The sequence below is a fragment of the Symphalangus syndactylus genome, chromosome 16 (assembly GCF_028878055.3).
Source record: "Symphalangus syndactylus isolate Jambi chromosome 16, NHGRI_mSymSyn1-v2.1_pri, whole genome shotgun sequence".
NCBI classification, from domain to species: Eukaryota; Metazoa; Chordata; class Mammalia; order Primates; family Hylobatidae; genus Symphalangus; species Symphalangus syndactylus.
This window is the reverse complement of record NC_072438.2, coordinates 73759800-73831888: the sequence shown is the minus strand read 5'-3', so window position 1 is coordinate 73831888 and position 72089 is coordinate 73759800. Positions and strand designations below refer to the sequence as shown.

At 36.0% G+C, this 72089-nt stretch overlaps 1 long non-coding RNA gene across 1 annotated transcript; it reads right to left on the bottom strand.

The window, feature by feature from the left end:
* Positions 1-23456: 23456 nt before the first annotated feature.
* On the bottom strand, positions 23457-70588 carry LOC129464772 (uncharacterized). Its single transcript, XR_008651729.2, has 3 exons — positions 70485-70588; positions 24361-24393; positions 23457-23578 (listed from the first exon to the last, which is right to left on the bottom strand). It is a non-coding gene; the product is annotated as an uncharacterized lncRNA (long non-coding RNA).
* Between the last annotated feature and the right edge of the window lie 1501 nt (positions 70589-72089).

Sequence of the window (72089 nt, the reverse complement as noted above, 5' to 3'; positions counted from 1 at the left end):
TGTGTGTTCACATAAACAGTTGCATTAGCAATACAACCTAGGGGCAACTAATTAAACTCTCTGAGTTTCGATATGTTCTTTTACAGAATATACTAATGACACTTCCTAAGACCAAAAGAAGGTAATAGGTAAGTATTTGCTGTTTTCTTGCATTAGATATTATGTTCAGCCCTTGAGAAATACTGTCTCAATTAATTTAAACATAATATTAACTAAATGAAGTAACAAAATGTATGGGCAGTTCTTAGAATATTGATTCAAAAAAGTACATGATAAATGCCACTCTCCATTGTACCCCATCTTATTGGAAATATGACAAAAGTGTTGTATTTACACACTTGTATTGGTGTCCACTTCAACACTTTATGCTCAAAGGGCCCTAAACCATCCCAGTCACTGCTAGATAAAATGTGTTGGATTAGATTACCCTATAATTGGCACCCATTTGTAATTACTGAGGAAATAAATCATATCACACAAATCAAAAGTCTGTGCCACATGGCCTAATAGAGAAGAATTTAATATAAAAATTCCTAGTAATTTATCTTTGTTTCCCTATAATGGTTTGCTCCAATAAGAATGAAATATCACCACCAAAGTTGGTATGATTTTTGGGTGCCTTACATCTTTTAGAGGAATACTTAGATCTCATGGTCCAATATATTGAATCTATCAAAAAACAGTAAGTGAAGTTGACCAAATTGACATACTCCTTTAGTTCATGCTATGCAGTGTAACAGTGAACTGTATTACTTCCTTTTTTTACAGTACTGTAAACTCCTTGTTCCTCATCCTGTATTTAATATGTTTCTTTATTTCCCTTTTTAAATAAAAAAATAGTGGCCATATAAAAGCAATTTGTGGCAGTTTTCTATCTTAAGAGACATCAAGATATATAAGCAAATTCCAGAATTAGTAATATTTACAAAATCTCCCTGGGACAAATTGTCCAAAAATGTGTTGACTTGCTGTGAAAGTTGCTATTAAAATACACAGCAGGACCTGTCCACTTTAACAGCCACAAATGCAGTCTTGGAGCTCTGAGTGTACCTCACCATGGCCTGTAATATCTGCCATAAGAGAAATAAAAGGAGTCAGAATGAATATCACTTTGTGGTAAATATCCTCTACATATATTGTGAAAAAAAGCAGGGTTGAGATATGCTTACCCATATAAAACTTCAAGACAAAACATCACAAGCAGACAAATAAAACAATGTGGTTAATATATAAATATTATCAAATAATCCTAAAGTAGTCTCTAGACAGATTACAAATGTTCTGAAAGTTTTCCCTTAATTGCTAGCCATAAAAATGAGTGGTAGCCTACCAAAAGGTATAAATTCTAATTCTATCAGATCCTTAATAATATCTAGCTTCTGAAGATGTCTATGCCGAGCTGCGGATTCCTTAAAGAGACATTCCCGTGCTTATAAAGCATTATAACAGTTCTTAGTAGGTAAGGTGTCTCCACCTTATTAGTACTAGAGTCAGCCAATAAAAAATTAAAACGATCCAATCATATTTTTCCTTGAGAGAAGGAATAGCTTATACACAAACACAAGGTGTGTACTATGCCATGTACATATCATGCTTGCCGTGTATATCTTTAGCTTATTAGATATTTTCACATTCATGGGAAAATCAATATTTCTGTATATCCCTCTTCTATGAAAAAAAGACCAACATTTTCCATTTTTCTTCTATGTGCCATTTAAATAGAAAGAAAAGGAAAGCTTTGGTTTAAATATCATTGGGGAATAAGTAAATATGATATTATCTACCTCCAAAGAACCATTGTAATGATTCAAAAGAGGCATGGGAATAAAAGGGATATTTTAATCTTTATTTCCACACTGCAGGTATCAACATGGACTTTTTTGTCTGTCCACACTGACACTAAGCTCTCAAGATTGCATCGTTAAGCATTATGATCTATGGGTCTTATAAATGCCCAGCACTGTGGGTAAGTGCAAGCACTTTGAATTTCAACCTCATGTGTTTTCTTTATAGGTCTGTGGATATTGCCTCTGAGATCCAGTTATATTTCCCAGTATGTCAGCATTCGGTGTAAATTCACTCAGTAGTCAGCGGGTTGCAATTGTTGGGAGGGGGGTTCTAAGAACTCACATAGAGAAAAATGAAGCTTCCTGTTCAGAGGTCCATGTGAGCAATAAGAAAGTCTTCTGGCTCCAGCTCAGGGTTCAGAGTTATTGTCTGTGACCATCAGGCAGTGGGCTGTAGCAACTTCAGGCATACAACAGTAACAAAGCAACAAAACAGCTCAAAGCAGATTTGCCTTGAGAGGGGTAGAATATGACCAGACAATGCGAAAACAGCATAGATTCTCTTCCAGAAACACTGACAATGCTTCTTTTCAACTAGAACAGAAGTAAAATGAGCACGTGTTCTCTCTTGCAATGTAGCTTGATTTAAAAAAAATCCAATTAGACAATAACTGTAGCTACTTGTTACTTTTATTGATATTTTTATTTTATTTATAACTCAAAAAAGCTAACATCAATGATAATATCATCCTTATCCCTTCCCCCAACTCAAATTTCATTGTATATTGACCTCCATATATAAACAAATAAATTTTTACATAGCTGCAATAATAATAACTAAAAGAAAAAGCCAATAGTTGCTTTTATCTGTCAGGCAATATGAACAATAAGTATCTATGTATGCTCCAGGTTTTATATATTGCCAATATAATTTCAAACTATCAGTCTGCTAATTTTTATAACTGTTAGGAATTCCAAAGCATAAAATGTATCTTTAATGTCTAATATGAATATATGTCACATTATGACCACCATGAAAATATACAAGTTTTAACCCTGAAGAGGAAGTAATTGGATTTAAAGGCTGGCCCAAATACTCTCCAAAGGAATTTAACTGGGAAAGTGATTTAGCCTCTCAAAGCCTCAATTTCTTTACTTTCAAAATGGGGATAAAATTGGTTTTATTTACAACATTATTTATTTACTCCATAATTAATATTTACTTCATGGAAAATGCTGAGGAAATATTATCTGTACAGTACTTAAGAAATAAATACAATTTAAAAGAGCCGATGTGCTATTACCACTACAAAATGGTGCTCTTATGGGGCGCTGTGGGAAAATAAGCTGTTTCTTTTTCGTGAATATAGCACTATTGAAATTTATAAGGACTAAGAGAGGTAGGCTCAGCTATGTAAAATTACTTTCATTAACGTGCACTATTTTAAAGCATAATTTCTATAAGAACGTGTTTTCAGTTTTTTGAATAAGCAACTTCAGAATAATTCATTCATTTTGAAAATAAATGTGAAAGAAAAATATGCCTTTTCAATTAATTTCAATTTTTCTACATTTCTCCCTATAGACTTCTTTCCAATTACTATGTCAAATCAATATATCCATTGATTTGACTGTTTCCTAACATAATGTGCTTCTCCTTGATAGCACCTTCTCTCTTTCTCTCTTACTCCTGAATTGTTTGAGCTGCCAAAAGATGAATTCTTGGCATCACCCTTCACGACACTTAGAATTTCATGAACTTTGCCTGGGCAGGGTGGTTCATGCCTGCAATCCCAGCACTTTTGGAGGCTGAGGTGGGTGATCATCTAAGGTCAGGAGTTCGAGAACAGCCTGGTTGGCATGGCGAAATGCCATCTCTACTAAAAATACAAAAAATTAGCTGGGCGTATTGGCAGACGCCTGTAAACCCAGCTACTTGGGAGGCTGAGGGAGGAGATTTGCTTAAACCAAGAGGTGGAGGTTGCAGTAAGCCGAGATCGTGCCATTGCAATCCAGCCTGGGCAACTAGGCAACAGAGCGAGAATCGGTCTCAAAAAAAAAAAAAAAAAAAAAAAAATAGAATTTTCTAGGCCTTACCTGTAATTGCAAACTGCAATTCAGAGTGCTATTGGAAAGTGTAATATAAAACAAAATATTGTTGAATATATAATAAGTAAATACATCAAAACAAATAATGTCTATATTAGATTTAAGACAAAATTAGGACATACCTCCTTTATTTATATTGAACAAAATTTGAAAAATTAAAATCCTTTGGAAACCTCTTTTTCTGTTTTTAAGTTCATCTCGTGAATTTATTGCAATGCTATCTGGGGGACGTGTTATGACTTCTACATTGTTTCACTAAATAAAATATCTTTCCAAAGAACTCTACACATTAATCACAAATAGAGCATTTAAATTTTTAAACTTTTAAACGCTCTATTTGTGACTTTCAAGTCCAAGAATTCTATTTTATTTTATGCAAACAAAAATGAAAAAGCATGTGGAGGACAAGCATACACTATAACAGTTAGTGATACATTTTACCCCATTTTTTATAATATCAATTTTATTTATTTTATTTGGCAGCATTAAGGAGAGATCGTGGAGTGTTAATATCAAGTAGCAGAATACATTGTTTTTCAATTTTCTTGCTTCTTTGGAGCAGTCTACATAAATATAAATAGCATGATCTTAAGTAATAGAATAAAGAATGATTCAAATATTTTATATGCCTACAGACTTTTAAGCTGTAAGCAAGAGTATAATCTTCAAAAGCTCTCTTACAGAAAGGAACACTGTTTTAACAATCAAATAATAAATTTGAATCTAATGTATATATTTAATTTGGCTTAAAATAAGTAATTACTAGGTAAAAAATTAAGATAGCTATTATGGGAATATAAACCTATGCCTATTCAAAGTCACTGTCTTATCTAAAGCCAATAATGAACATGAATATGAGAATTATGTGTTTATACACTTGATTCTATTTTTTATTATAATAGAAATATAGTGTTAGTGCTGTGCTACAAACTTTTCCTACAAAGGAAACATCCTTTGTAGAAAACATACTTCATTACCTCTATGAATTCTGACAAAATAGAGTCTCTTTAAAGAAACACATTGTGAATAAATGGGATTATAGTTGCACTAAAAATTATATACTTTTATATCCCCACAAACTAGAGCAAAAAAATTAACTGGCTAATGGTATGAGTGTATTACTTAGGATTATAGACTTTAGGGCAAAGCTAGGACTGAACACTATGTCATTTCACAAAAATATTTGGTAACCTATTGAAAATTCAACATTTTTTTGTTAATAAAACAAAAATATGTTGTCATTGAAAAAATATGAAAAAATTCTTTTAGGAGGATTCAAAGATAATCACAATGAAGTTCTTGATGTCATACTGTCCTACATATTGTGATATATCTTCCTTCCCTTTCTTCCTTCTTTTCTTTCTTCCTGCCTGATTTTTCTCTGGCTTTCTTTTTCTCTCCTTCCATCTCTCCTCCCACCTTATAGTCTCCTGCTGTCTGTCGGCCTATCTCTCCTGGTTATTTACTTGTCCTGTATTTCACACTTGCCTGTCTATGCTATTTCTAGAATTGGGAATCTGCGCAGTGTATTTCATTGCCAGATGATTGATGGCTTGTGTATTACTCCATTTTCACACTGATATAAAGAACTGCCCAAGACCGGTTAATTTATAAAGGAAAGAGGTTTGATTGATTCACATAGTTCAGCATTGCTGGGGAGGCCTCAGGAAACTTACAATCATGGTGGAAAGCGAAGGGGAAGCAAGACACCTTCTTACAATGCGACAGGAAGGAGAACAAAAGCAGGAGAACTATCAAACACAAAAAACCATTAGATCTCATGAGAACTCACTATCACAAGAACAGCATGGGGGGAAACTGCCTCAATGATTCAGTTACCTCCACCTGGTCTCCCCTTTGACACATGGGGATTATGAGGATTATGGGAATAACAATTGTATTAGTCTATTTTCATACTGTAAAGACATACCCAAGACTGGGAAGAAAAAGAGGTTTAATTGGACTTTTAGTTCCACATGGCTGGGAAGGCTTCAGAAACACGGTGGGAGGTGAAGGGCACTTTTTTCATGGCGGCAGCAAGAGAAAATGAGGAAGAAGCAAAAGCGGAAACCCTGATAAATCTATCAGATCTCGTAAGACTTATTCACTATCATGAGAATAGCATGGGAAAGCCTGGCCCCTATGATTTAATTACCTACCCCTAAGTCTCTCCCACAATACATGGGAATTCTGGAAGATACAATTCAAGTGGAGATTTGGGTGGGGACACAGCAAACCATATCATTCCACCCCTGGCCCCTTCAAATCTTTTATCTTCATATTTCAAAATCAATCATCCCTTCCCAACAGTCCCCAAAAGTCTTAACTCATTTCAGCATTAACCTAGAAGTTCACAGTCCAAAGTCTCATCCAAGACAAGGAAAGTCCCTTCTGCCTATGAGCTGGTAAAATCAAAAGCAAGTGAGTTACTTCCTAGATACAATGGGAGTACAGGTATTGGGTAAATACAGCCATTCCAAATCAGAGAAACTGATCAAAACTAAGGGGTTACAGAGCCCATGAAAGTGTGAAATCCAGCAGGGCAGTCAAATTTTAAAGCTCCAAAATGATCTCCTTTGATTCCAGCTCTCACATCCATGTCACACTGATGCAAGAGGTAGGTTCCTATGGTCTTGGGCAGCTCCACCCCTGTGGTTTTGCAGGGTACAGCCTCCGTCCCAGCTGCTTTCATGGATTGGCATTTAGTGTCTGTGGTTTTTCCAGGTGACAGTGCCAGTTGTTGGTGGATCTACCATTCTGGGGTCTGGAGGACAGTGGCCCTCTTCTCATGCTCCACTAGGCAGTGCCCCAGTAGGGACTATGTGTGGGGGCTCCAACCCCACATTTCCCTTCCACACTGCCCTCGCAGTTCTCCATGGGGGCCCTGCCCCTGCAGCAAACTTTTGCCTGGACATCCAGGCATTTCCATACATCTTCTGATATCTAGATGGAGATTCCCAAACCTCAATTCGTTACTTCTGTGTACCCACAGGCTTAACATCATGTGGAAGCTGCCAGGGCTTGGGATTTCCACCCTCTGAAGTCACAGCTTGAGCTGTACTTTGGCCTCTGTCAGCCAAGGCTGGAGCAGCTGGGACACAAGGCACCAAGTTCCTAGGTTGCACACAGCATGGGGACCCTGGGTCCAGCCCATGAAACCACTTTTTCCTCCCGGGCCTCTGGGCATGTGATGAGAGTGGCTGCTGTGAAGGCCTCTGAAATGGCCAGGAGACATTTTCCCCATGGTCTTGGAGATTAACAATAGGCTGCTTGCTACTTGTGCAAATTTCTGCAGCAGGCTTGAATTTCTCCCTGGAAAATGTTTTTTTTTTTTCTATTGCATAGTCAGGATGCAAATTTTCCAAACTTTATCCTCTGTTTCTCTTATAAAACTGAATGCCTTTAACAGCACCCAAGTCACATCTTGAACAATTTGCTGCTTAGAAATTTCTTCCTCCAGATACCTAAATCATCTCTCTCAAGTTCAAAGTTCCAAAAATCTCTAGGGCAGGGGCAAAATGCCACCAGTCTGTTTGCTAAAACATAACAAGAGTCACCTTTGCTCCAGGTCCCAACAAGTTTCTCATCTCCATCTGAAACCACCTGAATTTCAACCTGAATTTCATTGTCCATATTACTATCAGAATTTAGTTCAAAGCCATTGTACAAGTCTCTAGGAAGTTCTAAACATTCCTACATTTTTCTGTCTTCTCCTGAGCCCCTCAAACTGTTCCAGCCTCTACCTGTTACCCAGTTCCAATATCACTTCCACATTTTCAGGTATGTTTTCAGCAGTACCCAACTCTACTGGTAACAATTTACTGTGTTGGTTCATTTTTATGCTGCTGATAAAGACATACCTGAGACTGGAAAGAAAAAGAGGTTTAATTGGACTTACACTTCCACATGGCTGGGGAAGCCTCAGAATCATGGCAGGAGGTGAAAGGCACTCCTTACATGGCAATTGCAAGAGAAAATGAGGAAGAAGCAAAAGCAGAAACCTCTGATAAGCGTATTAGATTTTGTGAGACTTATTCACTATCACAAAATTAGCATGGGAAGACTGGCCCCAATGATTCAATTATCTCCTCCTGGGTCCCTCCCACAACACATGGGGATTCTGGGAGATACAATTCAAGTTGAGATTTGGGTGGGGACACAGCCAAACCATATCAATAATTCAAGATGAAATTTTGCATGGGAACACAGCCAAACCATAGTAGCTTCCTACTAACTCCTGACAACAAGAAGCACTGGCAAGAGATCAAATGGCAAAAGGAAGAGAAGAGATACCATCTTCTGGTTCTGACATGTGACCTTTGCCACCAATACCAGGAATCTGCTAACATTATAACTTGAGGGGCTGGGGATGGGGTGGGGAGAGAAGAGAGGAGACATCTGGCCTTTGGATGGTTCAAGTTTTGGCTGAAGCTGCACCACTTCAGGGGATCCAAAACCAATCACAATAACATCTCCAACATTACAGCCATAGATGTAGCTTTGTAGCCCTTATCACAGGAGAATCTGCAGTTTCTCACCACTGGCCTCACCATTTTCTCCTATCTGATATTCCAGGCCCCCCACCTGGTCTACCCCATCCCTCTCCCTTCATCTTTTCTATCCTTATACCACTTTGTAAACAGTTACCTGTAATAAACTAGTTTTCTTTGAAATGTCTAGACTTGTTTCTGTTTCGCTCATGTTGCCTATTTGTCTATCTGTGTCTATCTTTCTGTCCCCCTATTTATTCATCCATCTATCCATCTATTCACCTCTTCATCATCGCTCAGTCCATCACATCTGTCTTCCTTTTATCTGTACATTATTTCCTGTGTCATAGAAATACATAAATATGGTGGGTACAATGTTTTATAAATGTTTATGTTCATATGACAACATACTGTGGATATCTTTACATGTCAACCTCTATAAAATACATTTATGATATGCATTTTCAGTAATTCATTTGATGAATCTTTTAGCTGTTTCCAAGGTTTCTTTTATTATAGACAATATCATAGTTGTATAGGTAATTTTTGCACACATAGTTATTTATTGCTAATATCCTAAAGCAGAAATTATTGTGTCAACATTGACATATTTTTCTACAAAGGATTACATCATAGTTACACTTCTCCCTGTAGTAAATTATAATGACTGTTTCTCTCAAACTCTTGTCTCAAATATTTTTTGTATTGTATTCTGAGAGTTGTATTGGTAAAAATTTTATTGTTTTGATCTCCAATGAGGCAGACTATATCCATCATTTATATTTCTTCTTTTTTTAATTGCCTAGGATGATTATCACTCACTATTTTACTAGAATGTTTATTTTTCTTATTTAAAATTTTAAATTTCTCTCTTTAAATAAGGCTACTGCAAACTAGCCTTATTTTCCTTAAATGTTAATCTTTTTAGATGTTTTACTTGTTTGTAGATTTCACCTTATTATAAGAAACAATCACTATTAAAATACAAAAGTTATTTTAGGTATAAATTTTAAACTATTATGTATTTACATTCATCTTTCTTTTTCTAATGATTTTGCCTCTTCTTATCAGACTCAAAAGATCTTTTCTAATACACATCTGCAAAGACCTACAAATATATTTTCTTATTATTAATACAACTGTTAATCTATTCTACCAAAGTCAGAAACAATGATTCCATATTTGAAAAATTCCCTCTCCTTATGTATCAAGTTGCATTGATTCTACTTCCAAAATGTTCCCCAAACCCACTTGTATAACAAGTCAATGGCCATCACCCTCCCCCACACTATATTCTAGCCCTAGAAATTATTCAGTTGCCTTCAAGCTTGTCTTTCCAGTTTCACTCTTACTTTCAAAATCCATTTTCCACAATCTGAGAAATTATTTTACAAATATAAATGGAATGAATGTCTCCTGCCTGAAACCCTGTAAGCATTCACCTTTTCTTAGAATTAAGCCTAAACCCTTCCTATGTTTGGCCTGGGCTCCCAACATCTCCAAGCTCATTGGATAACACAAGCATCAGTCATTTACTTCGTATCACACTGGCTGTATTAGTTTGGTCTCATGCTGCTATGAAGAAATACCTGAGACTGAGTAATTTATTAAAAAAAGAGAGATTCAATTGACTCACAGTTCCACATGACTGGGGATGCCTCAGAAAACTTATAATCATGGGGGAAAGCACAGGGTGGCAGGAAAGAAGTGCAGAGTGAAGCAGGGAAAAGCCTCCTATAAAACCATCTGATATCGTGAGAACTCATTCACTATCATGAGAACAGCATGGGGGATCTGCCCCTCACATATGTCCTCACATTTCAAAACACAATCATATCCTTCCAACAGTCCCCCAAAGTCTTACCTCATTCCAGGATTAACCCAAAAGTCGAAGTTCAAAGTTTCACTTGAGACACGGCAAGTCCCTCCTGCCTATGAGCCTGTAAGATCAAAAGCAAGTTAGTTCCTTCTTAGATATAATGGGAATATAGGCATTGGTTATACATCCATTCTAAATGGGAGAATTTGGCCAAAACAAAGGGGCTAAAGGCCCCATGCACGTCCAAAATCCAATAGGGCATTTATTAAAACTTAAAGTCACAAAACATCTCCTTTGACTCCATGTCTCACATCCAGGTCATGCTGATGTAAGAGGTGGGCTCCCATGGCCTTGGGTAGCTCTGTCCCTATGGCTATGCAGGGTACAGTCCCCCTCCCAGCTGCTTCCATGGCTGGCGTTGAGTGTCTGTGACTTTTCCAGACACATGTTGCAAGTTTTCTGTGGATCTACCATTGTGGGGTCTGTCTAGAGGATAGTGGACCTATTCTCACATCTCCACTAGGCAGTGCCCCAGTGGGGACTCTGTGTGGTGGCTCAGACCCCACATTTCCTCTTCTGTAATGCTTTAGCAAAGGTTCTCCATGAGGGCTCTGCCCCTGTAGCAGACGTCTGCATGGACATCCAGGCATTTTTCTAGATCCTCTGAAATCTAGATGGAGGTTCCCAAACCTCAATTCTTGTCTTCTGTGCACCCACAGGCTCAAAACAAGATGGAAGCCACCATGGCCTGGGGCTTGCACACTCTGAAGCAGTAGGCTGAACTATATCTTGGACCCTTTTAGCCATGGCTGGAGTGGCTGGGATGCAGGGAACTAAGTCCTGAGGCTGGACACAGCAGAGGGGACCTGGACCAGCCCAGGAAACCATTATTTCTTCTAGGCCTCTGGGCCTGTGATGGGAGGGGCTGCTGCAAAGGTCTTTGATGTGCCTTGGGGACATTTTCCCCCTTGTCTTGGGGAATAACATTCAGCTCCTTGTTATTTATGCAAATTTCTGCAGAAGGCTTGAATTTCTCCCTAGAAAATGCGTTTTTCTTTTCTATTGCATCATCAGGCTGCAAATTTTCCAAACATTTATATTCTACTTCCTCTTGAATATTTTGCTGCTTATAAATTTCTTCTACCAGATACCCTAAATCACCCCTCTCAAGTTCAAGTTTCCACAAATCTCTAGGTCAGGGGCAAAATACTGCCAGTCGCTTCGCTAAAGCATAGCAAGAGTCACCTTTGCTCCAGTTCCCAACAAGTTCCTCATCTCCATCGGAGACCATCTCAGCCTGGACTTCATTGTCTACATCACTATCAGTACTTTGGTAAAGTTATTCAACAAGTCTCTAGGAAGTTCCAAACATTCCCGTATCTTCTTCTCTTCCGAGCCCTTCAAGTCTCTAGGAAGTTTCTAATTTTCCCACATTTTCCTTTCTTCTTAGTCCTCCACACTGTTCCAACCTCTGCCTATGACCCAATTCCAAACTTGCTTCTACATTTTTGGGTATCCTTATAGCAGTGTCCCACTCTCTCAATACCAATTTACAGTATTAGTCCATTATCAGACTGCTATGAAGAAATGCCTGACACTGGGTAATTTATAAATAAAATAAGTTTAATTGAATCACAGTTCTGCATGACTTGGGAGCCCTCAGGAAACGTACAATCACGGCAGAAGGCATCTCTTCACAGGGCAGTAGGAGAGAGAAGTGCATAGCAAAGTGGGGGAAAGCCCCTTATAAAACCATCAGATCTCTTAAGAAGTCACAATTTTGAGAACATCATGGGGGAACTGCCCCCATGACCTAATCACCTCCCAGGAGGTCCCTCCCTCAACACCTGGAGTTACAATTTAGATTACAATTCAACATGAGATCTGGGTAGGGGCACAGAGCCAGACCGTATCACTGGCTTACTTCTGTTACTTCCCCAAAACACTAGTCTCTTTGCCACATTCAGACTCCTCTTTAGTTGTTCCTTTTCCTGCTAATATTCTTCTCCAGCTTCTCACAATCTAAACTTCTCCTTTTCAGCTTAACCTATAAGACCTGCCAGCTTTTCTCTATTACATAAGCCCTTTAATTTCCTTAATAAAAACTTGATTTGTTTACTCTTTCTTTTATGTGTGTATTATTTATCTTCCTCACAAGACTGTAAGTAGATTGTATGATCTTTGAGAGTAGAAATTCAAACTATGTTGTTCACTATGGTATTGTAATCTTATCATAGTGCCTGTCATAAAGCAGATGATAAGTAAATTAGTATTTGCCTAAAGGAGAAAAAAATGAATGAATCTAAATTTTTCAAATGAAGAAATTGAAGCTTAGAGAATTAAAATTTTTTCTTCGTAATGTTAAGCCATTGTTTTCTCATTAACTTAATACATATGTGTGTTTTAAACAGGTCTGTTATTATTGCAAAGAAAGTATATGTTCCCCATAGCTTCATAAGGCAATTTTTTTTAAATCTAGATATCATATAAGGGCCCTGTCAATTGTATTCAGATACAGTAAGTTAGAATCCCTTCTCATATATGGTCTTACAAGTCACATTGATGACTTTAATATTCATACTAAGGACGACAAGTCACCAAGTTGTTTTGTTGGAAAACAATGTGATTGGATATGCTCAAATGAAAATATACTTTTATCTTGTGGAACATTGGACTAGATGACCTCTGAGATTTATGCCAAAACTATGGTCCATGATTATGTGACTTTAAATTTTAAATGTCAGTTAATATTATTTTAATATTCAACTTGGGGAAATTAACAAGTGATTTGTGTGTCTGTTTTCTGATAAAATACTATGTTTGCAGGCAAATAGCATAAGTCCCAAATGGGGTCTTTGAAACTGTCATGTTTTTAAAACTTCTATTAGTATATCTAAAATACAGCAAGGTTCTCAGAGATACTTTGACAGACTCATTTGAAATTCTAATCCATGAAACATATTGCACCATGCTATAGGGAAGTGTACCATATATTTTTGCCCATTTTTTAGAACATGTATGTAAAAATATATCATGTATAAAATTTAATATGTCTATTGAATATTAGATTGTATACAAAGAAAAGCAATAAAATAAGCAAAAGTATACAGAAGATTTTACTTAAATAATGAACTCAACTCTTTCCTCTTCTAGATCTTGGTGTAGATGGCTTTTGTGTGTGTATCACCAATGGCTTCTCATCTCAGAGGTCTTTGGCACTCTCTCATCCAAGAATGATCCTACTCTCCATAGGTCACCCTCTATCATATTATTCATTTTTATTATGTTTATGGAACTATTTTCTACTTCAAGATATTTGTTTATCTTTCTCCCCTTGTTAGCATGTAAATTCAATGAGAGCACTGACCTCATCTGTTTTGTTTCCATTATATAATCCTAATACTTAGAGTTGTTCTTCCTGATTCACAAGAATATATTGGTGAACAAATGAAAGACCAAATCAACAGTTATGTTAAGTTATAAAATCTCATTTCGAATCTTAGTTTTGCCACTTATTAGTTACAAGGCTTTGATCAAATCACTTAACCAACCTAGGCCTAGGGATTCCCACTTAACTTAAAGCAAAATTCCTTCACAGTATTGTTTTAGTGCTAAAATAAAATAATACATATAAAAATACATGTCAAATAGTAACAAATAAATTAAAATTTAAATCATGACTGATATCTTACTGAAGAAAAATCATTTACTATTAAGAAAATTTCTGACATAATTTGAAACAAATTAAGTAAATGATTATTCAAATCACACATAAACAAAGTGTATAGGAAAAATTAATTCAAATGTATTCTACCAATCACATTTCACTGTTTCACAATGGGGCTGAGCATCTCCACTGACAAAATAAACATAAACTAGGATATTCAAGTCTAAAATTGAAATTAGTACCTGGAGACAATGATATCATTGATATATGTCATTTTTCCATTCTTTATTTAATTATTATTATTTTTTAAATTATACTTTAAGTTCTAGGGTACATGTGCACAACGTGCAGGTTTGTTACATGGGTATACATGTGCCATGTTGGTGTGCTGCACCCATCAACACACCATTTACATAGGTATTTCTCCTAATGCTATCCCTCTCTCAGTCCCCCACCCCCCAAAAGGCCCCAGTGTGTGATGTTCCCCGCCCGGTGTCCAAGTGTTCTCATTGTTCAATTCCCACCTATGAGTGAGAACATGTGGTGTTTGGTTTTCTTGCCTTGTGATAGTTTGCTGAGAATGATGGTTTCCAGCTTTATCGATGTCCCTGCAAAGGACATTAATTCATCGTTTTTTATGGCTGCATAGTAATCCATGGTGTATATGTGCCACATTTTTTTAATACAGTCTATCATTGATGGACATTTGGCTTGGTTCCCAGTCTTTGCTATTGTGTATAGTGCTGCAATAAACATAAGTGTGCATGTGTCTATATAGTAGCATGATTTACAATCCTTTGGGTATATACCAATAATGGTATTGCTGGGTAAAATGGTATTTCTGGTTCTAGATCCTTGAAGAATCACCACACTGTCTTCCACAATGGTTGAAATAATTTACACTCCCACCAACAGTCTAAAAGTGTTCCTATTTCTCCAATTCCTCTCCAGCATCTGTTGTTTCTTGACTTTTTAATGATCGCCATCCTAACTGGTATGAGATGGTATCTCATTGTGGTTTTGATTTGCATTTCTCTGATGACCAGTGATGATGAGCATTTTTTCATGTGTCTGTTGGCTGCATGCATGTCTTCTTTTGAGAAGTGTCTGTACATATCCTTTGCCCACTTTTTGGTGGAGTTTTTTTTTTCTTATAAATTTGTTTAAGTTTTTTGTAGATTCTGGATATTAGCCTTTGTCAGAGGGGTAGATTGCAAAAATTTTCTCCCATTCTGTAGGCTGCCTGTTCACTCTGATGGTAGTTTCTTTTGCTGTGCAGAAGCTCTTTAGTGTAATTAGATACCATTTGTCTATTTTGGCTTTTGTTGCCATTGCTTTTGGTGTTTTAGTCATGAAGTTTTTGCCCATGTCTATGTCCTGAATGGTATTGCCTAGGTTTTCTTCTAGGGTTTTTATGGTTTTAGGTATAATATTTAAGTCTTTAATCCATCTTGAATTAATTTTTGTATAAGGTGTAAGGAAGGGATCCAGTTTCAGCTTTCTACTTACCGCTAGCCAGTTTTCCCAGCACCATTTATTAAATAGGGATCCTTTCCCCATTTCCTGTTTTTGTCAGGTATGTTAAAGATCAGCTGGTTGTAGATGTGTGGCATTATTTCAGAGGCCTCTGTTCTGTTCCATTGGTCTATATCTCTGTTTTGGTACCAGTACCATGCTGTTTTGGTTACTGTAGCCTTGTAGTATAGTTTAAAGTCAGGTAGCATGATGCCTCCAGCTTTGTTCTTTTTGCTTAGGATTGTCTTGGCTATACAGGGTCTTTTTTGGTTCCATATGAACTTTAAAGTAGTTTTTCCAATTCTGTGAAGAAAGTCATTGGTAGCTTGATGGGGATGGCATTGAATCTATAAATTACCTTGACCAGTATAGCCATTTTCACAATATTGATTCTTCCTATCCATGAGCATGGAATGTTCTTCCATTTGTTTGTGTCCTCTTTTCTTTTGTTGAGCAGTGGTTTGTAGTTCTCCTTGAAGAGGTCCTTCACATCCCTCATAAGTTGGATTCCTAGGTACTTTATTCACTTTTAGCAATTGTGAATGGGAGTTCACTCATGATTTGATTCTCTGTTTGTCTGTTATTGATGTATAGGAATGGTTGTGATTTTTGCACATTGATTTTGTATCCTGAGATTTTGCTGAAGTTGCTTATCAGCTTAAGGAGAGTTTGGGCTGAGACAATAGGGTTTTCTAAATATACAATCATGTCGTCTGCAAACAGGGACAATTTGACTTCCTCTTTTCCTAATTAAATACCCTTTATTTATTTCTCTTGTCTCATTGCCCTTGCCAGAACTTCCAACATTATGTTGAATAGTGTTAGAGAGGGCATACTTGTCTTGTGCCAGTTTTCAAAGGGAATGCTTCCAGTATTTGCAGGTTCAGTATGATATTGGCTGTGGGTTTGTCATAAATAATGCTTATTATTTTGAGATACGTTCCATCAATACCTAGTTTATTGAGAGTTTTTAGCATGAAGAGCTGATGAATTTTGTCGAAGGCCTTTTCTGCATCTATTGAGATAATCATGTGGTTATTGTCGTTGGTTCTGTTTATATAATGGATTATGTTTATTGATTTGTGTATGTTAAACGAGCCTTGCATCCTAGGGATGAAGCCGACTTGATCATGGTGGATAACCTTTCTGATGTGCTGCTGGATTCACTTTGCCAGTATTTTATTGAGGATTTTTGCATTGATGTTCATCAGGGATGTTTGTCTAAAATTCTCTTTTTTTTGTTGTGTCTCTGCCAGGCTTTGGTATCCAGATGATGCTGGCTTCACTAAATGAGTTAGGGAGGATTCCCTCTTTTTCTATTGATTGGAATAGTTTCAGAAGGAATGGTACCAGCTCCTCATTGTACCTCTGGTAGAATTAGGCTGTGAATCCATCTGGTCCTGGACTTTGGTTGGTAGGCTATTAATTATTGCCTCAATTTCAGAGACTGTTTTTGGTCTACTCAGAGATTCGACTTCTTCCTGGTTTAGTCTTGGGAGGGTGTATACGTCCAAGAATTTATCCATTTCTTCTAGATTTTCTAGTTTGTTTGTGTAGAGGTGTTTATAGTATTCTCTGATGGTCGTTTGTATTTCTGTGGGATCGGTGGTGATACCCCTTTATCATTTTCTATTGCATCTATTTGATTCTTCTCTCTTTTCTTCCTTATTAGTCTTACTAGAAATCTATCAATTTTGTTCATCTTTTCAAAAAACCAGCTTCTGGATTCATTGATTTTTTTGAAGGGTTTTATGTGTCTCTATCTCTGTAAGTTCTGCTCTGATCTTAGTTATTTCTTGCCTTCTGCTAGCTTTTGAATTTGTTTGCTTTTGCTTCTCTAGTTCTTTTAATTGTGCTGTTAGGGTGCCAATTTTAGATCTTTCCTGTTTTCTCTTGTGGCCATTTAGTGTCATAATTTTTCCTCTACACACTGCTTTAAATGTGTTCCAGAGATTCTGGTACGTTGTGTCTTTGTTCTCATTGGTTTCAAAGAAAATCTTTATTTCCACCTTCATTTCGTTATCTACCCTGTAGTCATTCAGGATCAGGTTGTTCAAGTTCTAGGTAGTTGAGCAGTTTTGAGTGAATTTCTTAATCCTGAGTCCTAATTTGATTGCACTGTGGTTTGAGAGACAGTTTCTTGTGATTTCTGTTCTATTACATTTACTGAGGAGTGCTTTACTTCCAATTATGTGGTCAATTTTGGAATAAGTGCAATGTGGTGCTGAGAAGAATGTATATTCTGTTGATTTGGGGTAGAGAGTTCTGCAGATGTCTATTAGGTCTGCTTGGTGCAGTGCTGACTTCCAGTCCTGGATATCCTTATTAACCTTCTGTTTCATTGATCTCTCTTATATTGAGAGTGGGGTGTTAAAGTCTCTCATTATTATTATGTGGGAATCTAAGTCTCTTTGTAGGTCTCTAAGGACTTGCTTTATGAATCAGGGTGCCCCTGTATTGGGTGCATATATATTTAGGATAGTTAGCTCTTCTTGTTGAATTGATCCCTTTACCATTATGTAATGGCCTTCTTTGTCTCTTTTTATCTTGTTGGTTTAAAGTCTGTTTTATTAGAGAGTAGGATTGCAACCCCTGCTTTTTTTTGTTTGTTTGTTTTCCATTTGCTTGGTAGATCTTTCTCCATCCCTTTATTTTAAGCCTATATGTCTCTGTGCATGTGACATGGGTCCCCTGAATACAGTACACTGATGGGTCTTGACTCTTTAGCCAAATGGCCAGTCTGTGTCTTTTAATTGGGGCATTTAGGCCATTTACATTTAAGGTTAATATTGTTATGTGTGAATTTGATCCTGTCATTATGATATTAGCTGGTTATTTTGCCCGTTAATTGATGCAGCTTCTTATAGCATTGATGGTCTTTACAATTTGGCATGTTTTTGCAGTGGCTGGTACTGGTTGTTCCTTTCTACGTTTAGTGCTTCCTTCAGGAGCTCTTTTAGAGCAGGCCTGGTGGTGACAAAATCTCTCTGCATTTGCTTGTCTGTAAAGGGTTTTATTTCTCCTTCACTTATAAAGCTTCGTTTTGCTAGATATAAAATTCTGGGCTGAAAATTCTTTTCTTTAAGAATGTTGAATATTGGTTCCCACTCTCTTCTGCCACTTCTCTTTCTGCCAAGAGATCTGCTGTTAGTCTGATGGGCTTCCCTTTGTTGGTAACCCAACCTTTCTCTCTGGCTGCCCTTAACATTTTTTCCTTCTTTTCAACCTTGGTGAATCTGACAATTATGTGTCTTGGGGTTGCTGTTCTCGAGGAGTATCTTTGTGGTGTTCTCTGTATTTCCTGAATTTGAATGCTGGCCTGCCTTGCTAGGTTGGGGAAGTTCTTCTGGATAATATCCTGAAGAATGTTTTTCAACTTGGTTCCATTCTCCCCATCACTTTCAGGTACACCAATCAAACATATATTTGGTCTTTTCACATAGTCCCATATTTCTTGGAGGCTTTGTTCATTACTTTTTCTCTTTTTTCTCTAATCTTGTCTTCTCATTTTATTTCATTAATTTAATCTTCAATCACTGATATCCTTTCTTCCATTTGATTGAAGCTTTTGCATGTCATGAAGTTCTCATGCCATGGTTTTCAGCTCCATCAGGTCATTTAAGGTTTTCTCTACACTGTTTATTCCAGTTAGCCATTCATCTAACCTTTTTTCAAGGTTTTTAGCTTCCTTGTGATGGGTTAGAACATGCTCCTTTAGCTCGGAGAAGTTTGTTATTACTGACCTTCTGAAGCCTACTTTTGTCAACTCGTCAAAGTCATTTTCCATCCAGCTTTGTTCTGTTGCTGGCAAGGAGCTATGATCCTTCGGACGAGAAGAGGTGCTCTGGTTTTTAGAATTTTCAGATTTTTTGCTCTGGTTTCTCCTCATCTTTGTGGTTTTATCTACCTTTGGTCTTTGATGTTAGTAACCTACAGATGAGGTTTTGATGTGGATGTCCTTTGTGTTGATATTGATGCTATTCCTTTCTGTTTGTTAGTTTTCCTTCTAACAGATCCCTCAGCTGCAGGTCTGTTGGAGTTTGCTGGAGGTACACTCCAGAACCTGTTTGCCTGGCTATCACCAGCAGAGGCTTCAGAACAGCAAATACTGCAGAACAGCAAATATTTCTGCCTGATCTTTCCTCTGGAAGCTTCATCCCAGAGGGGCACCCACCTGTATGAGGTGTCTGTCAGCCCCTACTCGGAGGCGTCTCCCAGTTAGGCTACATGGGGGTCAGGGAGCCACTTGAGGAGGCAGTCTGTCTGTTCTCAGAGCTCAAATGCTATGCTGGAAAAACCACTGCTCATCTGAGCTGTCAGACAGGGACACTTAAGTCTGTAGAAGTTGTCTGCTGTCTTTTTTTCAGCTATGCCCTGTCCACAGAGGTGGAGTCTATAGAGGCAGTAGTCCTTGCTGAGGTGTGGTGGGCTCCGCCCAGTTCAAGCTTCCTGGCTACTTTGTTTACCTACCCAAGCCTCATCAATGCAGATGCCCCTCCCCCAGCTAGACTGCAGTGTTGCGGGTCGATCTCAGACTTCTGCGCTAGCAGTGGGCAAGGTTCTGTGGGCATCAGACCCGCCGAGCCTGGCATGGGAGAGAATCTCCTAGTCTGCCAGTTGCTAAGACCATGGGAAAAGTGCAGTATTTGGGCAGAAGTGTACTGATTTTCCAGGTACAGTCTGTCACAGCTTTCCTTAGCTGGGAAAGGGAAATCCCCCAACCCCTTGCACTTCCCAGGTGAGGTAACACCCCACTCTGTTTTGGTTCACCTTCCATGGGCTGCACCCACTGTCCAACCATTCCCAATGAGATGAACCAGGTACCTCAGTTGGAAATGCAGAAATCACCCATCTGCTGTGTTGATCATGCTGGGAGCTTCAGACCAGAGCTGTTCCTATTTGTCCAGCTTGGAAAGGAATCCCATTTTTTTTCCATTCTGTAAAAGCAAGATGTTGAGTAAATCCATCTTGCTAAATATGAAGTTAATCTATACAGATCTCTAATAATTCAGTCAGCAAGTATGTTGCTTTCCCATGCGTCTCTTATTTGCAACTCAAAGCATTTTTACTGAGGAACAATTTTTCTTGAAAATATGACCTTTTATATTTGAAAACTTGCAATACATATACTCAAGTTGAAGAGCCTATATGTGACAAAACCTACACAATATAATTTTTGTAAATTATCGATCACATTTTAGGCATAATAAATGTTGAAGATACAAAAAGTGGGATTTGTGTCTAAATCTCAGACATACACTCTAAAAACCCAATTTCATTAAATAAAAGCATAAGGATATGAATTCCAAGACAAAATGCTACTTTCATATATTTAAATGCATATTACATATGCATCAAAGTCAGGGATATACACATGAATAAGCACAATCCACCTTCTGAACTGTCAATAATTGTTAATTCTTGCAAAAAACAATCTTATGTACTCAAATTAATACATTGAGTCTTTAATTTTTTATATTTGTGCTTAAAGCATTAGTCTATTTGGATTTAACGAGCAGAATTCAATATTTTTATCTTCATTCAGTTAACAAATCTAAGAAAAGTATTGCCTAACAACCACAAATCAAGAGACTGTGCCAACTGCCCCTTGTTCCGTGGTCAGCTTGATTTTGTTTCCTCTAATATCTAGCATCAGAGGCTGTGAGGTAGAAGAGAAAGCGTTCTGACTGCATAGGCTGAGAGCCTTATCCTGTGTCATGGCCCTTCTCTTAAAACAGCTACAGGCCTCTGAGCCACCCGGCATTAATTATTTCAGTATTAATTGACAACCTAGTGGGTACAGGATGAGATATTAGGTGTTGAAGAAGATTCAAATTGAAATGAAATTTTCTCCCTGGATTTAAGTCACTGATAATAAAACAGGTGTGAGACATATACTCTGCCAAACAAAATCTACAAAAGTATGTTAACAGGTTAGAAACAATGTACTAGGAGTAAGAAAACGAATTCAAAATAGGGCAAGAGGTCTAATATACAGGACCTATACTAATATACTAATATACAGAACCTCTTGATAACAGGATAATATACAATACCCTCCTTGTCCTCTACTCTTCCTCTTCTTTTTTCCCTCATAGTACCAATTCTTTTCCTAGTAACAATAGCAAAGCTAGGTTTTTACATGCTTCATCTTGGTTAGTCTTTACACTGCTCTGGAAAAGTAAATAGCAGTAATGTCATTTACCACTAGTTAAGAGCTCAGTCAGCATTGTTACAGTACTTGTTTAAGGTCACAATATTGGCGTCAGGGTCAGAATTCAAACCCAGAACTGTGTTCTGAAAACAGTTTCTAGACAAACTGGAAAAAGCATGATATTTTACCCACGTTGCTATAATAGTGTCCACACTTCACGTTAATGAAAGGATGTAAACTGATTTGCCGAATTCGAAGATGCACATTGGACCCTGAGGAGCATATGATCTCATTAAAGAGCATATTTTTATAAGGTTGTTGTGTAGAGCTCCTGAGAACAGTAGTAGCAAATTAATCTGAAAAGAAGACTTGGGACCAGGTCATAGATCATCTCTCTAAGGAATTTAGGCTATATTTAAAAAGCTGTGGAGTCATTATTTTTGTTTAACAAGTAGAAATATTATGAGATAAGCAGTGTAGTAAGAATATATTAATTAGGACATTTAAGAGGTATTAAATAAATGTTTGATAAACCAAACAAAGAGGGTGGACAAAAGGATCTATTAGATGATCTCCAGGAAGATAAGAATGAAGTAATAAACTATGACAGTAGAAAAAAACAATAGATTTATCAGATTGGGAGAAAGTGAAACTTGGTTTAAACCTTATTTAGTCACTAACGCAGAGACATGTTTTCCCCCATACAGAAGCCACAGTGTAAACAATGGGGACATTAATGATCAAACCTCTTAGCTTAAAAATTATGTGACTTTGATCTAATCAATTGTTTTATTTTTTTTAATAAAACAATTTTGAACGTGAGCATACCAGATCTTTGTTGTAGATGAATTGTGTTTGCTGCAAGGGGCAAATGATTTCTACAAGATAGGTTGGAATAATACCATTAATGCAGCACTGAATATGGGTGAAGGATATTTCTGTGAAAATAATGAGCTCAAGTTGGAGCAGGAGCTCAGTGACTGGTAAATTAAGGCAGACTCTTTGGAAATGCCCTATGAAAAGCCACACTGCAAATCACAAACACTGGGATATAATCCAAATTGGGAAGATAGTCCAAGGAAACATACATAAAGCCTCTAATTAAAGCCTCATGAGGACATTGATAAAATCTGGAAAAAACACTTAGAGTGAGAGGAAGGAATCAGTGACACAGACAAGTGCCCTAGAAAAAAATATGCCAGTGGAAGAGATTGTGCAATAAGAAAACCATAGAAAAGCTGAGAAGGAATGGTCAGTGCAATAATAGCAGATTCAAGAATGTGCACCTGGCCAGGCATCTGTGACTCAAGCCTGTAATCCTAGCAGTTTGGAAGGCTGAGGTGGGAGGATTGTTTGAGTCTAGGAGTTCAAGATCAGCTGACATAACAAGCAAGACCCCATCTCTAAAATAAATGAAAAAATTAGCTGGGTAAAGTGATGTGCGCCTGTAGACCCAGAGAAAGGAGAAGCTGAGATGGGAGGATCACTTGAGCCCAGGGAAGTCTAGGTTGCAGTGAACTATGATCATGCCACTGCACTCCAGCCTGGGCACAGAGTGAGACCCTGTGTCAAAAAGAAAAAAAAAAAAAAAAAAAGTAAGAATGTGTACCCTTTCAGAAAAAAAAAAAAAAAGAACAATTGACCCTTGAACAACGTGGGGGATAGAGGGTTAGGCGGTTAGGAGTACCACTCCCTACACAGTAAAAAAAATCCACATATAACAGTTGACTCCCTAAAAACTTATCTAGTAACACTTCACTGTTCACCAGAAGCCTTACCAATAACATAAATAGTTGACTAACACACATTTTCTATGCTATGTGTATTATATACTGTATTCTTGCAATAGAGCAAAGTAGAGAGAGAAAATGTTTTTATGAAAATGATAAGGAAAGAAAAATATATTTACCATGAATTAAGTGGAAGCAGATCATCATAAAGGTCTTCAGCCTCATCGTCTTCCTGTTGAATAGGATCGGGAGGTGGAAGAGGAGGGATTGTCTTGTTGTCTCAGGGGTGGCAGTGGCAGAAGAAAATCTGTGTATAAGTGAATCCACACAGTTCAAACCCAGGTTGTTCACGGGTCAACTGTAGTGCTAAATATAACTTTTGTCCTATAGTGTCACATGCAGTAGAGAGATAATTTTAAACAATATTATTCAAAGAGAGAGCTTAAAATGCTGTACAAGGAAGGTCATTATTGACCTCCAGTATAGTTTCACTTCGTGATAGGGCCTAAAGCCAAAGAATAATAAGTGTTTTAGGAGAAATACAAAATATACTGTTAGTATTTCAAGATATTCAGAGATATAGAAAGGAAGTAAGTCCTGTTTAATGTGTAAGCCAGATCCACAAAAGACTTTTTAATACTCTGAGTTACTTGTATATCCTGTGGTACCTAGGAAATTTATTTTCTTGCACTGAGTGTTAAAAAAATACACATTGACTTGAACTAAATAATATCAATTTGGGCAAAATGTAAGCAGAGACAATTACTTTTAAAAATGTAAAAGTATAAAAGAAGCCAAGAATACTTAACGGAGAAAGGCAACAGAAGTTGGGGATGAAGAGGGTATCACAAACAATATTAGAGAAAATAAACTGGAGTTATAATAATAGTGAAAAAGGAGAAACAACATAAATATAGCAAGAAATTTTAGGTATGCAAGGATGGTGTGGCTGCGAGGATAGGGTTTGGCAAGAAAGCAAATGTGTAGAAATTCCTGAGAAAGTGCTGTCAGTTTGCACACATCATGGAAAGCTGAGCCAAGGTTGGATAACATGAAATTCTAATGCATTGTAACAAAAGGAGTCTTTACCTATTTTGCTTCTCTTCGATTAGGCTTGGAAACCTAGGAAGAGAAGAATACAAAAGAAGTTACATGTAGTCAAGATCAATATCAAGCTTTTTTTCCCTTGCTTCTGCAAGGATCATATGCATTCAGAGCACAGGGTGCTGAAATAAATCACAGATAAAAACTATGGTTGGGAAAGAGTCATCTGCATGATAGTGAAGTTACCTAGACTGAAGATAGAGGTGGGATTTTTGACTTTATTGTAAGTGGAGTTTTTGAAAATATTATTAAAAAATCTGAACTTTAAGCATTGTGTCCATTGAAAGATTAAAGGGGAGTCTCCAGGCCATTCCAGGGAATGAGGCCGCTAGGTCCTGTCAGTGTTTTGGAGACAGCATTTACTCCTTGGCAATAACGGAGGGATTCAGCAGAACATCCTGGGGTGTTATGGGAAGTGCCCCTGGGAGAGCACACCAGAGAACAGGGTAGCTTGCAAGGACAAAGATTATAAAATCTCAGCTTGACCAAGCCATAAAACTGCCTGACTTCAAGGACCACATGAGCTTAGATCCTGAATCTTTCAACAGTGATTAGGAGGGGCTGAAACAGGTGTACTGCCTGCAGTTTTCAGGTACCATAAAAGTAAATATCACATACACTTCTCTTTACCTGAAAAAAGTCAAACTCATTACTTTGAAGTTATACCTTGTATTAAAATTTCCTAAAAAGAGTAGTTTTCATGTCTGCCCTGGAGGTTATGTATAAGTTAAATCTAATATATTGTAATATGTGATAATATAATTGAGGAACAGAAAGTAATTGAAATTCGTCAATGAATTAATCCTTGGAAGACTACTATAAGATACAGAAGGAATAGATATTATTTTATCTCAGGAAAAACTGAGGCATTGAATAGCTACCTATCTAAAACCATTTTAAAAAAAAAAAGCTGAAAGCTATAAATTGTAGATGATTTTATATTGTACCTGACCTAGCTCAGAAAAAAAAAAAAAAAAAATCAAAAGAGGCAGATTCATTCTTTCCAGGCATGCCCTGGGAATGATGGAGGATTCTCTTTTTATGTTAATCCATTCTCTTTGAGTCAAAAGCTGACAGTGCACAGACAACAAAGGGACTGCTAAGTCTGCTGTCCAAAAATACTCACCACAATTTGTCAGGCTTCACATTATACATGGCTTTTTACACATCGCTGGCCTCTAAACATAAAAGATCCTGTTGGTTTCCCTAATTAAATAGAGTGAGATCAAAGGTTCACCAATGTCTATCTGACTGTCTCACGGTATTCCAGAACTGAAAGTAAATGAGAAGTGCAGGAAAAATGTGTCAGAAGTTCCAGAGATTGAGCTCTCTTTTTGGTTTCTTTACCTCTAGAAAAATAAAAAAAAAGCCAAGGCAGCCTCTGAATGCTGCTCTTATTTCTTTTGTTGGTGTTTTTCCTTAACTAGGTAATTGTTTTGTCCTCACAGTTGTGGAAGACTGAAGTTCAGAATATAGAGATACCAGATATTTCATCTGTGTAGAAAAGATGACATTGCATTAAGGTCCAAAAATGCTATAATGAATATTTTCTAGGTACAAAAAAGACCCTGACACATGCTTTTTCATAAGCCAATAATATATAATAGAAGAAGATGCATTAAAATAAAATATGGCTGGTCTTCAGTGACTAAACTCCTACTTTAGAATTGTGAATCCATCCATAGATTGTTCACAATGGAGTTACTGTTTACAGGAAATTCCAATGTCAAAGAGATGATCTAATCCTGATTCCTTTGGAATGAGTCAATATTGATTATTCTCATTAGGGGAACAATAAGTAATGGATTTGGAAAAGGCCTTCTCTTTTAGGACTATTATGCTTTGGCTGAAAAAAGCTTTGAAAAAATTCTTAAATATCTAAGGAAAATATGCTAGGATGTAGTCACTACATCTTTCTCCCTCCAAACATATTTAATTATTCCAAGATTCATAAAGATAAAAATAAAATAAGTTTATATTAAATAAACAACTTTTATCTAATAGATGTTTTGTATCTGATATGGTCTCTTATATGACTCTAAACATACATCAAAGACTTTCACATGGGTTTTCTATGTAACATAAAATAGGCTAACCAAAAGTTTAAATGACAAATAATTATCAATGAAAGGTTACCAGGAAAAAAAAACGTAAATGCTTGCATACTTTACTAAGCAACAAAAATTACTTTCTTCAATATGCTCTTTATTAAAATGTAATAAAAATCTCTCCTGAGAACCAGATGGTAGATGACATGATAAATTAAAGCCCTACATAAGTGCAAATAGAAAAAAAAAAAACTTGCCGCTGACATAAATGACATTTACAATATCACATATGTTTTTTCTAATGAATATGGGATGATCTTGATATTGCAAAAGACTTTTATTCCAGAAATGAAACAGCTAGAGGAGGAAAAAGTGAGGCAGCAACTTGCAGTTCTATAGAAACAGAAAATGCTATCTATGACCTATATTACGATTTGAAAAAGAATATTTGAATAGTAATGAAAAATTGACACAGCTAGAAAGAATACTGATTATTTTTCAATTAGGATGTTCTCTTATTCTCTTATTTCTATTTGTCTGACATGGAATAAAAATAAATTATGTGTCTAATATATTTAATATCTACCTAAGTACCTTGATTCTGGTCAAATGTGCTCCAAATTATTATGTTAATATTTATATGATTATGCCACAACTTAACTTACCAGCATATGGAAAGGTCTCAGTAAGTGCTTATGAGAACCTATGATATTCTGGGTTATCACAGGCTTAATTTGAAATATTTCTCCACCATTTACCAGCTGTATGATTTTGGGCATGTTACTGAACTACTGAACTACTCTAATCTTTTGATTTCTTTTCCTAAAATTGAGGATTTCATTAGTATATATGCTAAAATATTAGATTTAAACAGGGTGATGTAAAGAACACTTAATAAACATCTGACATAGGTTAGACTTCAATAAAGCATCAGTCATTATTATTATAGTTCACAGGTTATAATAAATACTGACAAAAAAGTAAATTAAATACTTCAACATTAATTGAAGGCCATTTGCTGTCTCAGTTATAAGTCTCATTTCTTAAGCTACAACATAACCTGTTTTGGCAGACCCTTTCCAACAGTTGTTATTCGTGCCTGGCTATGAAAACATTAATGGCTGTGCATACCAAACAGATCTCAGCTAATGCCATAAACCAAATATATAAACATTTTAGGAATTGTTTCTTGTTAGAAATGGCCAATAAACTGCTTATTGCTTTGCAAATACTGGACCTGGGAAAATAATGCTACATCTGCTAAAATCTTACGGGGAGTAGCTGATGGCCCATTAATTACATAAATGTGGAAGAAACAAACAAGAATTGTATGACCTTAAGAAATCTGGTCATTAAGTATGCTCATACCAAGCTGAGAAAGAAGTAACATTTTGAAAAAGGAAAATAAATAAATAAATAATATTCTTAGATAAATTTTAGATTGATCATAGCAAAACGTAATAGATAGCCATGAAAATGAAAATATTTAAACTGAAAGCCCATATCAGTTAGCCTTATCTCAGTAGTAGCACCTTTTCTCACCTAAGTATATGGCAGTAACTAACTTTACTGGTAGTCTGTCTCAGTGTTAAAAATAAAGTTGAATGCCAGCCCACTTCAACAAAGTCATATATATTGATATAAATTAATAATAGGAGAGATTTTCACCTTACCTAAGAATTTGAACTCAACATTTTTGCAAACATTACATTTTCTTGGCGTTTGTAGAGTCAAGATGTGAGGGTTTAGTCTGGGAACTAATCTCACACACTATATTTAGTAAACACTTCATTTGTTTCCCAGTTGATCATCATTCATATCACATATTGTATATTAAAGATACATAAAAGAAACTGATTTATAAATTCACATGGATGATATATGAGTTAAAGTCCCAGCATGAAACAATGGTCTTCAAAGTGTTTAACTGAAACAAATTTCATAGAGGGTGTCTATACATGGAGGTGAGGATGAAGTTAAGGACACCAAGAAAAGCTAGAGAAACAGCAAGGAAATAACAACAGCAGAAAGCCAATAGCTCCCTGAGCTGAAAGGGCTAAAAGAGAGTGCAGTGTTTATGATTGTCCAGCCACAGAGAGATCTATGGAAGTGGACAGCCAACAGGAGCTGAAGGCACGGAGGAAGAGAACCACTCACAGAACAAGAGAGCAGTAAGTATTAACACCCAGACCAGTCTTTCCTCCTAGCTGTCATCTCCATCACATACCTCCCATTGGCTGAACACGACGGAAAATCAGAGGACAAGGAGCTGACAGAATCTCTAAGGTTCAAACTCCCAGGACACAGAACAGCATAGAGAAGAGCTGGGATTGAATAAGGAGTTCTGGGGCGAGAGAGAGGATAAACAAAATGAAAAGCACAGACGAATAAAATGTGACTGGATTGCAAACTTAACTTTTAAAGTGCATGATAGTGATACTATAAAAAGCAATGATAAAACTTTATGGTAACTGTTTCACGATATGCACAAAATTGTTTCATCCACCACATTTCAGCTTTAAGTATTTTTTAATTCATACAAATGCGTGCAATTACATCTCAATTAAAGTTCCAGTGCAATTAAAGCACATTGAAAATAAATGATACAAAACAAATCTTTGGTGTTGTTTTTGTTTGCTTTTACTGGGATTTTGGTTCTTTAAAGTACCAATCCGTTATAGAGATATAGTGGAAATACATGGACTTTCTATGTAGTTTAACAAATAAACAAGTTATAGTAAGTCATTTATCAAAATATCCCATTTAAATTGAATATAAAAATTTTGGATTTGAAATGGCAAAGAGAAGATTAAAATAAGCATTTGTGCATTCAAATTGAAGGATATATGCATTAAAGGTTTGGTGGCATTTTAATAGAAGACATCGGGAGAGCTGACAAGCTCTCAAAATGTTCAAAGGTGATATAAGCATCAAAATCAGTAAATGAATTTAAAAATACTAATGCTGAATAAAACATCAGCTTTCATTTGCAACCCAAACAATGAATGCTACGTGTACACTTATCTTCTAGGTTCTAACAGAGTAGAATGTTATGGGAGGTTAGAATCAGGGCTAAAGAATAAACAAATATTCCCTTGACTCATATTATATTAAGAAATTCAAAATATCAGACTAAGTGATGCTGGTAACACAAGGAAGTCTACAATATTGCTTCTCATTTCTAATGTTTACAACTGAAATGAAGAGGTGAGACTTCAACGCATCAATATTCTGTTTGCACACACACACACACACAATAGTACTATAGAAGAGTTTGACAAAATCCTTACATCAAGTGATACGTAAATAGGAAATAATTAAAAAGAAAGTGGCATTTGGATTGAACTTGACAGATGTGTAATAACGAGCTCGGAAGAAAAGGACACTCAAAGAATGGAAAATGGGGCAAAAATAAAATTAATTGAGAAAACAATATATACACATGCACATACATATCATTTAAACGGCATTATCTAAATGGAATTCTTGAGGGAAATACTTTGCAGTATGTATAATTTTGCAAAAGCAGGCAAAATCTAATTATGAGTGACCTTATGATGGAGATTATCCCAAAGGCATAATCTGATGTTCATCCTATAGACAATAGGAAACCACCAAAGCTATTTCTGATGAGGAATGGTCTGATGAAAGAGATTTAGAACGAACTGCAACAGTTAGAGAAGAAGAAATAAGACATTTCCAGAAGGATATGAGACTGAAATTGTAAGAATAAGTGGTAAAGATTTTTCTTTTTTTTGAGACAGAGTTTCACTCTTGTTGCGCAGGCTGGAGTGCAATGGCGCGATCTCGGCTCACTGCAACCTCCACCTCCCAGGTTCAAGCGATTCTCCTGCCTCAGTCTCCCAAGTAGCTGGGATTACAGGTATGTGCCACTAAGCCTGGCTAATTTTTTGTATTTTTAGTAGAGATGGGGTTTCACCATTTTGGCCAGGCTGGTCTCGATCTCCTGATCTCAGGTAATCCATCCACCTCGGCCTCCCAAAGTGCTGGGATTACAGGCATGACCCACAGTGCTCTGCCTGGTAAAAATTTTTTAAAAGTATGTGTGTGGGGAGGGAAAGATACGGAAATATTTAGGAAATAAATAAGGTAAACTTGCTTTTTGTTTAGAACAGGACACCTGTGGAGAATAGAGAATTAACGATGAGTTAAAGATGACTCCAAGATCTCAGTCATGGTAATCAGAACAATGCCAGCAGTGGAAACCATGGTAGACAGCTGGCCGTAGAGAGAGCTCAGGCCCTCTGGCATAAAGCAGCCTCAGAAGGCAGTTCTCAGAGCAGCTTTGGAGAGGAAACTTCAGTGCCTGTACTCAAAAAACTTCAGACTGTGTGATAACTCCCAGGAAATTTTGTTATTGCTGGTCTTTTAAATTGTATTTATTTTTATTTTTAGGTTTTATTTTATTCTTAATTGACAAATAATAATTGCGTGTATTTATAGGGCAGAATGTGATGTTTCAGTACATGTATACATTATGGAATGATCCAATTAGGCTAATTAGAATATCCATCACTTCAAATACAATATTTGTCATTACTTTATGATGAGAACATTTAAAATCTCCTCAGCTCCTTTGTAATATCAATACATGATTATTAACTATAGTCACCATACTGGGAAATAGAACACCAGAGCTTATTTCTTTTATCTAACTGAATCTTTGTACCTGTCTCTCTCTTCTCATCCACCACATCCCTTTTACATCCTCTGGTAATAATCATTCTACTCTCTACTTCTATGAGTTGAAGTTTTTGAGATTTCACATATTAGTCAGATTACATGGTATTTGTCTCTCTGTGCCTGACTTATTCCACTTAACATATGTCCTCTAGCTTCATGTATGATGTTGCAAATGACAGAATTTTCTGTATATAGAAAACTATAAAACGCTGAGGAAAGATGACATAAATAAATTGAAAGATATCTCATATTAATATATTAGAAGAATTAATAATGTTAAAATGTCGATAGCACTCAAAGCAATCTACAGATTTAATAAAATTCTTATCAAAATTTTAATGTCATTCTTCATAGAAATAGAAAATTCAAAAATGTCTATGGAACCATGAAAGACCCCAAATAGCCCAGGAAATCTTGACCAAAAAGAACAAAGCTGGAGGCACCACAGTACTGAATTTTAAAATATATTACAAAGCTATAGTAATCTAAACAGCAACATACTGGCATAAAGATAGCAACATCGACCAATGGAATAGGACAGGGAACACAGAAATAAACCTACACATCTAGGATCAGTTGATTTTTGACAATGGTGCCAAGAACACTCAATGGGGAAAAATGGTCTCTCTAATAAATGGTATTGGGAATACGGGACATCTATATACAGAGAATAAAAATAGATCCTTATCTCACACTCTCTGTAAGAATCAAATAACAATGGATTAAAGATTTAAATGTAAGAATCAAGAAATTTTACGCTTTCTAGATTTCATAGTTCCAACCAAATGCTTTAGGGCAATCTTGAAGACGTTTTACCCCCAGATTATGAAAGTGTTACTTATAGTCATGTTTAAGTTTATATGCTATTATAAATATGTTGAGTGTCTCGTGATTCCTAGGGTTCTGTGAGGCAGAATAGAAATGGTGGTGATGACAATTGCTTCAAAGAGAATAAAATACCTAGGAATCCAACTTACAAGGGATGTGAAGGACCTCTTCAAGGAGAACTACAAACCACTGCTCAATGAAATAAAAGAGGATACAAACAAATGGAAAAACATTCCATCCTCATGGGTTGGAAGAATCAATATCATGAAAATGGCCATACTGCCCAAGGTAATTTATAGATTCAATGCCATCCCCATCAAGCTACCAATGACTTTCTTCACAGAATTGGAAAAACTACTTTAAAGTTCATATGGAACCAAAAAAGACCCTGTAGAGCCAAGACAATCCTAAGCAAAAAGAACAAAGCTGGAGGCATCATGCTACCTGACTTCAAACTATACTACAAGGCTACAGTAACCAAAACAGCATGGTACTGGTACCAAAACAGAGATGTAGACCAATGGAACAGAACAGAGGCCTCTGAAATAATGCCACACATCTACAACCATCTGATCTTTAACATACCTGACAAAAACAAGAAATGGGGAAAGGATTCCCTATTTAATAAATGGTGCTGGGAAAACTGGCTGGCCACATGTAGAAAGCTGGAACTGGATCCTTTCCTTACACCTTATACAAAAATTAATTTAAGATGGATTAAAGACTTACATGTTAGACCTAAAACCATAAAAACCCTAGTAGAAAACCTAGGCAATACCATTCAGGACATAGGCGTGGGCAAGGACTTCATGTCTAAAACACCAAAAGCAATGGCGACAAAAGCCAAAATTGACAAATGGTATCTAATTAAACTAAAGAGCTTCTGCACAGCAAAAGAAACTACCATCAGAGTGAACAGGCAACCTACAGAATGGGAGAAAAATTTTTGCAACCTACTCATCTGACAAAGGGCTAATATCCAGAATCTACAACGAACTCAAACAAATTTACAAGAAAAAAACAAACAGCCCCAACAAAAAGTGGGCAAAGGACATGAACAGACACTTCTCAAAAGAAAACATTTATGCAGCCAAAAAACACATGAAAAAATGCTCATCATCACTGGCCATCAGAGAAATGCAAATCAAAACCACAGTGAGATACCATCTCAACACCAGTTAGAATGGCCATCATTAAAAAGTCAGGAAACAGGTGCTGGAGAGGATGTGGAGAAATAGGAACACTTTTACACTGTTGGTGGGACTGTAAACTAGTTCAACCATTGTGGAAGTCAGTGTGGCGATTCCTCAGGGATCTCGAACTAGAAATACCATTTGACCCAGCCATCCCATTACTGGGTATATACCCAAAGGACTATAAATCATGCTGCTATAAAGACACATGCACACGTATGTTTATTGCGGCACTATTCACAATAGCAAAGAGTTGGAACCAACCCAAATGTCCAACAACGATAGACGGGATTAAGAAAATGTGACACATATACACCATGGAATACTATGCAGCCATAAAAATGATGAGTTCATGTCCTTTGTAGGGATATGGATGAAACTGGAAAACATCATTCTCAGTAAACTATCGCAAGGACAAAAAACCAAACACCGCATGTTCTCACTCATAGGTGGGAATTGAACAATGAGAACTCATGGACACAGGAAGGGGAACATCACACTCTGGGGACTGTTGTGGGGTGGGGGGAGAGGGGAGGGACAGCATTAGGAGATATGCTTAATGCTAAATGACGAGTTAATGGGTGCAACAAACCAACATGGCACATGGATACATATGCAAAAAACCTGCACATTGTGCACATGTACCCTAAAACCTAAAGTATAAAAAAAAAAAAGAAAAGAAATGGTGGTGATGAGAGTGGTGTGAGTAATAGTGGAAGATGGCCATCACTCCTTGTTCCCAGGAACTTATAATCTAAATCTGAGTTGAAGATTCAAATTTTCCCTTTATATTTTACCCGAAAGTTTTTCAAACTTCCAAATTCTGGTAAGAAATATTTTGATCACACTAAGCTGATTTGTAGCCAAATAGTCTATTAAAAATCTTTCAACATTGGCATCAATTATGTGAACCACAAAAGATAAAATATATTAAACTTCACTTTTCTCTCCGACTTCAGAGGAAAAGTGTCTGTTAGAAATTGCAAGGCAATATATACAGCATAGTGAGGAGTCAAGGACATTAATCCACAAAGAAAAGGCACTAGAGTGTAGTTTCAGATGCTGAATCAGAAACTTTTTTGTCTTATAGTTGTTCTTATGGTGTTAATATTTTTTGTTATAAACTTTTGAAAGGCATCACATATCTCTGTATTCCTACCTCTCCTCTCAGATTGCTTTTAAGGATAAAATATGGAGAAAGTATGAAGGCATGTGAACTGCTTTGAAGAATGTAGGATTCTATACATTCATAATCTCTCTACACAGAGAATATTGATAGCCGTTCCAGTCACTGAATACTGATAATACTTTTAATAAAATTCAATGAGTGCTTCAGGAAAACAGAGCTCAGGCTTAACAGTTCAGAAGAGATCACTTATTATGGGGAACTACTTGCTGAAGTCTTGGATGATCTGAAAGGCCAAAATAGAGACTGTGGGGCAAACCAAAGTTTACCAGGCAGTCCCCATGATACATCCAACTATACAGGAATCAAAGTTTATGGACAGGAGTTGGTGTTAAAGCCTAAGACCTGCGAGGACAAGGTGGCTGCTATGCAAAAAAAAAAAAAAAAAAAAAAAAGGATGAACTAAGGGGAAAAAGAGTTTTGACTGGCAGTTGGAACACCTGAGAAGATGTAGCCACTGCTGGGGATGTGCCTGAAGCAGAGAAGTTGGAAAGAAAAACTCTGACTTTTTAATTATTTCTACCAGTGCCTTCCTATTGGGGGAGATTAGATAGAACCTGTTGACAAGAAAAATTCGGAAAAAAAAACTGCAGGGATTAGATCACTTAAAAATAGCAAACAGGGAAAGGTGAAGAGTGGATCTGAGGATAAATTATCAGCATAGACAGAAAATAAAATAAATGACTTGAATGAAAACAAAAATTACCATCTAATCTAGTTAAGAAACAAAAGCATAAAAATCAGTGAAATTATACTAACCTGTCTTATTTATGTAGATGAAGGGCTTCGAACCTGACCGAGACCTGTCAATACAACTTTTACATGTAAGTTGAACTCTTCTTCTTAATTCAGGCAATTGTCTCCTAACTGGAAAAGTTTAATAATCTAAAATCCTTCCAATACATCACTCATACTACCCTTAAGTGAAAATTTAAAGATAAATCATGCCAAATATCTAATTAAAAGCTTTAAATTTACTGGTCATTATGTTGTCAACAGGATTATGACCAAAGTACTTCAAAGCATTCCGAATTATCTAAAATCTAAGCCTTGCCTGCCACTATGCCCTGTCTTACACTGATCTCTACTCACATTTAAAGTGCCAGCCACACATACTATTTACAGTTTTCAGAAAGTACTGCTGTATTTGTCAACCTCTCAGCCTATTCCCATAAGACCCACTTTCAAATATCCTTGACTCCCATGTCTAACCCTACCTAACCCATAATAATACTTCAATATTTCTTTTATGTATCAGCTTCTCTATGAAATCTTTTCTAAAACCATCTTGTTAAGTAAAATTGATTACACTCTTCTGTTCTACTACTCGTCCCTGTATATCCGCAATAGCAATTACAATACTCGTAGGCTGCCCCACCAGAGATTAAAATTAGATTTTTAATTTTCCCTAATATAGAAAGATGGATGCTAAATAATCTTTAAAGGGAACTGCTCTAGAAGACTGACAAAATCACCTTAGAGTTTCTAGAAGCAGTTTTCATCAAAAAAATAATGCAGAACAGTAGACTTAAGGTTAATTGTCCTTGGAAGATGGAGGAGTAGTTTAGATTCGAAGGAAATAAAAATGTCAGGAAGAAAATAAAGACATGGCTGCTGAGATAAACAAATGTTGGAACATTACTAAATTTGAAAGCAGCATTCTTGGGAAAAGGAAGCATTCTAACTGATACCTTTGAATGGAAGTTCATAGATCTGGATTACAGTCTTAGAAGACGAACCATGGCTGTGACAGAAGGTTACAATGAATGAACAACAATTTCACTAAAGAAGCACTGCAGCATTGGCTAGAATGATGACCAGAAGTCACCATGACACTGACACAGTATCTTTGGCCTCTGTGTAGAGGACTTCAACAGCTGTGGCTGTGGGAGTCAGTGGCAGAAGTGGGCAATTGATCTTCTTGGTTACAGTGGCTGACTGCTTCCCTGCTTAAACTCTATAAGCCAATTTCAGGAGGAATTAGAGTAAATGCAAGTGGGGCTACCAAGATAAAGTATCAGGCCATTATAGGTTTGAGTAAGTAAATGGAAAATTAAATACATATGCTCAGGGTCTTGCTCTGTCACCCAGGCTGGAGTGCAGTGGCACAATCATGGCTCACCGCATGCATCCTTGGTCTCCTGGACTCAAGTGACCCTCTCATCTCAGCCTCCCAAGTAGCTGGGACTACAGGCTTGCACTACCACAACTGGCTACTTTTTTGATTTTTTGGGGAGAGACGAGGTCTGACTATGTTGCCCAGACTAGTCTCTAACTCCTGGCCTCAAGTGATCTTCCCATCTCAGCCTCCTAAAGTGTTGGGATTACAGGTGCTTGCCACTGTGCCCAACTTGTTCATAGTTTTTATACTAAAGTTTATACTGTCAAGATTTATATTACTTTATCCTACTTAAATATTACTTAATTATAATTCACTGTTTACATGTTTACCCCTTCTCTACTCTAATTGTTTGGAGGATAGGAAATAGATTTTATTAGTGTCTCAAGTGTCGTCCACAGTTTTTGGAATCTATAAAATAATCAGTGAGATTTCATTATAAAAAGTCATTAATATATAAACAAATCATTTTACTAATCTCACTTGTTTTAAATAAAGGCAAATTCAAGGAGGAAAATAACACTAAAATCATCTTTCCATACATTGCCAAAAAAGAAAAAAAATCAAAATATAACAATTATCTGATCAAAGTCTATAATATCTTCCAAGTAGGTTTAGTGAAGAATATTAACATTAGGGAGTGGATTATATAATCAAAAGCAGGAATCTATAGTTTTAGCTATTTTTATCCATACTATACAGATAAGTAGTTGATAACAGATAATTAACGTTCTCTGGGCTATAGAGTCAAGGTACATGCCCCATTATCTGAGTCATTCATTTTCTAATACCATTGAAAGACAAAATTATTAAATTTATGTGTGAGAAACGTTATAAGCTTATTGTGACCTGTACATATTTACGGATTTGCAACATCACCTCAGTTTTCCATGTCTAAAGTCAAAGACACACTTTTATAATAAATAACAGATGTTATAAAAGGAGACAAGGGATGTTAAAAAGTTCCTTTAAAATATCCTTGATGTTATTGGTATCTATAGGCAAGGCTTTTCTGCACATTTTCCAGAGAACAAATTGCAAATAGAGAAATTGTAATAAAAACCAGGAAGACAGAAGTGGACATGTGCTGATAAAGAGGGAAGCTTGAAGAAAATAGTCTCCTTAAGAGTGTGATATGTTCTGAAGCCAGAGGACGGTACTTGTTTTCAGTAAAGCAAGGGGTTAATTAATGAAATGAGGTAGGAAAAGTAATGCAACTGAAGAATTACCTAGGTGAGAAGCTTAAGTCCTCTAGTCTGCAAGGATAGCTCATCTTTAGGCTTTAAATAAATCACTTATGTGAATGTCAAAAAAAAAAACTCGTTATTTTCCTATGCTTTTCTCCAGGGATTCTAAGAGAACTGAAGTTTTTCATCCTCACTTCTGACTCTAATTTTCTGCTTCTACTTACTTCTTAATTTCTGCAAGTTTTATTCTTTTCCAAATAGCCCTTTTTTGGGAAACATGCCAATCACTTAAATAAGAATGGAAATGTGGGAGGTTTTTATTGAAGTGTTGAAGTAACGGGAAGAATAAACTGCAGTAAGGCATTAAGAAAGGACTTACAATTAGAATTAGTAATCCTTGCTAATTATAGGTTAAGTTGCAGAAACAAAATGAATCCAGAATTCAGTGGCTCAAGCAAAATAGAACTTTATTTCAATTTCGTGTAAAAGTACAGAGTTGAGGAGAATCAGGGTAGTATGCTAGTTTTTATGCCCAAAGGGTGGCTTCTTGTGCCCACCATTTCCAAACCCATGGAAATGGTGATGGAGGAAGCCCAGGGAAACTCGGGTCTTCTTTACACATATGACTCACAGCTATATGTATCTCTTCTGGGCAAAACCCACTGGGCCCCATTAGTGTCCTGGAGAGATCTAGCTGCAAGAGAGGCTGGGGATTAGAGTTATGACTCTGACAAACAGATGCAATAGGAAGAATGCATTAGTCTCTTCTATACCCTGGTATGTGTATATACACACACATATATATATCTCCAAGATCTTATTGTTCCTACTTGCCTTAATAAGCTAAAAAATCTTCTTACTATGTTGTGCAAAGAAATTTACTTAATTTTATCTCACTTTTGCCTTTTAGACAATGCCTTGATGATTTACTATCTTCTAGCAAATAAAGCCCACCTTGGTATTTTTCTTAACTAAGAGCATATGCCCAAGTGAATAATTTTGTTTCTTCTCAAGAAACAGAAATTCAGATGGTAAGTTTTACAGAGTAATCTCTTTTTCACCACTGTCACAGGCAAAGACCCGAGTGTGGAAGACTGAATGCAATCATAACATATTGCACACTAAGAAGTAGGTTATATGAGTCTTTGAAGATTTTCATAAATTGGAAGACCTTTCTTCTTTAGAAGGCACACGAGGCTGATCTTGTATGCAGGTTGAATTCTAATAGGAGGGGTAAAAGCTGGACCCATTCAGAAAGGAAGGTTTGTTCATAATGCTATGCAACATCAAATATAGCTTTAACAAGGTTTTTAGATTATGTCCCCACAAATATCTTCTTAATCAAGTTGGCCTTTGTTCTAGTTGTAGCCTTCTGTGCCCCTATTAATAAGTGCCATATAAACAGAACTCCACAAAATCAAATTGAATGAAGAAATTTGAAGATAGAAAGACATAATCTCTGACCCCTTGAAGGTTACAACCTAGAGAGAACAAAGACAGGAAGAAAGACAATTGTGACACAATACAGTAGATACCTTATTAGAGGTTGGCAGTGGATGCCTAGGCTGAAAAAGCATCCTAGGAAAAATAGGGAGATTTTCTCAGAGGAATTGACATCAAATAATTGATGGAGGAAACATAAATATTAACAAGAGGACAGAGAAAACGGTGTAGAAAAAATATCCTATCAAAATGATGAATGCCTAGGCTAGAAAGATCTCAGACATAGGAGACAGCAAGGAAAGTGTGTTGATTTAAATATGGTGTCAAAAAGACAATAAGAAGATAAGAGACTGATGGCTTTTATGTTTCACTAAAATTCATGAGTTTTCACATGATTGCATTACAGCACCATTAAAGGATATTAAAATCTTCCTTTATAAAGATCAACTTGGTGGACTTGAATTGCACCAAAAGTATAGTGACAATTTAAACACTGTTGGTATTAGGCATGTGGTCGCCTCCCCAGTATCCAAATGTAGCCACAGAGATTGGCTACACTGGTCCCATCACTAGAGGCAACCATGTGAAAATTCTGATATAGGATAGAGTATAACTTTACATAATTCAGTGTATTATTTAAATGCAGAAATTTTAAAATATGTAATTTGAATATATATGTATAAAACTTTTGAAAAATTAATCAGTAATAGAACTCAACCCTGAAAATCAAACAGCAGCCAAGGGAAACATTTCAGAATGACACCAGGCCATTTAAATCTCTTCACAAAATCTCCCCATGGCTTTCCATCACACATAGAATAGAAACTGGTTTACCATCTCCAACAAAGCCCTCATGATTTGACCAGACTTTTTGATCTCATTTCTTGCCACTTTCTACTCACTTCTTGGATCATCCACTCTGGCGATCATGAAAGTGCAGACTTTTTGCAAGTAAATCCTAACTACCTAGAATAGCACCTAGTACCTATCAAGCACTCAACACATTTTGGCAAATACATTTTGAATGCATAAGGGCAATACAAAACAGCTGTCTAATTATAGTGTTTTTCTAATGTCACATTTTCTGTGGGAAGTTGGCCAAATTGCCCCACAATACAGCACAAACCGTAGATTTTCTCCCACACTCTAAGCTATTAACATTCTTTGAACATCTCAGAGGGTGATATTGGTATCATCCATCTTAACATTGTTTTAAAGTGGCAAGATGAGAAACCAAGAAAAATTGGGAACAAATGTTGATGAAACTGGAATGGTCTAAGTGTTCACTGTTTAAAAAGAGACACCTTACCAGTTAATGGTAATTATTGCAAGGAATTCAGTTCAGTGAAACCGTGAAAACTGATATTCACAGTATTTCTGGCCTTAAACTCACTTAAAACATTATATTTTATTGCTAGCCCCTGTAAGGTAAGAAGGAAAAATGTTACCCAAGCTATACCCCTAGGGAGGTACAATCAAGTTGGTCAGATTAAGCTTAGTATTCAATGTATCCAAGTATTCAATTCAGATGTTACAGGTTAATGATGTAGCACAGACAGTAAATAGTGTGGCTGTCTAAGGGGGCAGAATGAACAAGGCACTGTGACATTAAATGTTATTGATGTAAACTTCTTAAACAGGTTGGGTTAAATGGAAAATGAAAGAGAGAAGAGGGAGGAAGGTAATGTTCAAGGCATAAAGGCCAGCATGCATAAAACAAGTTCTCAAAAAAAAGGAGTTGGCCTGCTAGGCTTAAAATTTGAAAATGCTTGATTAGTAAAGAAGTATGCTTGAAATGTAAGAGAATCAGATTATGAAGGAACTTAAACATTAGGATAAGTGGGTAAATATTTCTGATTAATTTATTTATGCAAATTGAGAACTGCAGGGATTTCTGTCATTGTCTCATCTGTTTTAGCCTTTGCACTAACCTACAACTCAAATTATATTTGATGACCCCTAAGACTCTGTAGTAATGTGTAAATAGTACATAAAAGTCAGAATTATGGGTAGAATGAGAAGCTGTATATATTATCTCAGAAAAAAAGAATAACAAAGGCCACTAATTAAAAAATCCATCATTTAACATGAAGTGGTTCACAATGTTTATACTTTATAAATAAAATTTAATTTCTACAAGAATGTGGTAAATTTATTTCAAAAAATATACTTTCCGGGTTAAATGTTTCTGCTGCTGTAGAGAAATGTATTCATTGTTTATTAACTAGAAGAATTAAAAGTTTATGATCAAAGTGGAGTGTTAAAGCTCTCTGAATTTTAAAAATTACTGGTTCTGGTGATGGCTTTATAGTATAATCCATACAGCAATATTGCTAACTAATACCACTACTTCATACTTAGAAGCTAGCAAGGGTGGAGCCAAGATGGCCGAATAGGAACAGCTCCGGTCTACAGCTCCCAGCCTGAGCAACACAGAAAACGGGTGATTTCTGCATTTCCGTTTGAGGTACCGGGTTCATCTCACTAGGGAGTGCCAAACGGTGCAGGACAGTGGGCGCAGCGCACTGTGCATGAGCCGAAGCAGGGCGAGGCATTGCCTCACTCAGGAAGCGCAAGGGGTCAGGAGTTCCCTTTCCTAGTCAAAGAAAGGGGTAACAGGCAGCACCTGGAAAATCGGGTCAGTCCCACCCTAATACTGTGCTTTTCCAATGGGCCTGGAAAACGGCACACCAGGAGATTGTGTCCCGCACCTGGCTCGGAGGGTCCTATGCCCATGGAGTCTCGCTGATTGCTAGCACAGCAGTCTGAGATCAAACTGCAAGGCAGCAGCTAGGCTGGGGAAGGGGCGCCTGCCATTGCCCAGGCTTGCTTAGGTAAACAAAGCAGCCAGGAAGCTCGAACTGGGTGGAGCCCACCACAGCTCAAGGAAGCCTGCCTGCCTCTGTAGGCTCCACCTCTGGGGGCAGGGCACAGACAAACAAAAATTCAGCAGGAACCTCTGCAGACTTAAATGTCCCTGTCTGACTGACAGCTTTGAAGAGAGTAGTGGTTCTCCCAGCACGCAGCTGGAGATCTGAGAACAGACAGACTGCCTCCTAAAGTGGGTCCCTGACCCCTGAGCAGCCTAACTGGGAGGCACCCCCCAGTAGGGACAGACTGACACCTCACTCGGCCAGGTACTCCTCTGAGACAAAACTTCCAGAGGAACTATCAGACAGCTGAATTTGTAGTCTCACAAAAATCCGCTGTTCTGCAGCCACGGCTGCTGACACCCAGCCAAACAGGGTCTGGAGTGGACCTCTAGCAAACTCCAACAGACCTGCAGCTGAGGGTCCTGTCTGGTAGAAGGAAAACTAACAAACAGAAAGGACATCCACACCAAAAACCCTGCTGTACATCACCATCATCAAAGACCAAAAGTAGATAAAACCACAAAGATGGGGAAAAAACAGAGCAGAAAAACTGGAAACTCTAAAAAGCAGAGCACCTCTCCTCCTCCAAAGGAACGCAGTTCCTCACCAGCAATGGAACAAAGCTGGACGGAGAATGACTTTGACGAGTTGAGAGAAGAAGGCTTCAGACGATCAAAATACTCCGAGCTACGGGAGGAAATTCAAACCAAAGGCAAAGAAGTTAAAAACTTAAAAAAAAAAATTAGACGAATGGATAACTAGAATAACCAATGGAGAGAAGGGCTTAAAGGAGCTGATGGAGCTGAAAGCCAAGTATCGAGAACTACACGAAGATTGCAGAAGCCTCAGTAGCCCATGCGATCAACTGGAAGAAAAGGTATCAGTGATGGAAGATGAAATGAATGAAATGAAGCGAGAAGGAAAGTTTAGAGAAAAAAGAATAAAAAGAAACGAACAAAGCCTCCAAGAAATTTGGGACTATGTGAAAAGACCAAACCTACATCTGATTGGTGTAACTGAAAGTGATGGGGAGAATGGAACCAAGTTGGAAAACACTCTGCAAGATATTATCCAGGAGAACTTCCCCAATCTAGCAAGGCAGGCCAACATTCAGATTCAGGAAATACAGAGAACGCCACAAAGATACTCCTCGAGAAGAGCAACTCCAAGACACATAATAGTCAGATTCACCAAAGTTGAAATGAAGGAAAAAATGTTAAGGGCAGCCAGAGAGAAAGGTCGGGTTACCCACAAAGGGAAGCCCATCAGACTAACAGCTGATCTCTCGGCAGAAACTCTACAAGCCAGAAGAGAGTGGGGGCCGATATTCAACATTCTTAAAGAAAAGAATTTTCAACCCAGAATTTCCTATCCAGCCAAACTAAGCTTCATAAGTGAAGGAGAAATAAATTACTTTACAGACAAGCAAATGCTGAGTGATTTTGTCACCACCAAGCCTGCCCTAAAAGAGCTCCTGAAGGAAGCACTAAACATGGAAAGGAACAGCCGGTACCAGCCACTGCAAAAACATGCCAAATTGTAAAGACCACTGAGGCTATGAAGAAACTGCATCAACTAATGAGCAAAATAACCAACTAACATCATAATGACAGGATCAAATTCCTCCTTAGAAGCTAGCTTAGTGAAGTCATAGCTTAGGTACATGTCAGTTTCTCAAATGGCATTTCTAAATGAAAAAACAATTATAAAATTTCCATATTGTGAAATTACCCTTGAAAAAATAGCCACAAACTAACCATAAATTACAGTATAGGTTATTGGTGTAACAACTTGATATGTTAATTTTCACATGCACTATAGTTTGTGAACCACAGAATTTAAATAAATCAGAAGTCTACGTGTATATGCTCGGAAATTGAAGACATTTTGGCTCATGGTAACTGTTGTACTCTAAGGATTAAAAGATACAGAGAGGAGGTCTAAAATTTTCTGTCAAGTGCCTTAAATTTACTTCATTTTGCTAGCATTGTTTTTATAACATTAAAACATATATTCATATATATTTCTTTTTAGAGATGGGGTCTCAATCTGTTGGCCAAGGCTGGAGTATATTGGTGCAATCACAGCTCACTGAAGCCTGGAACCCGTGGACTCACATGATCCTCCTGCCTCAGCCTCATCTGGGGCTACAAGCACATACCACCATTTGGCTATAACATTAAAACATATTAATAGATCTGTTATTCTTCTCTTTCCTTCTTTGTTTCTTTTTTTCTTTTTTTTTAGAACTAAATAAAAAATGCAGAGCTTCCCAACCAGTGTGCCATGGTGTTCCACAGTGCATTACAAATTTGTTGGGAGATTTAGATAGTTTTTACATCCATTGAAGAATTTACATTTAGAATTATATTTGAATACTGTATGTATCGCATTCTGTGCAAACTCTTGTATTTAAAAATTATTATCTTGCTCTTTAAGACTTTATTTTTAGCATCCACCATCAAAGAAATCTCTACAGCATTTAAAACGAACCTCTCCCCTGAGTAACACATTTAATATCCCAGGTAGTCTTATTACTTCAATTTTCATCTGTAATCATCAGTGAAGTTCTTTTTATGTGAACATTTAAAATATTTAGCTTTGCTTTTGATTTCATGTACTCTTATTTTTTACATTTTTATTATGCTTGTAAGACTTTTTTAGATGACACCCACCAACATAAACAGCTCTGTGGCTGCTTTGCCATGTTGCACATTTCTCTGACCTTACCATTGGTTTATTTCAGTTAGTGAGATTACTACTTAAGTAATAATGTATTTATCATGAGTAAAATTCTGTATTTGCTATGGACATTTTTATTGTACTATATTAATCTACTGAGGTTAGTACACAGCTGATAGCACTAGTTAAAGTCCTTGAAGAAAAATGATAGAAAAAGATTATTTCATGCACAAAGATACATAAAAATAAAGCAATTGAAAATAAAATCCTAAAATATTCAGCATGATAAATGAATATTATGAAACACATAAGATATTACAGACACTAACACTTAGAGTAGTCCAAGAATAACAATTTGATATTCAAGTAATAACTTGTTTTGTTCACTGAAATGCTATCTATGTGTAAAATTTGACCACAACTTTAAGGTTATTAAGCAATACGAAAATTATACTATGCATACACTGCAGTGCAGTCTGCTTAAATTCTGACAATACCAGTGCCAGCAAAGATGTAGAGCAACAGGAATTCAAAAATGGGGCTAGAAGGAGTGAAAATTTGTATAACCTTTGGAAAACTGTCAGTATTTTCTAATGCTAAAAATATACATATCCTAAGACCAAGAATTTCACATAGGAATGCAGAAATTCATATGTATGTGAATCAAAAGACAGGTACCAACATGTTTATAGAAGCATTATTAATAAGTGACAAAAATAGAAATACCCCAAGTGTGTGCTACCAGCAAAATGGATAAATCAATATATTCATATAATGGAATACTCGGTAACAAAAATGATAAAAGTACTGACACATAAAACAACATGGGTGCATTTTCCAAATGTCTTATTGGGTGAAAGAAATGTTAAAAACTCACACATACAATAGATACACATTGAGATTGTTACCATTATTTTAATACCTTCTAATTTTATTAGTTCACAAATGTCTTATTGAACGTTCTTAGTAGAAATTCACTGATCATGTGAATTAAGCTTGAATCCAATTATATTTTGCATGCCAAATTATTTTAAGTGATGACAACAATTTCTCTCAAATATACACAAATGTTGCTCCCCTAGGCTTATCAATTATTCACTAGCATATGAATCAGAAAATTGTCTAAATTTTATTAATGAATAAGTACTTAATAAACTTTTTAGCAAAGTAAAATGGCATTTATTGAAAATCATCTTCTCATAAACAAATTAAGAGTCTACAACTTGAGGAATTATCACAAACTAAACCCATCTAAGAAATTGTCACCTACCACAAACAAGGTAAAGCACTCCAGACATTCCCTTTATGCTCTGCTCAATCACTACCCAACTCTCCAATACAAAGGGAACAATCACCCTGACTTTTAACATTAAGTTTCACGTTGGCTCTTCTGGTTTGCAACCAATCCTGCTGCTAGTTAAATGAACGCATTTTCTTCTTCCTAAGTACATCTAGGAGGGCATTAACAGGTTTCCATGAACCTCTTTTGTATTTTATTCCCTTGCTTTCTCTCTTATGCTTTAGACATTGACATTATTATTTTGTACCTGATACCTTTTAAGTGGTTTTTAACACTTCCTTTCATAGGCCCTTACGGGTCGAGAGTTACTTGAATCCTCTAGACTAAAGCATTTGTGTGAGGGTTCAAAATTGTTACACATCCTTACCTTTACAGATATGAAGCAGAGCAAATGCCTGAATGCAACACAGTACTCTAAACAGAATGAAAGTAGATTCTTTGCTTTTCTTTCTCTAGTTGTTTCAGCAGACAAAATATCTGATAGCACCAAGATTTATATACCCTTTTCAGGAAGCTGATAGAATTAGTCATTGCTTTTCAGAAGTAATTATCCAAGGACAGTTAAAATCCAGTCTCTGGAAGCATCTTCGATCATGCCCAAAGCCTAAATCTCATGAAAGCTCTTTAAGTTAGAATGGGAAGCTTATGAGAATTGTCCTAATCAAAAGAAAAAAAATGTCTTAGCCTAGGGATGATAAACAAAATGATTTTTTGCAGACAGTCTGAAAAATATGCTTTATGCAATTATGATATGTAAAGATATAACAAAAATTCAATTTACAGGCTTCTAACTTAACTTTAAGAAGTTCTCATAATTCATTATCAATTTAAACTAAATTAATTTAAACTAGCAGCCTTAGAAAGAATTATTTTCTTGTCCTTTACACACATCCAGCCCATTCTGCCCTCAATGACCTCAGACCAAAAGATACAGTCTCTTTCTATTGAATGAAATTTAATAAAAAGGAGCCATTTTATAACAATGAATAATGGTAAACTTCATCCTGTCATTTTCACTATTGAAACTTATGGCTACAGAAGACTGCTCAGGGATGTCCTGTTTTTAGAAAGTTTAATCAAAGTTGGCAGCCTATGCGGGGGTAGACATCATAGAATAGTGTAAAGAATTTTCTTCCTGATGGGTGGTTGCACATGAAAGATCTTTGGAAAAGTAAGTTTTGTTTTCTTCCTAAGTGAGAATAGCACATGAGAATGTCTCTGAGTTTCTTAGAAGAAACCATGAATTTTGTACAAACATGGAACAGATATGGGTTGTTCTTTTAGGTCACAAATGCTTTTACCATCTGTAGTCTATTTATAAGTAAAAAAAAAATCACCTTTGTAAAAGAATGAATTTTTTAAAAAGTCAATTGGTAGAAGACTATTAACTATTTTTGGAAAAACCAGAAACTCACTGGTATAAGTATATAATATTGATTCTCAAAGGGTTATTAATATATTTAATTACTGTAAAACATATTAAATAACATTGTCTTTTAGTTTTTATGTTTGTTTTTGTCTCTTCATAACTCTGTTAATGTTCTAAGTTTTAAATGATGTACTTAGGATCATACTACACCAAATAGAATCATAGCATAATTCCAGGTCATTTTACTGTCAATTTTCTTCTATAAAAAGATGATTTTTACATTAGAGGAGGGGTTTTGATAATGATATTTCACACAAAATCCATGTTTTTAAAATGAGATTTTATGTGTCAAGATGGATAATATAACCCGTTTTTCATTCATTACTCAGGCGATGCACAAAGAATCACAGAAAAGTAAGAATCCATTCTCGTTAAAAGGACCTTGGAAAGAGACTCACTGTAACTTTCTCACTGTCAAAAAAGACTTTACTACTTGCTGATTCAAATTTGTCATGCTTAATATTAAGCCTAGTTTCCTATGTCCTGTCTTTCATATAAGAAAGCTATTTATTACTATAGTTGTGCAAAGCCCTTCACGTATGTGAGGCTTTATTAAATCTTCGAATTCTGTCTTCAATAGTTAGATTCCTAGTTCTTTATTTTTCTAATTTTATTCAACTCATCTCTTTCCTTTAAATGCTTTCCTACTTTACATTTCTTACTTTGGAATATCACTCTTAACTGACAAAAATTCAAAGTACTATGACAATGAGAAGATTTTTGGTTTAGAACTAATATTAACTATTCTAGTAATTAGCAAAGAGTATATAAAATATATTTGTTTTTATTTTAATTAAGAAGATAACACCTCCTTAAGCCCTTTTTTTGGCAGCTGTTTCTTTTTCTACCTTGCCATATTTTCTAATTACAATTTAAATTCACAACTGTTATAGTATACTCCTACTTAAAAGTGGCTAACCTTACACATACTAAACAGCAATGAAGTACTGTTTTTTGTTGTTGTTGTTTTTGTTTTGAGATGGAGATTTGCTCTTGTTGTCCAGGCTGGAGTGCAATGTCGCAATCTCGGCTCACTGCAATCTCTGCCTCTCGGGTTCACGCGAGTCTCCTGCCTCAGCCTCCAGAGTAGCTGGGATTACAGGAACCCACCACCACGCCCAGCTAATGTTTTGTATTTTTAGTAGAGATGGGGTTTCACCATGTTGGCCAGTCTGGTCTCGAACTCCTGACCTCAGGTGATCCACCCACCTCAGCCTCCCAAAATGCTGGGATTAAAGCCATGAGCCACTGCACCTGGCCTGAAGTATTGTTAAATAAATGAATATATGTTATCAAAACTATTTTTGATTCTTTTTTCTGTCTTTTCTAATACCTTTTTGTTTTCTGCTTTTCATCTATGTCACATTTATATTTTATCATCAAGTAATTTTTAAACAAGGATGTTTAGCTCCTTAGCTCACCATAGTCAGAATCATTCTTAATACTTAATTATTTTCAGCATTTTGTACATTTGATTTAAAAACTTATCACACATGTGGCCACTGTCATTCTTTTTTGGATAAGTCTTCTGCAATTAGACTTGCCTACGTGGTGGGGCTTAAAAAGAAAAGCTTTCTCCCTAAATATAGAGGTTTCAAATATTTGTGTTTAAATAAATGAAATAGAATATCATATTTTACACTATTTCTCATCAGTGTCATAAAATTATAATGAACATAACATTTAAGTTATTCAATTATCACATAATTTGAAGCAATATCTTAAATCAATTCAGATATTGATCTAACTGCTAAAACTAGAAAACATTATATGTAAATATAACAAATATACATTATAAATATATATAAAATAGTATATTAGATGAACATATTTCAGAGAATGCTGGTTCCCTGTTTTCAATGTCCCTTTCTTCCTCAGTAACAAAATCCAATGTTATTTTAATGTTCCAATATATTCAACTTAAAGATGACATTTTTGGTCTTCCTTGGTGCTGGATGAGCTATGTGATTATGTAAAGAGCCAGCTGGAAGACACCATTTGGCCCTTTCTTTCTGCTTCCTGGAATGGAATGAAATGAAGTTTCAACATTTATCTTAGGCATGAAGTAACCTGGAACTCAGAAACCGGTTCTAGGGAAGAAACAGCTGGAAGACAGAAGGTCCCTATGTTCCTGATTACTGTAGAGTCACTATATCGTATCCAGGACCTATTAATACTCTCTTTGTTTATGTGAAAGAAAATAAAATCATTGTATGCAGAAGCCATTTGTCAAGAGCCAAGAGATGCAATCAGAGATGGAGGAATGAAAATGGGATTTTATTCCTTAGTTAAAATGATAGAGTCATGTGTAGTGGACACTGTGGGCCACTGCTCTGCTTCTGCCTCAGCACTGAAGAATGTAAACCTTTCACTGCTGGGACTGTAAGCAGCTGGTAGCCTTTGGCTCCTGCCAACTCCAACAGTTGCCCTTGACTCAAAGAATCACTCTATGCAAAATCACACTCCTTTTCTGGGAGCAACCACCATCCAATGACTTGTTCATGTGAGGGTATAAATCCCAGGCCTTGATACACCATTTAGGGACAACTCTGAAAGGCCATTCCAGCTTCAGAAGTCTACATGGTGCCTGTGGAGGTGTTAGTCAAGTTTTCATGGCACCCTAACTTTGCCTCTGCTTATTCCTTCTTCTTTCCCTTTGATTGTCAGAGCACTTCCTAATAAACTTCCCACACACTAATCTCCATCTCAGAGGCTGCTTCCGGGAAAACCAATCCGCAATGTATTCATAGAAGGATTAAACATTAACATTTAATTTAAAGAACTTGCTTGGGATGGTGAGATCAGCCTTAGTGTTAAGTAAATAAATTCCTCATCTCTTACATATGTGCATGTTATTTTAAGTTTGGTAAAGTTTGGACCACAAAAATCAAAAGACTTAAAAGCTTTTTGGGATGAAAAAAGTAGTGTTTCACTTCCCATGTATTACCTTAGAACTTCTTGGAATATCTTTCATTATGTGCATATAAAACTTTTATTTAAAAATTAATGGAAGTGAATTGAATTCAATGTATTTTTGATCAAATTGATGCATATTGCCATATACTGAGGAAAGAAAATTATGTTTAAAAAAGTTTTGGCCAGGCGTGGGGTGGCTCACACCTGTAATCCCAGCACTTTGGGAGGCTGAGGCAGCCAGATCACCTGAGGTCAGGAGTTCAAGACCTGCCTGGCCGACATGGTGAAACCCTGTCTCTACTAAAAATACAAAAATTATCTGGGAGTGGTGGTGCAGGCCTGTAATCCCAGCTACTCAGGAGGCTAAGGCAGGAGAATCACTTGAACCTGGGAGGTGGAGGTTGCAGTGAGCCGTGATCGTGCCACTGCACTCCAGCCCAGGTGATAGAGTGAGATTCCATCTCAAAAAATAAAAGTAAAAATAAAATTAAAAAGTTTTAACCCTGGAGAAACTCATAATTGCAAAAGAGAAACTGGTAAGCAAATAATATTTAAAATAACTATTTTAAGATCTCCATCACCAATGAAGCCTCAAACTAGCCCTGAACTCACTGCAGTTTTTAGTACTTGAACTGAGTTCAAACAGACACAAAAGAAAAGGAACACAACACATTCTTAAGTATTAAGTATTTTCTTCACAAGCACATAAAAATTGTCTCAAATATGACAAGGTACATTTAATTTTTTTTAACTTAGTACCAAAAGCCCATTTCACTTTATTTCAGAGTTATATTAAATGTAACACCCATATATCTAGTCACATTATAAGCTCTGTCTATACTGAACAAGGTACCCCAAAATTATGCAGCTTGCTACTCTGGTCAACTAGAATAGCAACACTCCCATACTTGCCTCAAACTACCTCTTCTTCAGTAACATTCTGAACACAAATATTACAATAAGTGCAATTTGCCACAGGACACCCTACAACAATACTCACTAAAGAAAATTTATTGTCAAAGAACATAACAATTAGAAGATATATGTTGCATTCATTGGAATGATGCCAATGAATTAAGGCAAATATACGTAAGTGAATAAAAATCAAAAGCTTTACTTTTGAAAATTGGCCATATATTCATTAATTTACTCAACGGATAGGTCTTCAGTGTCTATGATGTGAAAGGCACTCATTTGGGTCGCCTATGTTTCATTAAACTGCTCAACTTCTTGACCATAAATACAGTGTTGAGATAACTAAAAATGGGGGAGAGTGGATTTGACAAGGGGGGTTCACACTTCTTAAGGACGCAAATAGTATTTTTTCCCTCAAAAGGAAAACTGTTTGCAAATAAAAACAGGTTTTCTGACTATGATTAGAAAATGATTTTTACTCATGCAGACAATAGCAATTCAAGAATTGACAGAGTTTAATGTTGTGGTCCTTGTGGTGCATTTCCACTCAAATACACGTGCAAATTGCACTGCAATATTAAAGGGCTTATCTGTCCTGGATGTCAAAGGACATTTCTCTGGTTGGCACCATAGTTATGATTTGATATACATCTATGTCTGGTGCCACTTAATCAAGTAAAGTTTTCCCTTGCAATAAAAGGCTTTGTGAATTTTACAGGAAAGCCATAATCATGTGTTTTTTAATGCAAAATGGCATTTCCATTCTTCTTGAGCAGGTAGTGACATTTCCCCTTGAGCTCTCCTAAGGCTCTTTTCCCCATAAATATCCTACCCTTCCTTAAGGAGTTAGAAGTCATTTATTTTTTATTAAAAAATTACTGCCATGAAGTCAAGGTTTTTCTATCTGAGGATGAAAATTATGCTAACCAAAATGTGTACATTTCATTTTAAAAAAGTGTTTTCTGACAAGAGGCCTAAGGTATTATCTAATTTTTCAGTATCCTTTCACAATGTTAATATCTACTCTGAGAAAGCCCTGTGTTGTTGGAATAACTAACTCCCATGTTTTCAGTTATAGTTTTTTAATCACACTAGAAATCAGACAAAGTTGAAATGTCAGATCATCCAGTCATCTTATAATCACTTAAAGTGTAAGTCAATCCCATTTACATGACACGATTCTTAAGTGAAATACTCTGTTGTCAACAATTATTACACTAAATTAAATTTGCTTTATTCAAACTATTTTGTTTGTGTTCATGGAGCACTTTTCAATTCATTGAAATTTTAGACAAAAATAAAATCCAAACTGAAATATAGAACATAATCTTTTTAAAGAAAGCATATCATACAAAACAAACACATGCACGAGAGAGACAGAGGGAGAGAGAAGGAGAGAGAGTCTTATTTTAAGGAATTAGCTCAAATGGTTGTGGAGGCTGTCAAATTCAACATCTGCAGGGTAGGCTGTCAGGCTGGAGGCCCAAAAAGAATTGATGTTGCAGATTGAGTCTGATGACAGTTTTGAAAAGCTATTTCTTTTCCCTGACACCTCTGTTTATTTTATCTCAAAGTCTTCGACTGACTAGATGAGACCCACCTGCATTATGGAGGGTGATTTTCTTTATTCAAAATCTACTGATTTGATTGCTAATCTTATCTTAAAAATAGTTTCACAGCAACATCCAGAGTGCTTTTTGACCAAATCCTGGGACATTTTGTCCTAGCCAAACTGACAGATAAAATTAACCATCACAGACACTAAATAGATCTAGTTGCTTGTACAAGATTACTGATATGTTTTGGATGTTTTGTCCTCTTCAAATCTCATGTTGAAAGGTGACCTCCAATGTTGGAGGTGGGTCTAGTGGGAGATGTTTGGACCATGGGGAAGAATTCCTCACTAATGGCTTAGTGCTGTCCTCACAGTAATGAGTGAGTTCTCACTCTGAATTTATGCAAGATTTGGTGTTAAAAAGAGGCTCACATGTCCTCCCTCTCTGTTGCTCCCTGTCTTGATGTATGACACATTGGCTCCCCTTCATCTTCCGTCATGATTGTAAGCTTCCTAAGGCCTGACCTGAAGCAGATGCTGGCACCATGTTGCTTGTATAGTCAGCAGAACTGTGAGCCAAATAAACCTCTTTTCTTTAAAAATTTTACAATTTCATGTATTTCTTTATAGCAATGCAAATGGCTTAATACAATCATTATCCAGTTCATTTTGTGTGTATATGTAGAAATGTACATGCTGTTAATCTCTTACCATTGCTATAATGAATAGAATACACAGATCTTAAAACAATATGGGAAATTTGGTTATATTGTTAAGAGAATTGGTTGGATCATTCTGGAATTTGAATGATTAGCAATCTTTTCCCACGGCACTAATGACCATGAGTATTGAGAGCAGTAGCTTTTCCAGCTCAGCACCTTCAAACTGATGGGCTATAAGCATAGAATTAAAAACAAAATCATTTGTTAATTTAACACCTCACAGTTTCATATAACAACTATTATACTTGAATGTCAAAGATCATGGCAAATTCAAAAAAATAAATATTTTTATTTTGTATTTTGTTGTAATGTTTTAATAATAAATATACTCCAGAGACAATATTTATGTTTCAAAGAAAAATTGGAATAAATAGAAAAGAAATTGTTCAGTCAAGAAATCTGAAAACAAATATAAGAGGTATTCAGTTTTACTAACCATCTCTAATACAGGCATCAAGTACAGACATAATGGTCTTTTTTTCTCAACACACATATGCGTAGCTCCTCTTCTTTTATATGCCTTTAATGACACTATGTGTTTGTTATTTTACTGTATGTTTAATCACCATACTTTACTAAATTTTATTTTGGAGTAGGCAATGCATTCATATGGTTCAAAAATTAGTAAAAGTATCCACGTAAATTCCTCCCCATACTTGTCCCTCATTTCCCTAGTTTTCCCCTCATCTATTCATCCCCCCCAGTGTTATTACTTTCCTATACATCCCTCCATGTACCTGTTTAATGCATTTTGATGGAGATAATGAGTGTACTCTCAGTAGCTACCCTATATTTCTTTCTTAGTAAAATGTGTTTTAGTTAGAACTAGGACTACCTTGCTAAAATCTAAAAGCTACATTCACAGCTGCATTATGTCTAAGTTAAAGTAACTGATGTGAATAGAAGAGATATGAACAATTAAAAAGAAGAATGTTCTCTTGCTTACACACCTTTATCTAATCCCACCGCCCTGCATTCAGATACACTGTTGGAAGAGAATCAATTATCCTTGATTATGAAAACATCACATGTCGAAGACTTTATAAGAACAAAATAGGAGTCTGAAACTTCAACCACATGGAGTACTTTCTTTAGAAAACTTCCAAAAGGCCTTAAAATTATCTTCAAATGATTATTTTTTGTCATTTTAATTTTATTTGGGGGACCCCGTATATTGGCCGTCTCTTATCTTCTATGTCTAGCTTTAGCTCTGTCTCTAAAGACAGATAGTTTATCTTTATTCTTTCAATTGTGTCTTTTTTATGTTAGTGGATCTCCTTATTTCCATTTTTCATTACCTTACTATCATTTCCATGTGTATATATTCCTTCTTATGCTTTTATTTTTGGTGGGATGGGGCAGATTTTATTTTACTTTCTTCCTTAGTTGCCTTAGCTTACCTTTCATCTCTTGCTTTTGTTTCATGATCTCCTACCTATTACTGAAATTTTCTTTCAAAGATCTTTTTCAAAGATGTAATTTCTCTTCCTATTCCTCCTCCTTCTCTCTCTTACTGTTATTTACAGAAGAACATTTGGCCCTAATTTTCATTTTTTATAAAATATTCTTCTGGTCAGTATAAATTGATTTTGATAAATGTTGTGAAATGTCTTCTACATTTTCCCTTATGGTACCAGTTCTTTATTTTTTCCTAGTTTAAAACATGAATTAGTAAATGAGTTGGATTATCTTAGACCATATATTTGCAGAAAGTTTCTGTGGAAATGAAATAGTGAAATGATCCATAACCAAAACTTTCCTCCTTCTCTGCTAATTCAGAGACAGGCAGCATCTTTCCAGTATGGCTCATTTGTGTGAATCACTGTAAAACCTGTTCTTTTCTGCTTCTCATACCACCCTTAATTTCTTCATTTCCTAAAACCTTTGTTAAAAATTAAGCACACGGATTTAACATTTTAAAGTGGATCGCTCACCTAAGAATTTGTCATATCTGCCATCACTTTCTCACTCTCACATTTTTGGATTCTCTTTACCTTTATTGATCAAAGTTCACATTCTCATGAAATAAATAGTAATGGGATATGGAAAAATGGATGATCTATTTAGACAAACTTCTTGAAAGGACAGGGCAAGGATTTGTGACTAATTATTCAAGGTAGAGATGTTGGAGTACTCAAGGGAATAGTCTTGATTTATCAATAACACATCATACTGAGATAGTAAGTTCAATATTTAAGGGGGTATAGTACAATTATTATCATTTTCTACTGACGAGGTCATAGTCAATGTAAATAACTGAGGTGTTCATGCATTCAAATAGCCTTATTGTTCCTACCCAGAGGTCACAGCTGCAGAATTGAAAGCTCCAGTAATAGTGGACAAGTATATTTTGCTTAATAATTTGATTGAACTGTCTTGGGCTGTTGTCACAGTTTGGAGAGCTTGGGAGCTTCTTGTTCTCCCTAGCCCTGGTTAAAATCAAGCCAACAAACATTGCTCAAAATTCTCTTTCAAATATATTTGAAAAAGTGTTGAGTATATTTCTTCCTTTGAACCATGAGAATAAATATGCAATGATAACCAGAAGATATGTGAAGAGATGCAGGTAAAATAAAATGTCTTCCAAATGTTTAAATGAATTTGGGAAATACCTCTTTTACTTACATATTTGCAAATAATCAGATAACTTTATTTGGAAGCATTCTTCATTTTCAGATTCCTACAGTTTTGCTAACTGCATCAAAACTTAGAGGAACATGGTATTTTCAATCCTTTATTAAAATCTAATCTTGAGACAGTCTTGGCCTACTTTTAAAATTAAAAGTTTTCATAGTTTAGTGAAATTCAGCTAAATTTTCAAAGATTGCTATCTTTACAGAAATCTTCCCTTATTTACTATTGAGCCATTATATCCTAGTTCATGTAGGTTAAAGAATTTTAATAATACAACTATTAAATCCTGCTGCTTTTATTTCAAGAAAATGAAAGTGGACTAGAGCAGCATAGATAATATAAAGTAACTCACAGGTACACTAACAAAAGAATCCATTCTCATCAAAATACACTCAGCATTAATGAACCTATTCCTATCTTAGAAAACAGTACCTTCTTTTTCCTCTCTTATGTTCCTCCCCACCACCACTACCACACAAAAGCATTCAATGGCTGGATTTCAGCTGGTGATGATCTGAACAATACATATTTGGAATTAGGAACAATCACAGCACAGAACTGTAGAAAGAATTGTTAAATGAATTTGTATAAGCCTATCACTAACTAGTTGGTCCTGATAATAACTAGTTGATTGACTTTAGAAACAGAATTTTATAAAATCCTTAAGACCTCTCCATTTCATTTATAATAAAATTGATTTTCTTAAAATGGAAACATCAGGGTAGTCTAATTATTATATAGTAAAGCCTGTTTAACAATGTTAAAATATTACCATTAAATTACCGATTACTTGCATCTATTATAATGATATAATTAAGCATTTTAAATCTCCTTGAAACCAGTATTCTCCATACATTTGATGAGTGAGATAAAAATACTAATAAGATAGAGCTAAATATTTGCATTTCAAACTATCCATAAAGAGCAAACTCTATGATATCTAAGATTAGGTGTGGATGTAGAGGCAATTCTTGTCATTTACAACAATGTGGATGAACCTGGAGGACATATGGTAAGTGAAATACACCAGACACAGAAATACAAAAAGCATGCTCTCACTCATATGTAGAAACCAAAAAAGTTGACCTCATATAAGTAGTGGATAGAACTGTGGTCATCAGAGAATGAGGGCGATGGAGGGAGTGGGGAGTGATTCATCAACAGGTACAAAGTTACCATGAGTAAGGAAGAAAAATTCTAGTATCCTTTTTCACAGTAGAGTGACTATAGTCAACCAAAAGATACTGTATACCTCAAAATAGCAAGGAGAGGATTTTGAGTATTCCTACCACAAATAAATGATAAATTTTTGTCATAGTTACATTAATTACCCTCATTTATTACACAGTTTATGTATGAAGTGAAATATTACATTGTACAGCATAAATATGTACAATTGTTATTTGCCAATAAAAAATAACAATTTTAAAAGATTAATATAGTAGAAACTATGACTTCCAGGTGCGGGTCCCCTCATATCCCTGAGATTTTTCTGTGATGCCCACCTTTATCATGTGTCTGATTGCATAAGCAAGCCCCCATCTCAGACTGTCTTTGCGATATAGCACTCCAGGTACTAGAGCAGATTTGCTTAAGTAACCAGCGAAAGCAGAGGAAATCTTTACTCAATAAATGATGAATGCAGGTGTAAGCTCACCCGCCATAGCCAGAGCAAAAAAAAAAAAAAAATTCTGTTGTAATTTATGGCTGAGTCTGGGCCATCTTTGGCTTATTCCCCTTCTGTCTTCTCCTTCCACTATTTATTCACTGATTTTTTCTGAAAATGGTCCCTAAATTAATTACTGACAAGTGAATTCTCACCTAAAACTGTGCTGTCAGAAAACCAAATTTAAGACAGATACTTTTTGAAAATAGAGAAACGAGACATAGAAAAGTTTGAATGAAAACCACCACTTAAGTACTATCTAATTTTTTTTATGAAACCATTTGGATTTTTCAGTTTTATCTTTATTAAAACTACCCAAAATCTAAAAACAGGTTAATATTCTAGAAATATGGAACTCAAAGCCCTTCAGAGTATGGTCTTAAATTGCCTTTCAATTCTTATACATTGCAAAAATTCTAAGCATAATTTATATTTAAACCATTGTAAGCATCATTCCTCCAATACCCCAAATTATACTATAATAGTATGCCTCAGTTCTTTTTTTTACTTTTTCCTTCACCAGTTGAAATATGACAGATATTTTTGAGCCTCAGACAAAAGTGATATTGATATATAACTGTTCATTTCTAATAGAGATTACTTGGAAGGAAAATAATACTTCAAATTAAATTGTGGAGAAAAATGAAAGATTTGTTGAAGGAAAGAAAGATTACTAGATAATTTCAACATTAATCAGAGTGAGGAAATAGTAAATAAGAATAAGATAAGACAAAGCATTTATAAAGTTTTGTATTTAAATTTAGTCATTAGAAAAAAGACAACCTTATAAAAAATGAATAATACATTTAAAATTATGAATTAAAAAAACAAAAAATAAAGTCATGTAGATGTCAGGTCATAAAAAGGAGATAAATAATAGGTTAGAAATATCAGAAATTAAAAGAAAACTGCTCTACAGATCTTTTAGTCATTAAAAAGATAAATTCTTTTCTGAGAGTCATGGACTGTCTTTTGGATAGCTCACCAGAATAAAACATCTATCACACATGGCTAAAATTAAAAAGCAACTACCTAAAAGTGCTGAGTAGTGGACAGAAGCAGACAAACTCTTGTAAAATGTATATTCTTGAAAGGCAGTTAGAAGGACGTACATTAAAGAAGATACATTTTTGAGGCATGTAACCTGTAGCGACATGCAGTCCCAATGTGGCATACACAAGTTAGCAGGGGTGTGAGGGGAAAAAATGTGATTTTTCTTAATGAGACTGTTAGTGTAACAAAGCTGGAGAAATCATGGCTACCATAAATGACTAAAGAATGCTATAAGGAAAGCGTCAAAAACGGGGTATCTAAGTCCTGTCTACCTATAAGTCTGACTGACCTCCAAATCACTCATGCAATACGTCCACTAAAAAAAAGAAAAATGTTAAGAAGATCTCAACTGAAGCCAGAAATGCTACTAAGACACAGAGTTTGTAGTTCAACTCCAACTAAGGAAATGTCAAGAGAAGAAAAAGAATAATAATAAAAACACCAGAATCCACAATCTCACATATTAACATGAATAATGAGCAGTATATAATTCACAAAGCCCCAAAAGAACAAGAGCAACAATTGAATGCATACTCTAGAGAAAAATAAATCCACCAAATCTGACACTGAGATGGACCAGAAATATTCCTTTGTTTTGTTATGTTTTGTGTAATGTCTACCATATCTATTCTAAATTTAGTGAAGCAAATTAGTCTGACAATGAACGAAATGATAGAGAAAAGTAGGAGACAATTCAAGTAGAAAAATTGATATAGACAAAAACAAAAAAAAAAATTCAAATAAAGACTACCTAAAATTAAAAGAAACAAAAAGTTACTAGATGGAAGAAAGAGCAGAACGAAATGATAGAGGTCAGATCTGGTGAACTTGAAGCAGAAAATTTATCTTCAATGTGAGGAATCAGAAAGAGAAAAAAAATGGAAAAAAAATAAGGAGAGCCTCAGAGTCTGTGAGATAGTATCAAACTATTTAATATGTGTGGCATTTGAGTCCAGGAGGAAGAGAACAACAGTGGACTTTGAAGAGGTCACTTAATTGTTTTCTGGCTTGCATAGTTTTTGTTGAGAAGTCTACATAATTCATATGTTTCTTCTTTTGTATGTAATGCATCTTTTTTTGTTGTTTTACTTCTATCTTCAAGATTTTCTCCTTATCTTTAATCATCAGAAGTTTGAATGTTATGTGTTTAGGTGTGCTTTATTGCTGTTTTGTTTTTTTTCTGATTGAGATTATCTGAAGTTTATCTATCTGTGCTTTTGTGTTGTTTATATTTGTAGGTAATACTCAACCATTACATCTTCAAATATTTATTCTTCCTGGTGCTTTCTCTGTATTCCTTTTGGGAATCCAGTCACACATAAATGGATATTTACTTATTTTATATTTTTATGTTTTTATTTTTTTAAGATAGAGTCTTGCTCTGTCGCCCAGGCTGGAATGCAGTGGTACGATCTCAGCTCAATGTAGCCTCTGCCTCCCGGGTTCCAGCGATTCTCCTGCCTCAACCTCCTGGGTAGCTGGGATTACAGGTGCACACCACCACGCCCAGCTAATTTTTGTATTTTTAGTAGAGACGGGGTTTCATTATGTTAGCCAGGCTGGTCTCGAACACCTGACCTCAGGTGATCCGCCTGCCTCAGCCCCCCAAATTGCTGGGATTACAGGCATGAGCCATGGTGCCCAGCAGTTTTATTTTTAAAACTTATTTTTTTTTCCGTTTTCAAGTTTTGCTTTGGGTAATGTCTAGTGATCTGTCTTCATGGTCAGTGAACCTTGCCTCCACTATGTTAAATCTATTAAGGAGCCCATCAAAGGAATTTTTCACCTCTGATGCATGTTTATTTGTTTGTTTTATTCTTATCCATTCCAATTGACTCATTATTATATATTCCCTCTTTCTGTTAATAATTCTGTCTACTTAATGATGTTGTCCACCTATTTCACTATATTCTTTAACCTATGATTTATATTATTTTAAATTCCCTCTTCATACCTACAGCAGGCACTATATTGATGGAAGGCTTCTCTCATTATTCCTATCCCACATTCAGATTTCAGCTATCCCTGCTTACCTGTACCACACAGGGAGACTACCTCTTGATTCTTCTCTCTCCCAGTGCTGGGCTTCTGTTTCTTGTTACATAATGCCTGCCAGGTTTGTGGTGAGAAGTGCCTTGTCCCTTATACTTTTTGTCCAACCTCAGTCTCAGGAAGAACCTGTGAACTTGAGTGTCAGAAATAGTACCTTCACAGCATTCCTCTTCCTCCTGCTCGTGGCATCCAAACTTGTATCTATGTGAGGTCTTGTGTGGTAGAGTTTCCTTTACCAGAAAAAGGAGACTTTTACTGGTAGTGGCATAAGGTAATAGGCCTAAGACAACTTTTGTCCTCTCCTACAGAATTATAAGCATATTTTCTTCCAGCAGTAATTGGGCAGAGTTTGTGTCCTATGTTTGGGTGGAATTACTATGACTACCCCAGTGGTCTAAGGTTTCTGCCTCAAATGAGGGAAGTTTCCAGAAAAAGGTGCATAGTTTCATGGCTCTCAAGCAGCACTTCCACACCCATCCCCCTAAAGCCAGCTCTCTCTGGTCTCCACTCCTCTCTCAATCTTTTTTGTGAATATCTGGTGTAGGTTTCTGGAAAAAAGACTGAGCGAGTGCAAACTACTTTTGTGTTTAAAGCTACCAAGGGTTATATAAGTTAAGCTAAACTGTAAGCAATTTGTTACAATTGTATCTAACCTGTTTTTCCCCACATGTGTGGTAATCACTGACTCTTCCTCCTGAGTGCTGCAGCAAGTAAGCCAATCCTCATTGTCTCTCACTGGAGTGTCCCTATGCCAGGGTCAAGCTGTCTATCAACTCCCTTTAGCTGTCTGTTGGGCTCAAAAAATTGTTATTTTGTAGTTCATTCATATTCGTCTTATTGTTAAGACAGTCACAATATAATAGACAAAAATTGAATTAATCTAACAATATAAGAAGGACACAACAAAATGGCTACTAAATCACATTAACAAATCACAGCTTATCACATTAACAGATTGTAAGGAGAAAAAACATACAACAATCTCAATAGATGCAGTAAAAACACTTGCTTAAATTCAAGACCCATTCAAAATCACACATAATGAAAGTAACGGAAGGCATCTTTCCCAATCTGCTTAAGAGTGTGTACAAATAAGCAAGTGTACAGCAAGCATTACATTTAATTGTGAATGATTGAAGTCTTCTGAGATTGGGAAATACACAAGGATGCCTACTGTCACTATTTCTATGCAGCATTGTACCCAAGGTCTCAATCAAAGCAATAATCATAAAGAAAGAGGACTAAAATATTTACTCGTTGGGAAAAAATAAAACTGTTCTTATACTGAGATAAAATGATTGCATACGAGAAAAATTAAAAACTCTAAAGATAATTATTGGAAATAATACTTGATATTAAGCAATGCTGTTTAGATACAAAGTCAATGTTTGAAAATAGGGTATATTTTATTTTAAAACATCACATTTGTAAAAGCAACAAAACTAACCAAATACATAGCAAATACATCTAATTCCTAATTTCTCAATGAAAAATTTGAAATATTATTAAGAGAATATTTTTAAAACTTAAAGGAATATGGTTTCCAGTATTTAAAGAATTAATAATTATACTATACCAATTCCCTTCAAATGTGTGTATAGATTAAATCTATTATCAAAGTATCACCAGTCCTCTTCTGAAATTGAAAAGTTGATTGCAATTCATACATAAATAACAATATACACAAATTGCCAAGAGGATCGTTCTAAAAAAAGCTGGATCAGATGGAGGGGAGCGAGATAGCTGAATAGAAGCCTCCAACAATCATCCCCACTGCAGGAACACCAAACTAAACAACTATTCAAACAAAAGAGCACCTTCATAAGAATCAAAAATCAGTTCACCACAGTACCTAGTTTTAAAATCATATTAAGCAAAAAATACACTGAACGAGGTAGGAAAGACTGTCCTGAATCACCTATACCACCCTTTCCTCATCCCCCAGCAGCAGCTGTATGGCACAGAGAGATTCTCTGCACTTGGGAGAAGAGTACAGTGATTGCAGGACTTTGCAATGGAACTCAGTACTGCCTGGCACAGTGGAAAGCCAACATGGGGCAGAAATCAGCCAGCACTCATGGAGGGAGCATCCAGACCAGCTCTAGGAAGAGGCAAATTGTCCATCCCAACAGTAGAAACCTGGGCTCCAGCAAGCCCTGCCACCACAGGCTAAAGCTCTCTTGGGTTCTAAATAAACTTGAAAGGCAGCCTAGGCCACAAGGACTGGAATTCCTGGGTGAGCCCTAGTGCTGTGCTGGGCCCAGAGCCAGAGGAATTGGGCTGCACATGAACTAGTGAGATACTAGCTGGGACAGCTGAGTGCTTGCATCACCCCACCACTCCCCCAATCCAAGGCAGCCGGCTCACAGCTCTGGGAGACACTCCTTCAATCTACATGAGGAGAAGAGAGGGAAGAGTACAGAAGATTTTGCTTTGAAACTTGGATACCAGCTCAGCCACAGTAGACTAGGGCATCAGGCAGACTGCTAAGGCCACCATTCCAGGTTCTAGCTCCCAGATGACATTTCTAGATACACCCTGGAGCAGGAGAGAAGCCACTGCCCTGAAGAGAAGGACCCAGTCCTGGAAGAATTTATGATCTGTTGACTAGGGCGATGAATAAACAGCAATGGTAGCCAGGTAGTACTCACCGTGGGCCTTAGGGGAGGTTCAGAATTGTGCTGACTTCAGGTGTGACCCAAAACATTCCCAGCCATGGTGGCTAGAGGGAAAAGTCTCCTCTGCTTGAGTAAAAGAAAGTAATAAGGGGAACTTTGTCTTACACCTTGGTTACCAGCCAGGACACAGTAGGGTAGAGCACCAACAAGTTCCTGGCATTATGTATTTAAGGCTTTGCCTCTTGGACAGCATTTCTAGACCTGCCCTTGGCCAAAAGGCAGCTTTCTGCCCTGACGGAGAGATTCAGGACTGGCAGCATTCACCACAAACTGACTGAAGAGCCCTTGGGCCTGGAGAAAACGCTGGGGTAGCCAGGCATTACTTGCCATGGCCCTGGGGCACAGGTAGCCCCTTTCACTTGAGGAAAGGGGAGGAAAGAGTGGGAACAACTTTGTCTTGTGACATAAGTACCAGCTCAGTTGCAGTAGAACAGAGCACCAGGTAGGTTCCTAGCATTCCTGACCCCAGGACCTGGATCCGAGATGGAATTCCTAGACGTGCCCGGGGCCAGCCAGCAGGGTGGGGAGCTCACCATCCTAAAGGGAAGGACACAAGCCTAACTGGATTTGCCACCTGCTGACTGTAGAGTCCTTGGGCCTGAGTGAACACAGGTAGTAGCCGGGGAATTGTCACGGAAGCCCATCTACAAAACCCAGTGCTATACTAGCTTCAAACCTGGCACAGCACAGTCCCAGTGGTGGTGGCCACAGGGTGCCTGTGTCATCCTTCCCAGAGCCCCAGGCAGCTCAGCATCAAGAGAAAGATACCATTTGTTTGGGGAAAAGTAAGAGAAGACAAGAATAGTCTCTGCCTTCTAATCCAGAAAATTCTTCTGAATCTTATCGAAGACCACCAAGGCAGTACTTTTACATGTCTGCAAGAGCCACAGCATTACTGCACTCAGGGTGCCCCCTAAAGCAGATACAGCTGCAGTGACCAAAGACATAGGTCACAACACGCAAGTCAAGTCCCTTCAAATACCTGGAAGGCCTTCCCAACATGAATGGGTACAAACAAGCGCAGGCTGTGAAGACCACAATAAATACCTAATTCTTTAATGCCCAGAGCCCAGACACTGACAAACATTCACGAGCACCAAGACCATTCAGAAAAACAAACTCATGAAACAAACTAAATAAGTCAGTGGTCAACCCAAGAAAGACAGAAGTAGAGTTATGTGACATTTCAGACAAAGAATTCAAAATAGTAATTTTGAGGAATCTTGATGAAATCTAACACAGAGAAGAAATTAAGAATTCTATCAAATACATTTAACAAAGTGATTGAAATAATTAAAAAGAACTATGTAGACATTCTGGAGTTTAAAAATGCAATTGACATACTGAAAAATGCATCAGAGTGTTTGAATAGACAGAAACATGCATCCATAAAAAAATAAAACCTTCAACAAATTTTCAAGAAATAAAATACTTATTAACAGAAACTACAAAAAGTTAAAAAGTGGAGGATGAAGTTAAAGTGTAGAGTTTTTATTAGTTTTCTCTTTGCTTGTTTGCTAGTTTGTTTTGCAATCAGTGTTAAATTGTCATCAGTTTAAAATAATGATGTTATTTGCAAGCCTCATGGTAACTTCAAATAAAAAAGGGGTATAACAGATATACAAAAAATAAAAAGCAAGAAATTAAAACACACCACCAGAAAAAAATTACCTTAATTAAAAGGAAGACAGAAATAAAAGAAGGGAGGAAAAGAAGACCACAAAATAAAACAAAAAATCAAATAATAAAATAGCAGGAGTAGGTCCTAACTCATTAATAATAATAATGAATGTAATTGAACTAATCAAAGACATAGAGTGGCTGAATAAATTAAATACAAGACCAAACTATCTGTTGCCCATGAGAAACACATTTCACCTATAAAGACACAAATAGAGTGAAAATAAAGAGGTGGAAAAAGATATTTTATGCAATGGAAACCAAAAAATAGCAGGAGTAGCTATACTTATATGAGACAAAATAGGTTTCAGGGCAACTATAAAACACAGAAAAAAAATGATTATTTCATAATGATAAAGGGGTCAATTCAGCAAGAGGATATAACAATTGTAAATATATATGCACACAACACTGAAAACCACAGATATATAAAGCAAATATTGTTAGAGCTAAAGAGAGAGAAAAAACACAACACACTAATAGCAAGCGACTTCCGCACCCCCACTTTTAGCATTGGATATATCTTTCACACAGAAAATCAAAAACGACAACAACAACCAAAAAAAAAGGACATAATCTGTTCTATACACCCAATAACCCTAACAAATATTTACAGAACATTTCATCCAACAGCTGAAGAACATACATTCTTCTCAGCACATAAATCATTCTCAAGGATAGACCATATGCTATGTCATAAAATAAATCATTAAAAAGTAAAAAAAAAAAAATGAAATTGTATCAAGTTTCTTCTCTGATCACAATGGAATAAAACTAGAAATCAATAACAAGAGGAGTTTTGGAAACTACACAAATACATGGAAATTAAACAATATGCTCCTGAATTAGCAGCAGGTCAATGGAGACATTAAGAAGGAAATTTTAAAAGTTCTTGAAATAAATAAAAATGAAACAGAACATACCAAAACCTATGGGATACAGTGAAAGAAGCAACAAGAACAAAGTTTATAGCAATAAGCACCTACATCAAAAAAGGAGAAAAACTTCAAATAAACAACCTAATAATGATGCATCTTAAAGAACTAGAAAAGCAAGAGCCAACCAAACCCCAAGTTAGTAAAAAAAAGAAATAAAAAATATCAGAGGAGAAATGAATGAATTTGACAAGAAAACCATATAAAAACCAATGAAACAAAAAGTTATGAGTTATGTGTTTCTTTAAAGATAAACAAAATTGACAAATATTTAGCCAGACTAAATAAGAAAAAAAGAGGGAAGTCCAAAATAAACAAAATCAGAGATGAAAAAGAAGACATTACAGCTGATAATGCAGAAAAGCAAATGATCAATAGAGGCTACTATGGCAAACTAGATGCCAATAAATAGGAAAACCTAGAAGAAATGGAGAAACCTAAACATATACAACTTACTAATAATTGGACCATGAAGAAGTGGACCATGGACCATGAAGAAGTCCAAAACCTCAACCACCAAATAAGAAGTCTTTAGATCAAAGCCATAATAAAAAGTCTCCAAGCAAGGAAATGCCCAGGATCCAATGGCTTCACTGGTTAATTTTACCAAACATTTAAAGAACAAATAGTACCAATCCTACTCAAACTATTCCAAAAAATAGAGGACAAAGGAATACTTCCAAACTCATTCTATGAGGCCAGAATTACCATGATACTGAAACCAGACAAAGACACATAAAAAAAGAAAACTATAGGCCAATATCCCTGATGAACATTGATGCACAATTTTTGAACTAAATACTAGCAAACTGAATTCAACAACACATTAAGAAGGCCATTCATTACATCCAAATGTGATTTATCCCAACAATGCAAGGACGTTTCAACATAGGCAAATCATTCAATGTGATACATCATATCAACCAAATGAAGGACAAAAAACATAATCATTACAATTTATGTTGAAACAGCATTTGCTAAAACTCAGTATTCCTTCATGATAAAAATATTTTAAAACCTGGGTACAGAAGGAACATACATCAACACACAAAAGCCACATAGGGCAGACCCATAACTAGTATCATACTGAAGGAGGAAAAACTGAAAGCCTTTCATCTAAGAACTGGAAGAAGACAAGAATGCCTTCTTGTCTATAGTACTGGAAGTACTGGAAGTCCTAGCTACATAGTACTGGAAGTCCTAGCTACAGTTATAAGACAAGTACTGGAAGTCCTAGCTACAGTTATACGAGTAAGAAAGAAAAGGCATTCAAATTGGAAAGGAAAAAAAAATCAAATTATCCTTGTTTGCAGATGATATAATCTTAAATTTGGAAAAACCTAAAGATTCCACCAAAAAAAATTAGAATTGATAAGTTACAGGAAACAAAATCAACATACAAACATAGGTAGCATTTTAATATGTCAACAGTGAATAATTTGAAAAAGAAATCAAGAAAGTTATCCCATTTACAATAGCTATAAATGAAATAAAATACTTAGGAATAAACTTAACCAAAGAAGTGAAAGAGCTCCACAGTGAAAACCATAAAACACTGATGCAAGAAATTGAAGAGGATACAAAAAATGAAAAGATATTCCATGTTTGTGTATTGGGAGTATAAATATTGTATAAATGTCAGTACTATTTAAAGCAGTCTACAGATCCAATGCAATCCCTATAAAAATACCAACGATATTTATCCCAGAAATTAAAAAAAAATTCTAAAAATGTATATGAAACCACAAAAGACCTGGAACAGCTAAAGCTAACTAGAAAGAACAAAACTGGAGGAATCACATTACCTGGCTTCGTATTACTGCACACAGCAATAGTAACAAAAACAGACACATAGACCAATGTACCATAATAGAGAACCCAGAAATAAATCCACACATCTATAGTGAATTCATTTTCAACAAAAGTGCCAAGAACATGCACCGGGGAAAGACAGTCTCTTCAATAAATACTGCTGGAAAAACTGGACATCCATACACAGAGAATGAAACTAGACCCTCATATCTCACCATTTACAAAAATCAAATCAAAATGAATTAAAAAGTTAAACATAAGATCTCAAACCATGAACCTACTAAAAGAAAACATTGGGGAACCTCTGCAGGACATTGAATTGTGCAAAGATTTCATGAGTAATATCGTACAAGCACAGGCAACCAAAGCAAAAACAGACAAATGGGATCACATCAAGTTAAAAAGCTTTTGCTCAGCAAAAGAAACATTCAACAAAGAGACAACCCACATTATCGGAGAAAACATTTGCAAACTATCTAATTGACAAAGAATTAATAACTAAAATATATAAGCCGTTCAAACAACTTGATAGGAAAAGAAATTTAATAATCCAACTAGAAAATTGTCATAAAATGTTAACAGCTATTTCTCAAAAGAAGACATTCAAATGGCATGGAGTATATAAAAAGGTGATCAATATTACTGATCATCCAAGAAATACAAATCAAAACTCCAATGAGATACCATCTTATTCTGGTTAAAATGGTTTTTATCCAAAATACGTGCAATAACAAATGCTGGCCAGGATGTGGAGAAAAGGCAACCTTTCATAAACTGTTGGCAGGAATGTAAGTTAGTATAACCACTATGAAAAACAGTTTGAAAATTTCTCAAAAAACTAAAAATAGGATTACCAGATGAACCAGCAATCCCAATGCTGGGTATATAACCAAAAGAAAGGAAATCAGTATATTGAAGAGTTGTCTGCACTCTCATGTTTATTGCAACATTATCCACAATAGCCAAGATTTGGAAGCAACCCAAGTGTCCATTAACAGACAAAAGGATAAAGAAAATATGGTAGGTATTATGGAGCACTATTTAGACATAAAAAAGAATACAATTCTGTCATTCGCAATAACATGGGTGAAACTGGAGGTGTTTTGAGATCCTGTCATTTGCAGTAATATGGATGAAACTGGAGGTTAAGTGAAATAAGCCAGATGCAGAAAGACAAACTTTGCACGTTCTCACTAATTTGTAGGAGCTGAAAAACATTAAAACACTTGAACTAATGAAGATAAAGAGTAGAATGTTGATTACCAGAGGCTGGGAAGTGTAGTGGGTAGAGGTAAGTGGAAATGGTTAATGGGTACAAAAATATAGTTAGAATGAATAAGTTCTAGTATTTAATAGCACAACCAGGTGACTACAGTCAACAATAATTTATCATACATTTTATAATAACAAAAAGAGTGTAACTGGATTTTTTTAACACAAAGAAAGTATAAATGCATGATGTGATGGAAACCCCATTTACTCTGCTGTGATTATTAGGCATTGCATGCCAGTATCAAATATCTCATGTGCCCTATAAATATATACACCTACTATGTACCCACAAATGTTAAAAATAAAAATTTTAAAAGCTGGAGCACTAGCATAATTGGATATTAACAATAAAACTACAGCAGAAGTATTAGACAATAAGCCAGTCAGGCATGTTACAAAGAGACACAGACATGAGGAATTTCTTCATGATGAATTTCTCCATGACAAATTTGTTACCCCCATTTGAACAGTGGGTAACAAATGGAATTTTCACCAAGAGATGCTGGGTCAAATGGACTTCTATATGCGGGAAAAAAATAGAATTTGAAAACTGCCTCACAATATGTAGAAGGCTAAACGCAACACTTTTACTAGAAAACAAAACAATATTATCACTGCCTTGGGTAAGAAACATTTGTTAAATTAAACACAGAAACCATTAGCTTAAAGAGCAAAATGATAATTGGATGACATTAAAATTAAGAACTTCTGTTAATCAAAATTACCATTATGTGAATGTAAAAGTAAATCACATATTAAAAGAAGGCATTTACAATACGTATATTTGAAAAGAGAACTACATTTAGAAAAATGAAAGACTCCAAAATCAATAAGAAAAAGACAGACAGCTCAATTAAAACTAGCAAAAGACTTCAAGCAGCTACTTCATGCAAAAAAAGACAAATGTCCAAATATCCAACAAACATTTGAAATTTTGCTGAATTACATTAGTCATCAGAGAAATGTTAATTAAAACCACAGCAAGATACCAATACACACTCACCAACAAAGCTAAAATATAGCACACTAAAATACAAAGGTTTTTGTCTTTTTTCCCTATGCTCTCTGTCTCAACCAAGATTGAATGAAGTGTTGTGTAACTAAAATTTTTGTACATTGGTAGTAAATTGGTATAGCATTTTATGAAGATGTATTTACTAAACTTAAGCAAACAAATGCTGTTATCCAACAATCCTGCCCCTAAATATATATCCCAAAAAAACTTACTAGAATGTTTGCAGTAGCTCTACTGAAAAAAGCCAGTAATTGAGGGCAGCCCAGATGCCCTTCTACAGTAGAGTGGATAAACATCTTCTGTAATGGTTTCACAGGTTGAGTTCTCTGGAGGAAGATTCTGAGATGCAGTTTGGAGTGCAAGATGATCATTAGGGACCAATACCTGTGAAAAGAAGGAAAAAGAAGTACTCATTGAACAGAAAGGCAAGTCAAACTGATGCAGGAACATCAAAACCTTAGTCTGAAACAGGCCAGGTTCTCAGGCATGCAAACTGCCCATAAGAGTTGTCTTGTTTGGGTTAAATTCATGGGGATTTTGTAACACTCATCATACTCAGTAACCAGATGTGGAGTGTCCCAGGAAGTACATAGGTGAGGGAGTTCTCTGCAGCTAAAACAGAACATGAAGGAGATGACAGCTGGAGGATGTTTGCTGACATTGGTCCCTTCAGCTGGACAGCTCTGAGCACCCATCGCCAGGTCAGCAACTACTATTATGGAATATCATATATCCAATGACAATGGATAAATTATTGTTAAATGAAATAGGAATAAATCTTACAAATATCATGTTAGGTAAACAAATAGATGGCATAATTTCATTTATATAAAGTTAAAAAACAGGAAAAATTGAACCTGATGTTCAAAACCAGAATATTTTTACTTAGGGAGAGGGGTCAGTGACTGGGAGGACGCCAGGGGCTTCTTGGGTGATGGCAATGTTCTATTTATTGGCTAACTGCATAATACATGGGTGTGCTTGCTTTGTTAAAATTAATTCAACACTACTCTTAGGTTCACATTTCCTTAGACATGTTATATGTTAGGAGAAGGCAAATGAAAAGTGGTTGATAGTTATGCTCCTTAAAACACAGGCAACAACTCTCCTAGAGCAGAAAGAAAACACACATAAGGAATGGTAGAAAGAATCTCACTGATCACAGGAAATTTTAAGACATCTCTTACAATTAAGTAGATAAAATATAAATGAATATAGAAAATCTAAAAAACATAATCAAAAGTATGTGTGTTTATTACATATACATATATACACAAACCATGATAAAAATAAACTTTTTTTCTTTTTTTTTCTAATCTATTTTTCTTTTTTTTATTTTTATTTTATTATTATACTTTAGGTTTTAGGGTACATGTGCACAATATGCAGGTTTGTTACATATGTATCCATGTGCCATGTTGGTTTGCTGCACCCATTAACTCGTCATTTAGCATTAGGTATATCTCCTAATGCTGTCCCTCCCCCCTCCCCCCCACCCCACAACAGTCCCCGGAGTGTGATGTTCCCCTTCCTGTGTAGGGACATGGATGAAACTGGAAAACATCATTCTCAGTAAACTATCGCAAGGACAAAAAACCAAACACCGCATGTTCTCACTCATAGGTGGGAATACACTTTTTAAAATACGGAATATTCATCAAGAGCTTCTCATATATTAGACAACAAAAGACAAAAGCAATAAAAACAACCTCCCCCAATAGTTTCCAAAGATTCAAATAACACAGACGGCATTTTCTGACTACAATGAAATAAAACCTACATTGAAAACATATCAAAAATAAAAAAGGTCCTTCCAC